The sequence below is a fragment of the Miniopterus schreibersii genome (assembly GCF_964146895.1).
Source record: "Miniopterus schreibersii genome assembly, chromosome: 6".
NCBI lineage: Eukaryota > Metazoa > Chordata > Mammalia > Chiroptera > Miniopteridae > Miniopterus > Miniopterus schreibersii.
In genome coordinates this window covers 84955946-85028034 of record NC_138107.1, presented here as the reverse complement: position 1 = coordinate 85028034, position 72089 = coordinate 84955946, and positions in this window count along the sequence as shown.

Below are 72089 nucleotides of genomic sequence, written 5' to 3'. Positions count from 1 at the left end.
TGAGGCTGAGCCCCGGCCATCACTGTTTCACAGAGTGAGGCCATGCTCGTTTGGACGTCCAGGGGTTACAATTTGTGGGGATAACTGAAGTATAATCTGTCAGGTATACAGAAAGGGCTTCTAAGTCAGCGTTTCCTAGAGCGGGCTCTTCGGAACACTGACCCTACTAAATGCCAGAAAAGATGGTTTTATCATCAAATAAACAATGTTTGGAAAACACTGCATATTGTGCTTTGCTCTTAAGAGATTAAAAAGGTACATTTTTGGTACGTTATGGTCTCAGAGAAGTCTCACGGTTCAAATTCATTTATGTTTAACTCCGAGTTTCCCAACGGTGTTCAAACCATTCCCCCTCCTACTCCACCAGCCCATTATATAAAATGACCTTCTCTAAAACCATGCTATGAAAATCAAACATGAAATAAAGGATGTCAGATAATTTTATCAGAAATTTAGTAATTGGTCTGCTTCTAAATGTTCATTTTTATTCATCCTAAAAGTTAACGTGTTAATTCTTAGTTTTCCCCCAACTGGAAGCCTAGAAGCTGTACCATCATTATTTTTCTTTGTCACTGTGTTCACTTAAGTGCTCTTTTCCTCTGGTGTCAGTTGTCCCCAAGTGGGGACTTCCTGGCCTGTGAGCAGGATCACAGTGGGCTTTTAAAAAATAGTACTTCAGAGAGCGGTGGTTTTGAGGGACCTGACAGTGTTCTTTCTATCACCCCTGGATATTGCTAATTAAAAACGGAGATTGTTGAATGCACAGGCAGGCCCACCGAGCTGGCATTGCATGGCCATCATGAACATGGACTTGGAGTCAGACCCCAAAGCCTTTTCATCCCCTGCACGTCTGGGACCTCGGCCGCTGTTCTTGGCTTCTCCGAGCCTCGGTGTTCGGTCTGAGACAGATGGAACAGAAATAGCGCTCACATTGCGGGAGCTCGCTGAGCACCGAAGGAGCATCTGCCTGTATTAGTTCCCCAGAGCGGCCGTAACAAAGCAGCACAAACTGCTCGGCCGGGCGTGGCTCAGCGGTTGAGCACCGACCTAGGATCCAGGCGATCAGGGTTCGATTCCCGGTCAGGGCACATGCCCGGGTGTGGGCTCCATCCCCAGTCGGGGGCGTGCAGGAGGCAGCTGATCAATGACTCTCTCATCACTGATGTTATTCTCTCTCTCTCCTTTCCTCTCTCTGAAATCAATAAAGATATATTAAAAAAAAAAAAAAAAAGTAGCACAAACTGAGTGGCTTAAGCAGAAAAAATGTATTGTCTCCCAGTTCCAGAGGCTGGAAGTCTGAGATCAAGGTGTTGGTCCCTTCTGAGGGCTATGAGGGCGCATCTGTTCCAGGTCTCTCCTCGCTTCTGGTGGCCTTGGTCTGTAGATGCTCTTTCCCTGTCTCTTCATATCATCTCCCTTCTAGGCATTTCTGGGTCTACATTTCCCCCTTTAATAAGGACACCATTCATATTGGGTCAGGGCCCACCCTAACAATATCATCTTAACTTCATTACCTCTGTAAAAACTCTGTCGCCAAAGGTCACATTCTGAGATTCTGAGGGTCAGGAGCCCAACGTATCTTTCTTGGGGGGATACAGGTTAACCCATAACGATGCCTAGGAGATGCTAATAACAGCATGTGGTGAGCATGCATTGGATTTGATTAATTACTACTGGGTTAAACCTTATGAAATTGCTGATATGAGACCATTTGTACCTACAGAAATGGAAATATAATAAGATTTTGCGTGTTTTTTCTTGGCTGTTTTCCAGCAGTCTCTCACTGGATGCTCCTTGCCCCAGACATGGGTACCCGCTCTCGGGGCAGCTTGTGGGGGGCGGCGTGAAGGCAGGAGCGGCCTCTGTGCCGACTCGCTTCGCCGCTTCCGTCCTGAGCTCTCCTCTCTTAGCACGGGACCTTGTCTAATCTTATCTCCCGAATGCAGTAGCTAGACCATGAAACCACTGAAGTTCGCCTGTTAGCCCTCCCCTCCCCTGGTAAGGGGCCCTTCCGAGGCCCAGGGAGAGGCCTCCAGCAGGCATCCACATCGACATATATTTTGGCAGAAATAGGTAGAAACTGGCAGAAATAGAATGTTTAACCTCAGTCATTTAAGACCATTGTCTCTTCCCTTTCCAGCTTCTCTTCTGCTACACTTTCCCTTATCCAGGGCCATTGGAGTGGCCCTGGGCAATTTTTAAAATAGTCTTTATTTTTTTAGAGAAGGTTTAGGTTCAAATTTTTGTACCAAGATTTTCTGTATTACCCCCCCCCCCCCATCCCTACACAGGCACAGCCTCCCCCACTATCAGCATCAAAGTGGCAACTTGTTATAAGCAATGAACCTACATTGACATGTAGTAATCACCCTAAGTCCATGGTTTACATCAGGGGTCCCTCTTGGTTTGGGCATTCTCTAGATTTGGACAAATGTGTACTGCTGTGTATCCACCATTGCTGTATCTGCAGGAGAATTTCACCGCCCTGACAACCCTCTGCGGGCCACCTGTCCTTCCCTCCCCGCTCCCAACACCTGGCCGCCGCAGACCTTTCTATGTCTCCACAGCTTTATCCTTCCAGGGAGTCATATAGCTCTAATCATACAGTAGGTAGCCTTTTCAGATTGGCTTCTTTCACTTAGTGACATGCATGTAAGGCCCTTCCATGTCTTTCATGGCTTCTTTTTAACACTGAGTAATATTCCGTTGTCTGGATGGACCAAAGTGCATTTATCCAGTCACCTACTGAGAGCATCTTGGATACTTCTGACTTTTGGTGTTTATGAATAAAGCTGTATAAAGCCCTGGGCAATTTTGTGATAACTCAAAGTAAAGGTGAGACGGGCGTACCTCAACCTTGGGTGCAGTGCGATACATGCTATGATTCGTGTCGCCTCCATGTGTTGCTGAGCATGGCTAGTGATCCTGGTGCAGGAACACCCAGGAACAGTTGTACCACTCACTGCACCCAGAGGGGCTGGGCGGGGGCCACCCTGCAGTGAGGGTGCTCTCCTTCGCTGTTCCCCGAAGTGGGAGGGAGGTGGAGGAGAAGCACAGCTTGAGATGCATGGAGCCAGGGGCCAGGAGTGGACATTTCACCAGCTGTGTGGCATCGGAAGCGGGGCCTTGGCTCTTAGCCACGCCCAGTCCAGTGCAAGTTCTCTCGTCAGGAATATACTCATTGATGCAGCATCTCTCTGATGACTGAGCAGAGGGAAGACTGAACGACCTGTCCACTCTAGATTAGAATATGTGCAACACGTTTGTCTTAAGGAGAGGTGATTAAAGAACATCAGCCAAAACACAAAGAAAAGAGCTATGTTGGTTATTCAGCTGATAAAAATGTTATGTTTTTTTTTTGTTAGATTTCTGTGCTCTGTGTTCTCTCTGTGTGGTACTTGTCAGTTTCAGTTGTATAAATTTTTGATATTTCTTTTCTCAATTATATATTAAGTACACTCCCATAGCAATTCCATATTTATAATTTTGTATTTTTTTTTTTCCTTAAAAAGGGACTGTAAGATTGTAGAGTCTTCCAGCCCTCTGAGACTAGATCCTTCCATGCCCCTTGGCTTTTTTACTTTAAGATCTGGCTGCTTTTTGTGGCATCTGACCAATTCTTTTTGTCACATTCAGGTCACTTTAATACCCAACAATAAATTGAGTATTATTATAAAAGGCTCTTGACTTGCAGAGAAATTAGTGATGGCAATGGGTGAAGGAAGACTCACTCTGAATAGTTCATCCCTCGTGGCCTTACCCCATCTGAACACATCTGTGGACCAGTCTTTCCTATATGTGCTGAACATCTTCGTATGAGTGGAAGAATCTGTACAATTGACTTTTAAAGATAATCTTTCATCATATAATTAAAAATGTTATGATTACACTCATGGAACAATTAAACAGTGCTTTATAATTCTGCAAAATTCCTGTTTTGTTAATGGTAAAATAAATTAGTGATCTTTTATTACAACAGAAGTGACTTCTCCAACTTTAAGTAGGGGACATTTGACTGTTGTTAACTATATTTTTATTTTTTTAGTAAAAATTTTCTATACTTGCTTTTTAACTTATTGGATTGCTGAAAAAGGTTGTAAATAATGACATCATTTGTCTTTGGAACGTGCTGTTAGGGCTGGACTTATTTCACAGTTGGTAGAGAATTGATATAAATTTCTAAGCAGCTCTGTTCCCCAAACTCCACTTTTGTTGTCATTTATTTGTAATTTGAGATTCAATTCAGTTATTTAACTTGATCTAAACACATTTCACTCTCATTTTGGGTGGGCAGCCTTTGCTTCAGAAAGATGAGAATTTGCATATTTTGCTTCTAAATAGAGCCATAATAAAGGATTTTAGATCCGTAAGTGGCCGGTTTAAATGGAGAATAGCTAGAAAAAGGCTGGCTGCCTTTTAATCCTGTGCGTTTCCTGAGTATTGCTGAATGTTGGGGTAGCCAACCATTGTTGACAGCAATAAAGGGAACAGTCAGTTGTTCTGTGTCTGGACATTTAAACGTTGGCTCCTGCTCTTTTCCCCAGAGTGACCTGTATGTGGTGGTGTCCATGCTTCACCTCATGTCTGGACCACAAGATGCGTCAAACAAAATGACACAGAATGGCTGAGGACTGCAAATCATAAGACTCTTGGAACACATTTTCTGGCATGGCCTTCAATTGTGCAAATCCTACGGAGCTGGCCTTAAATTATGCAGATCGTGTTATAAAAGGGAAACAACATAAGGACTACGTCAGTGTCCCATCAAAATGACTACAATGCCATATAGCAGAAAAACAGCTTTTAAATTTGATTTTATTGGCAACATGCTCTTAGATATGGAACACTGCTTGTTGTACAGGCCTAACTGGAGTTCGGAAACACGGGACATGGTGTATCCCAAACATCCCTGAGAGGTTGAAGTCCAACCTTCCATGTTTTCAACCCTCAGCTTCTTCCTGACCCACTGCTGTGCTGTCCACAGGGTTTTCAGCACCACAGACTCAGTGGTCAGCGCACAACTGGGGTCCTTGCTCTCAGAGAGCTTCCCTTTTAGCGTGATGGGAAATAAACCAGTGACCAAATGCATATGTAATAGAAGCATCACACAGATAAAGAAAAACAAAGCAGGGTAAGGGGACAGAGACTGAGGGACATGGTACTTTACAGAGTTATCTGAGAAGGCTTCTTGGAGGTGGTGACATTTGAGTTAGAGAACCTACATGCAGTGAGGGAGGGAATTGCGTGGTTCTAAGAAAAGAGCTTTCCAGATGGAGGGAACTCCAAGTGCAAATGTCCCGAGGTGGGAGTAGCAGGGCTTGCTGAGGAATAAAAGACAGCTGGTGGGACTGGGATGAAGTGAGCGATGGGCTGAGTATGTAGGGGATGGTGATGTAGGGAAGCTGGGAGGGGCAGAGGTGTGCTTTGACTTTCAGTTTGGAAAGGTCACTGGTTGCCCTGTGGACAGGATGCTGTGGACAGGCAAGCGTGGGAGCAGTGTTTATCCATTAGCATTTGCAGAGAAACCATCCCAAGATGTAGCAGCTTAAAGCAGCAGCCATGCATTTAAATAGCACAAGTGCATGGGCCAATGACTTGGGCTGGACTTGCAGGCAGCCTCCGCTGTGCTGAAATGCTTCCGTTCCGAGGAGCATGGTATTAATAAACTGTTGTGTGGTTAGAAGGCTTCGTGGGGGAGCCGAGACTTGAGCTGTCTCTGAAAGATGTGGTTTGAACAGACAGGTGAGGGTGTTCTGGGGGAGGGGCAAGCATGAAGGAAGGAAACAAGGGGTGAATGGAGATGGTCTGTTGGTGGTGGGTGGGCGACCAGTCCAACTAGAGAATGATGACTCTGGGGCGGTGCTGCTAAGGCGGTTGGGTATGTCCAGGCTTTGGAGAGACGGGCTCGCAAGAGCATTTCAGCTCTGCAGTGGAAGGAAGTAGCCACAGAAGGCTTGTGAACATGAGGACAACGTACGAAATAAAGGAGAATCGAGCATTGTGCTAGATGACGAGGACCCCGGGGGGAGGTGGGGGCTGCCCACCCACTGGAGAGCGTGGCCCGGAGAGGGCCCACCCTGGAGCGATCGCCACGGGAATAGGGAGGTGGAGGTGACACATTTGTAAAAGGTGGTCCTTTGGGGCAGCATCTCCTAACAGTGTTCTCTGTTCCATAGTATAACAACCTGTACTGTTGATGAAGTTCTCATATCATCAAGGTGGTCAAAGATATGAAACCACCCCAGTATTCAGACAGAAGGGATTTAATACAGGGGAATACTTGGCTTCTAGAGGGACAGGAGGCTGTAGTGTCTCCAGGAAACAATGAGATGCAGCTGCCTCCAGCACAGATGGTGGTTCACTGAAAAGTCTCATGTTTGCCAAAGCTCCGACTTGCCCCCCACTGTCGGAGGAGCAGATTGTGATGACGGTGTCTCTTTGCTTCCAAATCATGGGTGAACGCTCCTCCCGGGTGGAATGTGACTGGGCGCCCTGCAGGCAGAGAGCCTGGAGTTGTAGATATTAGACTTCCAGCTCCGCAACACGGGGCCCAGGAGGAAATGGTGCTGAGCAATCAACAGCCCATCTGACTCACGTGGGTCCGCCTTTCCTTCCTTTCAAGTCCAGTTCCAACTCCAGCAGAGATCCCGGCCCTATTTTACGAGACTCCTTTTAGCAGAGTTTGGTCCAAATCCCCCTTGGTGCTCCCATAAAGAGTTGCAAAGAATACTTTAATTTTAAAGACTATTTAGCAGTTTTTCTTGTTTTCTATTATGGAGCAAGGCTGGATAAAAAATATGGTGAAATAACTTATTGATTTGCAGGTAGACTCACTTGTACCTGCCTTATATGTTTTTTCAGCATATATACAGGCTGTCCCACAAAATGTATACACGCTTTACAGCTGGTAGCTCAATTTTAAAATGAAATGTATTTTAATAAACACTGCCTTTATAATTATTCAAAGTGTGTGTATACTATATTTTGGGGTATCCTATATTTATATATCTATATCTATATTTATATCTATATCTATATCTATCTATATCTATCTATATCTATATCTCTATAAATTTATCAAAATAGAGATACGAGTGTATAACTTGCTGGTTAATTGAATCTCCAACTCTTCAGGCGTGTGCTGCAACATCAAAATGTATACAGAGGTGGGAGGGGGTGTTCAAAAAAATTTTAAGAGCTCAATAGGAGCTCTTTAAAATAAAACTCATCAAAAACCAAGGGAGGGGTAGATTTCTGGGGTGTGTTCTTGAGCCTGTTTGCCCGTCAGGACTGCTCAGTGGCCGTTCTCACACCGCCTCACCAACCCTATTCTACTGCGCCTCCACTCTGCAGATATTTCTCCGGGGTCTGTCAAATGCGAGCTCACGTTCCCAGGGAAGGGGATGACTCAACTTTAATGTGAAGCGTGCCTGCTCACATTCACCTTCCCGCCACCTCAGCATTTCTCTGTGCTTTCTCCTGTCCTTTCCTCCTGCTTCCCCATCTCAAGAAAGGCAACGGGCCCGCTTTCCCACGCGCCTCTGCCTGGGCCTCTGCATTGCCGCCTGCCTCCTCTGGCCCCTGGCGCATCTCTCCGGCACCGGTGGCAGGTTTCTGCCCCCTCTTTTCCTGCGGGCCTCTCCCCCGTCTTTGTGGTGGGACTCCCCAATCTGTAGACAAGCCTTCCTTATGCTCTCTGGCCCCCCCTTTTTCCCTTAAAGCTCCTGACTGAGTAGCCGGCGCTTCCCGTCTCTTCCCCTGCACCCTCCCCCTCCCCTTTAGCATTGGCCTTTGCTTCTAATATTCTGTGGGAACTCTCCCTTGAATGTCACGGGGGACCTCCCCCTTCCCAGATCTAGGATCTTTTCTCAGGTATAATCTTGCTCTTGCTCTAGCATTTAAAGTTGTTAATTAACCTCCAGCTTAAAATCCTTTTGGCTCTTTGTTTCCATGACAACTCATTTGCTAGGTTCTCCCCTTTTTGGTTTCTGTTTTCTTCTTCTTCTTTTACTCTTTTTAAAAACAGGTCTTGAAACATCAGTGATGAGAGCGAGTCCTTGATTGGCTGCCTTCTGGGGATTGAGCCCACAACCCTGGGCCTGTGTCCTGGCTGGGAATCGAACCACGACCTCCTGCTTCATAGGTCGATGCTCAACCACGGAGCCACACTGGCTGGGCTAAAAAGGTCTTTTTTTAATAAAAAAAATAGTTTATTGATTTTTAGAGAGAGAGGAAGGGAGAGGGAGGGAGAAAGAAACATCGACGTGGGATGGAAACATGGATGGGCTGCCTCCTGCACACCCCCTACCGGGGATCAGGCCCGCAACCTGGGCATGTGCCCTTGACCGGGAATCGAACTGGCAACCCTCGGTGTGCCGTCGGGCGCCCAACCAACTGAGCCACACCAGCTAGGGCAAGAGTAACTGTTTTTTTAAATGAAAGATTTTGTTTTCAAGTGAATGATACATAAAAGAGATATACTTAGAGCCTGGGGTCCTGGAAATCCTGTCCAGCCCCTGCCTCCTCCCCCAAGGCAGCTCTTGAAGAGGCCCTGAGGGGGTGTGAAAGCACCGGGAATGGAAGGAAGATTTATATGGAGTGCTTAGGTGTGGGGTCTTGCTTCTGGGTGTCTTTGGCTAAAAACCTTAATTCCTGAGAACCTTACTTTCCTCATGTTTACAAGTTTTCTATAAGATAATACTTGCTTTACCTGTTCATACCTTAAAGGGTCCTGTAGGCAAGGTCCTTTTTCTAGAGAATAATTTTTAAAAAGTGAAAATTCTCCGCAAAAGAGAGAAGTTTTATAAATGCTAATTGCTGCATTCAGATTAAAAACAGTTCCCTGAATTCAATCAATATCTGTTGATTTTAAAAAGAGTTTTAACAAATGAATGGATGCCTGTAATTATTTTAGCTACTGTACATATTTCTCATTGTGGCTTCTTCAGTAAACAATTCCCAAGGCTGGTGTATTAAGCAAAACACTATAAATATGAATAGCGAGTCTTGTTAAATGAGAAATGGGTGCACACAATAGTGTATTTTGTGTTATCACTGTGGGATGCTTTGAAAGCATATTGTTGACTGAAAAATAAAAGGCATTATATTTGTCTTTATTTTTTATGTTCTATATCGGAAAGCCATAAGAAAAACTGCCCGAAGACCAAGATAATGGGGGTTCAATTATGTATTCAGCCCTTTACGCCCTGCAATAGAATTCAATGAGTGAATGTATTTTGCATGATTTTCCCATAGAGTGTGCTGTGTTTAATAGCATCTGGCACATCTCAGAGAGCCCCACTGCATATCATGAGATGTTTAAATCGTATTGAATCCTTTATAAGAGCAATTTCCATTCTGTTGGGTTCTTTTTGCAGGTGGTGATCTGAAACAGTTAACGTGATAATACTCTTTACTTTGCTTATTTGTGACTTGTCACTGTTGTAGATGGAGAAACAACATTTATGGATCACTGTTTCTATTCCCTGGTTCTGAGGCTGACTTCTCCTTGGACAGTACCTCGGATTCCACATTTAGGTCTCTAGTGCCAGATGGAAGCTAGCATTTGTGCATGTGGAACTTGATTTGTACCTGTAATAGTCAAGTAGAGGGCTCAATTTAATAATGACTGGTACCTACAGAGACCCATGAACTTGATTCTTAAGGTAATGGAACCAACACAAATATCCTCTGACGAATGTGTCCATCTTGCCCAATTTCAAATGCCCATGAGCACACACTTATTCAAGGAACACTGAGCAAAGTGGTTGACTCTATGGGGCTGCAGTGTTAATAAGACGCGCTTCCTGCTCTCAGGGGCTACATAATCAAGCAAGGAGGAGTTCTTCCACAATAACAGATATTTATCAAGTGTCTCCTTTGTGCCAGGCATTGTATTGTTCAAGACAGTACAGTTGTCTTTTATTTAGAACATTTCAAGGTAACTCACAATATATCCAATTTGAAGCTTGAAGGGGGAAAAATAAAGACTTTGAAAGTCACTATGATAGACTTAATGGCCTTAGTTGTCCAATAGCCCCACCAAATAGAGTCTATACTGGTAAGCTGGACATCCTGCTTGGTAAGCCAACTACACCTTAACCCTTTCACCAGCCATTTACCAAAGACAGCTCTAACTTTCTGCTTTCAAGATGTAGAGGCTAACGTTTTGAGCTAGGGAAGACAAATAAAACCAATATCCGTAAAGTTTCTTCTAATTCCTTTAAAGGAATGTGGAGATTTACATTTGAATGATGGACTCTTTAAATCTCACTACTTGTATGTTCATATACCAAGTTAAGTGCTAAGGTGCTGTATATGTGTAAAGTGTAACCATAGCGCAATGAAATTGATTGTAGAATATGAGAATACACACACATTTTAATGTATGTGTACGTGTTTCTGTAGCTCTCAAACGTCTGCTGTCGGATTCTATAGGCAGGCGTTACTGAGTTTGTTCAGTAGAGAACAGAGAAGAAAAAAATCTGTCAGCATTCATCCATTTGTTCATTCCATCATTTAGTCTTTAAAAATATTTGTGTACTAGTTCATATAAATGTATAAAGAGTGTCTATTATGTACTAAGTACTGGGTGTTGGAAAGAGAAATGAATTAGGCAGCAGTCCTGCCCTCTACTGCGTGAAAATAATGCCTTTAATACAACGTGATAAGAGCTGTGGCAGAGGTGAGCAGGGGGTAGAGAGCTTTCCTGAGAGCAGGGAGATGCCTTCTGCTGTGGGGGCCTAAGTGGTGGTTAAGCTTCTTCAGAAGAGAAGAGGTTAGACATGGGACAAATCGGGGATCTCGGGGAAATAGCAGGTGTGGGAGGACTTGGGTGGGGGCACTGTGGCTCCCTCCTGTGTGGCTGAGGAGGGTCCTTTGATTGGAGTGTGGTTGATTGGAGATGATGGGCCAGAGATGAGGGGCCAGACCATGAAGGGGGTGTGTGTGTGTGTGTGTGTGTGTGTGTGTGTGTGTGTGTGGTGATGAAGAGTTTGGGCTCCAGGCGGTACTCTAGGCAATGAAAGGCCAACAAAGGGTTTTAATCAGTTCCATAATCATACTTTGACCTTACGATGGTGCATCTGGTAGTAGTGTTGAGGACAGATTCAAAAGGGGTCCATTTGCAGGTAAGAATTCAGGAGATTCTGATGAAACTTCAGTTAGTAAAAAGGGGACAGACATGAGGGACATTAGAGAAGGGGACATTATATTGGGATGAGTTGGATGGGGAAAGGGGATGAGGGAGAGGAAGGGAGTTAGGATGAATGCCAGATTTTGAAATCCAGCGGGGTGACAGTGCCATACTTACCAGGGAGAGGAATGGGAGGAGAAGTGGCGTTTGGCTGCAGATGATACATTTTGTTTTGTTCCTGTTGAGGGCGAGGTAATGTTGGACTGTGTGGGGGGGAGTCCTGTCGGGGGGTTTTGCAATGACTCACTCTACCATGCACACAAGACCATGAAGATGAGAGGAGCGCGCGTTCCTGCGGAGGATCCACAGCCCAGTGGAGGGGTTAGTGTCCACGCTCTAGGACAACACACACCAAGGCTAACCCCTTGCTACGACAGGCGACATTCCCACCGGTCCCCCTGCCTCCAGCCCCTCTGCAGCACTCATGCTCCTTAGCATGCTGGCTCCAACCCTGGTTAGACTTTGGGTCACATCTTTCATTATGTCCCTCTGCAGTTAAAAATCCCTTTGATGGCCCTCAGTCACCTATGGGACAAATTCCACACTCCTTAGTGTGTCATTGAGAGCCCCTCGGGGCTCCGATTCCATGCCCCCTTACCCACCAATAGATGGAGCCAGTCCCATCCACAGGCTGCCATTGTGTCCATGAGCGCACGCTCCTGAACTTTGCCCAATGTGTTTTCTTGGCCTGGACAGGCGTCCCCAGCTGCTCTGTGGGGACAGTCTTGATCACTAATACTCAGCCTTGACCTCTGCTATACCTAGAATAATGGCTCCATAATAGAAGAATCTATGATGAGGAGTGGGTACTGGAGGACCGGGATTCTAGTCTTGGTCGGATGCTTTCCAAATCACATGGCCTACGGTCAGTCACCAGGTGTCTATTTATTTATTTATTTTATATCTTTATTGATGTCAGAGAGAGGAAGGGACTGGGAGAGAGAGACAGAAACATTAGTGATGAGAGAGTCATTGATCGGCTGCCTCCTGCACGCCCCCTGCTGGGGATCGAGCCCGCAACTGGGGCCTGTGCCCTGACTGGGAATCGAACCTCGATCTCCTGGATCCTAGGTCGGTGCTCAACCGCTGAGCCACGCCTGGCCCGGCCACTAAGTATCTTTAGATTTGATTTCTTCATCTGTAAAAATGGAAGCGAAAATGCTCTTGTAGTTTTCCCTGGGAGACGAAGAAGTTCAGCGTGATAAATAGACGTGAAGTAACTTGTAAATGAAGTGTTTATAAATGTATTTTATATAGACACTTCACTTTAGGCATTGAGATGTCGATTTCTAAATAATAAGACAAAATGTACAATTAATGACATCTTTCAATTGCAAACCTTTTTTCTTCCTGAGAAATTTTTGATGAATATGTTCTGCAGATAGGGGGGTGCCATCTATCACCAGCCTACATCGATCACTTACATTGTACTGGGTGCCCTGCTAGGGACTGAAAATTTATCATTTATTTTCTCCTTTTGGAGGTGGTGTATTTGTAAGTCACAACTGCCTGAGCTACAAATTATGTTCTCTTATATTTCAGGGAAATTCAATTTTATCTCAGGTTCCATAACTAACTTTTACATAGGTTTGGCTGAACAACGGGTAATAGATAATTTCTTGTACTTTTGCTGGATAGTCCTCAAATATTTATCATCCGGTATTCTCCCCTCTGTTGTCATGTGATGGAACTTGGAACGTCCCTTGGTGAGGGCACTGCAGCTGGAATGACGGTGATGAGGAGCTCCTTTGACACTTGCATTAAACTTTTTACCTGCTTGTCTGTGCATCTGCAAAGCGAATGCACTAACACGGAGGGCGAATGGAAAAACAGCTGCGTTGCAGGTACGCGTTTGAATGTGTCACCTGAAACCAGAGTCCCCATTGGCCCTGGACAGCTTCTTGTTCCTCTGACCTGACCAGAGCTGCTGCATCTGAAGTAACTGTTTCTTTTTTCTTTTATATATTTTCTGCACCAGCAAATACACAAAATGTTTGCATACCCCATTTTCTGAAAAATTCATATGTTTATCCTGCATTTCTATCCCCTAAGCGCTGACTGTTAGCTCCAAACATCAGTTAGCAACTTTAACAGCAGTATGTGTGTTACTAACGCATAGCCGGAGTTTATTGAACATCATGTGTCAGGCGCTCTGCAAAGTGCTTTATTCATATTATCTCATTTATTCTTCAGAACATAGGTTGATAAGAACAACAATATTAATTGATAGGGACTATGGTACCCTTCCTTTCCTGATTAGAAAAATGGAGCATGGAGGGGTTAACTAAGTGGCCCAAGGTCAGGCACCTAGTGTGTGGTAGGCAGAGGCTAAAAGCCAGGACTCTCTGATGCTAGAACCCAGACACCTAAACACTGAATCCCATATCTCCTGAGGCTTTGCTTCCTGGTTACATTTCTCCTTGCAAAAGCCATACCTGCTCTTCAAAGAATTCTTTGTTAGTTTACATCACATTTCTTCTCTCTTCTCACACCCTTCCCTCCGTCTAATCAGATCCCCTGATGCAACATTTGAAAGCAAAGTGTCTGAACTGGAGGGCTTTGAAATGGGTGACCAGGGGTGATGAGTGACTTCCTCTGCCCTTGGGGCTGCCAGGCCGGTCCTGGGGTGGCTGGTGACTCTGGTGACCACTGGCTGTGAGCAGCATTCGTTTGCCTGGCGAGGTACATAGACACACATGTCATTCTATATATGTGATGTGATAAAGAGTTGGGGCCTGTGATGGTCTGTGGCCAGCTGGCCTCTTCCAAGAAGACTTCAGAGAGGATGGCTCCTCATATCTCACTGCATTATATATATCCTCTCTCGATGACTCCAGCTCTTAGGTCCATTGTTGACGTTCACCGATCTTTCTAGAGTCTGAGTGTTGACTTCAATTAGAATAAAACTTCCTGAGGGCAGTGCGAGGCACATGGGAGCTGCTGTGAATAGGCGAGCATTATAAATAAATAAGCAAATAAGCTTTGCCCTGTACGATGACCCGTTATTATCCTATGACTAGGTTTCTAAGTCAAACTGAAATAGAAAATTGAAGTAATTATCTGGACAATTTAGCAGGAAAATAGTGGCAGGCTAAATTCTCCAGATAATGTGTGACTGGTTTCCGTGCCACTTCGACGAGGGGATGGGAAGTGTGTTTGCACACCTGGTCCTATATATTTGGATGCAGCTGTCAGCCCCTTGGGAGAGGACTCGGGTTGTTTATCCGGAGAATTCATCTAAATCCCCTGGCAGCCTGTCCCCTCGCAGTCTAGTCATGTACACAGTACAATCATGCGTCACATTGTCTGCAACTCCCCTTGCCCACGCTGTTGGACAGCCAGGTGGCCGTTTAAAAAATATACATGTGCCACCCATCTAAGAAAATGTTCATATATGGGCAGTATTGCAAAATGCCATGAGCTACACTCCACGTGGCCTGGATAAAATGCTTTCTTTATAGAACCATCTCTGGTGCAACAACCATCGTCTAATTAAGGCACCAAAGCCCATCTCACCAATAGCAGCAAAGGACACGACGCCACGGAAGCATCTCTTTCTCCCCGAAAGTGCGTTATTTTGTGCTGGAGACTCTCCATAGGTGGAAAAGCACAAAGGGAGACGGCACAGCGTTCGGGCTCTTCCATTCAGCCGAATGGTGGGGGGTGAGAGCGGGCGAAGGGGAGGAGACCCCTGTGTGTTTCTAGGAGCGCCTCCGATGGCCTCGCCCTGTGGCAGTGTCGATGCCCACACGCTCTTCCCTTCCTCGCCGGGCCTGCGCTTGGCTCTTTCCTCTTTGATTTCTCACATCAGTCTGTGGGAGTTGGTATAAGCCAAACAGATCCTTCCAGCACTTAATAAATCCAGAAGAGGCATATAGGGGAGTCCTCATAAATATATAATAGCCACCTCTGGGTAACGCTTAGACATTTTAACTCCCTGAAAGTGATGTTATTTTGAGGGTCTCCAGTTGTAAGATCATGAAAGGAGCCCCGCGGAGGGTGGGGAAATGGAAGGGGATAATGCATTTAACGTGGCTTTTTTCGGACCACTCTTTCATCACTATTGATTCGATTGCAACGGCCTTTAGTTAGTGCAGGAATTCCACTGGTAATAATTAAATTTTCAAGAGATAGGCTTGTAGGAGAAATGAGGGGACCGGGAGAGGGAGGGGCTGTGTGTGGAGTGGGCTCCATGAATGTTAATGACTCTGTTAGAGTTACATAAAATTAACAGAAATTAGATCTATGGTTATTGAAGAGCCTCCTTTATATTGAGAGGAGCCATTTAAGTATAACGATTGGGGATTATGGTTCACTGGAGCCTTTTAACTGTTCATTTGCCTGCCTAACTGACCGCTGGGCGGGATGCGATAAATTCAGGATATTGTGCACCGACGCCGGCTTCCCTTTCGTTTGGATCCCTTCACCCAGTTTTCTGCATAACCTCAGTGCCGGCCGGTGCTGGGATTTATTTTTCCCCAAGTGAGGTTGACTGAAACTCACAGTTCTTGCAAAGTGTGCAGTCATTAACTGTTTTCCCCTATTTATCTGGATTTCTGTCTAAAAGACCTGTCCCCCCATTTCCGTCGAGTCTAAGTGGAGTGCGGTTTTAGCGCTTCCTTCCCCCACGGGCCCCACGTGGCTCACGGTGACCCCGCTCTGCACACGCAGTGTCTCAGAGGAGAGGCGGGCGGACGTTCTGCCTGAGGACAGCGACATGTAGGACAATAGCCCGCGGCTCCTGCAGCTGGCGAGCCCTTTCCCTTCCTATGGAGATGCCTCGTGCGCTCCTGCGCCTCTGCTGGCGGGCCGGCCCCTCCTGCTGACCACGGCCTCGCTCCCGAGCCTGCAGCTCGGTTCCCTGGGAAAAGGTATCCTCTGTGAGTAAGGGGGTGAGAAGCGAGGAAAAGTGTGATCCGACTGCTGCTGCTGAAGACGCGGCGAGAAGGAGTTCAAGTCCCGTCCGTCCGCGGCGCCCCTCGCGTTAGGAGCTGGGTGGAGAGGCTGACTCGCTGGGGGCAGCGGGTTGGCTTCTCTCCCCGCCCTTGGCATGGGGGTGATAGCGGCATTGATAGCAGTCGGTTGGGTTTTACTCTTTTCTGTAGGAATCAAACCCCACAGAATAATTTACGTGCAGCCAAGTCAGATGAAGCCGAAACATAACGGGCAGTTGGTGGAGTCACCGCCAGGCGAATACCATTGGCTTTAGCGTCACAATGATCTTCGTGCTGCGTGCGGTCCTTTGGGTGGCCCGTGTTCCTTGGGAGAGACCTGCGTGCAGAATATTCTGTCGCTTTGGGCCCCGGGTTCTCTTTCCTACTTTTTGTTCTGACATGACCCAGGGCTGCGTGGCTGCTCCAGAGACCGGGCCCTGGTTGACAGTGCCCTTGGCACTCACCACTCCCAGGCCATCAGAGTGCTTGCTCAGACTGAATCCATATCAAAAAGGGTGCCACCAGCAGCCTGGGACTTAAAGTGCACGTACCCAGGGCGACTAATTCAGGTCCTACGGGGGAAGCTAGGTTCCCGCATAAATACGAAAGGGCCCGTTGGAACTGCCGCTGGTGCACAGACTAGATGAGAGGTGGCCTGTGTTAAACGGATGGACCGAGGCAAGTGCTGGGTTTTGCTCTAAGGGGCGGTGCAGGGAAGGGACAGGGGGATAGGAAGGGCGATGGCAGGGTGCCGCTCATGCTCGGCCGCCCCCCCCCTCCCCGTGCGATGCTGTCTCAGTGGCCACGCTTCCCAGGTACTTAGGTGTACGCAGCCCTCATCGCCAGGGACAGAGGAAACCCCTCCCGGGTGGCCGCGGGCCTGCTTCTGGGCCCACAGGCCTGGTGGAAACAAAGGCTTTGGAGCCGAGGATGCGGGTGGGCCTGGGGTGGGCAGCAATCCAGCCTGAGCAATGGTGGTATTGTCCGTATTTGGAGACCGCAAGTGATATTTTGGTATATTGTATTTTTTGAATTGCTTAGACAAAAATAATAATCAGACAAGCTTTGTGGTAGATGAGGAAGAATGTTATTTTGCAAAGGACTGGACTATAAATATATATGTAACAGTTCCGCTCTGACGCCTATTTTCAAACTGAGGATTCATTCCAGTGCCATTGATATATTAGGAAACGATGCGAATGCGAAGTGAGTTTCATTTATGTTGCCTTATGTGTGATTTTGTCAGAGAGAAATGCTGGGTGAAGGCAGGAAACTACGGCCCCTAAACCACGTCGCACAGGCGGGCCTCGGGGACTGTACCCTGCCACTCCCGCCACTCCCCCCCAGACCCGCACAGGAGCCCGCTCATGTGGTGCCCCAGCCAATAGCAAGGGGCTGTTCCCCTCCCTTTTTAAAAACTTTATTCACATCTTAGTAGTAGTGGCCAATGAAAGAAAATAACGATTCCAGCACGCTTCTGTCTCAGGACAGCAGCTGTAACGGACATGCTAACTTTTCCAGGGCTGTTGTGGATATTTCAGTTTCCTTGACCCAGTGAAACTGATAATCTCCATTAGTTCTCAAGCACAGAACAAATTAATAGATTTTATTGTTGTTCCCTTAGCTGAAGAATTCCACAAACAATACATTTTCTCTATGCACGTGATTCATGACCTCAACCAGAGTATAGCAACGAAAATATCTACCGTTATGAGTCTTAGTCTAGGGTCCACCTACCTCTCGGGGGTTATGCAGTGGTGTGCCCAGGAGTATTGTCAACAACATGGTGACTATTCCCCATCTTTCCAGAGATCAACGCTTACTGGAGGCTCAGGAATCACGTATTATTAAACAATGTAAAATGGAAGCTTTTTATCCAAATATAATATGTAGAGAACCCAATATATGAAACAAGTTTTCAGAGACTGTGTCGACAACACAGTTGGCAGACCCTGGGGGATGGTGGCTCCTTCCCTCCCTTGGGGAAGTGTTTGCACACCATAGGGATACACAAAAGGCACACACCTCAAGTACCTGCCAGCCGCCTCAGCTCAGCATGTGCTATGAGCCACACCTGTGCACCAGGTGAATGGCGTTGCAGCTCCCACCCTGTCCAGACAGCCTTCCTGCCACCACTTCACAGTAACTCACAGCCTTATGAGGCCCACACATTATGATAAAATGCCATATATATATATATATATATATACACATATATATATATATGTGTGTGTGTGTATATATATGTCATATTTTTATGTATAGGATTTCTTAACCATCTAACATATGCACTGTTGTTTTTTATAAGTTCTTATTTTAAATTTTTTCACCATGCCATTGACTTAAGCTTTGCGTGCTGTGTCCCAGCCTCATTTTCTCCATAAACCAATGGTTTTATTGTGTGGTCGTGCAGAGTGCAGTGATATTTAGGAGCCCATATGCTACGTTACGGTAGAACTGACTGTATTTGTTACAGTCATTCAGCAGAAACTAACATTTCCCTCTCATTAAAAAAATGTGTTTTCTGAGTTCATTAGAGCCTCTTTTAGTGCTTAACCAATTTAACACAAAATAATATTCGCCATCATATGAATATTTAGCTTTGTGAAATCACAGATCTCTTCATATTAAATATTCTCAATAAATGTTTATGGAGATGATTGAAATTGGGGCTTATTCACTGGTTAAATAATAGAACCTGTAATTAGGGATGCTAAGATCCTGCCTCATATCTATTCAAGCTCACCACGCACATCCCCATGAGTGCTCCTGACTTTATTTGTAGAAATAAAATTCTATGGAGACAATATTTCCGAGGGTCGGGTTTAATAATGATACTTTAAAAGCAAGATTTTAATGAAAACAGGGTCTAAGGATCCATTGCCTTCTTCCTCTTTGGTTTGTAAATGTCGTTTGTCACAGCTTAATCTAGGACTGGATTTATCAGAAACTCTGAGCATGATCCTTCCTATGTTTCTTTCATCTTTACCTGGAGTTGGCCACATTGGAGGCCTGGCCACAGCTCCAGCTTGCAGATCAGATTGACAAAGGTAGTTTAAGAAATTATGTGTTCGACTAACCTCACATGTGGCTGATGAATAGACATCATTTTCTCTGCTGGTTTTCAGTTCTCTCATGAGTCCGTTCCTCCTTTCAGGGGGAGAAAAAGCAACTGCAGTAAGTATAAAAATTCCCATTATTTTCCCTTCCAATATGGAAAATATACATATTCAATTCCTGTGCAAGAAGAGAGAAGCCTTTTTAAGCAGACATTTTCACTGGTGGACTTCGGAAGTTTACTGACTTTCTTCTTACCCTGAGGTTGCACGGAGTCGAGTGTAGGGTGCTCCTGGAGCAGACCAGAATGTTCTGTGGTGGAAGAGTTTCTTAGAAGAGATGTCATAAGAAGTTTGCGTTCGCTGTCAGTGAATTTTGAAACATATTTATGTAAGAGTTTGCACTTAAAAATTAAAAACTTTGAAAATATTTTTGAAATTAAAAATCGAAAAAACCCTTTTGCTCTTGGGTAATTTTATTTCCTGGCATTTTTTTCTCTGTCATTGTTTTCTCCTAATTTTTTGCTTCTTTTTTGCTAGTGTAACGTCTTTTGTATAGCTTCTACGTGGATCCCTTTTAAATGATCACTCCTAACTATTTGCAAGAAGTTTCTACAGTGGAAAGGCCCAAATCACGGCTATTAGGAATTCTCCTTGTGCCATAGGGGAGTGTGTGACAGAAAAGTCTTTTGCTCCTATTGCTCTTCGGTTAGCAGGATTTGGTGCTATGGCCTGTTTACGACTGGCCTTCCCCACACTGTGTAGACAGCTTGCTCCCTGCAAACGCGGCCTGTGGGTTCACGCTCAGCTGTTCTGCACCTGCCTGGGTGAAGCCGGAGGGAACGTCGCCCAGAGGGAAGCCAGCCCGCCGTGCGTGGGGCAGAGGGGTTGACTTGAAGAAGGCACTCGAATATGTCTCTAATACTCACATAACTTAAAGCCAAGTATACACAAGCTCTAAAGATAATTCTCCAAACTGACTTATTTTAATATTTCCTACTGTACCACATTGAGATGTCATTAGAATGGTGACTACAGAGGAAGGGGACTGACAGTCACCCATCCGTCACCCATCCCAGGGAAAAAGAGCTGAACATAGGCAGTCAGAAGAGAGCAGATATAAAGAGAAATCAGGGGAGATTACGAAACCTGCACGCTAAACGCTAGAGTTTGCATAAGTGAAGAATGAACTGTCTTCTATTTTATCAGGAAATCGGAACAAAAATAAATATGAGGACAACTGCGATAACTGATGAATCTAGGAATTAAAGAATCATAGGCCGTTTTAATTGGCAAATCAGTCTTGTTGAGCAATCGTATCTCTCCCTGACCTTATTTCTTAACGTCTATACCTTGCCCTTCTGTGAGTGCCAGACGTTTCCCCTTTAAAAACAGACTATACCTATTACTAATCTCCCCTTGCTTCATGTGATAAACGTAATAAAGTTATTCCAGGGATTCCAAAGTAAGAGAGTCCTAAATATCCACAATTCAAACAAAACGTGTATTGAAGAAATTTGTTAGCAACGATCCCAAATGTTGAGAAAAGACGGATGGTAGGCAGTGGGTGTCCGGAAATCTCAGATAAGTTCCCACAGCCAGGCTTGTTAACTTGCTCCGAGTTTGCCGGGCAGTCCTGTCCCCCACAGACCCACAGAGGAAAGACCAGCAGATAAAAGCATTTCTCAGTACAGAAGCAATCACGCCACCGTTGTGCCGGATGCTAGCCCGCTTCGGCCGCAGGTGGGCTGCTCTATTGACTGTAAACTCCTAGGGCCTATGCACAAATGTTGGCAGGCAGGTGACAGCGGACAGCCGGACAAGAGAGGCCAAGAGACGAAGCAGAATCAGTCTGCGGCAAAGCCCCTCATTGTGGGGGCCACGTAAGAGGAGGATGCTTCCCTTCGCTGTCACCCGCAGAGCAGTCACAAGCTCGCTCTTCCTCCAGTGGTTGTTGGGGCCACGCCCGTGGTCCACACCCGTGGCTTCCAGTCCTGGCTGCACTTTATAACCACAGGGAGGTTTTGAAAGCTGCTAACACCTAGTCGGCACCCCTGGAGATTCTAATGTATTTGGTCTGGGTGGGGTCCAGGACCTGGTGAGTTTTAAAGCTCCCCAGGTGATTCCAGCGTGGAGTCGGTGCTGAGCAGCACTGAACCCACCAATTTCTCTGCAGTGTAGCTGTTCTTGGGTCTAGAGAAGTGACTCTTAACCGTGGCTGAGTATTAGAAACCCCTGCACAGGTTTTAAAACAGCCGCTGTTCAGGGCACACCCCTGACCAACTAATTTAGAGTCTCTGGAGCTGGAGCCCAGGAGTTGTTATCTAAAACCCTCCTTAGGTGATTCACCCGTGCAGCAGAGGTTACGAACCTGATGCAGGACGGTATGGGGCCACGCAGGACAGCAGTCCAGGTGGGAGAAGTATTTAGCCGCCGAGAGAGGTGCCCCAAGCAGATGTGGCAGTGCCACTTACAAGACACCAGACCCAGGCAAGTCCTTTAATGTCCGTCACAGGGGCTGAGAGCCTGAAAGCCTCGTCTCTCCTCTATCTGAGACCGCCTACCTTTTATTTCCTTTCATTTTGAGCTTTATGGATGCATCCTTGCATTGGAAGAAAGAATTCTACAACTAAAATAAATTTCAAAAGCTGCAGCATGAGGCAATTTCTGAAACGGTGTCCGGGCTCCCTCCCGGTACCATGGTTTGAAAATTCTAGGCCTCAGAATTGGCTCTGAGGCTCTGGGCTGAGAAATCACGTCCTCTCTGCCACGGTTCTCGGGTCACCCTCCTCCTCCCTGACCTGTTCTGACCAGCATGCAAGTGGCAGGGGCAACGTGTTGGGTGCTTGTGCTTGAGCCAGGCACTGTTAGGTGCCACACCCTGAACTGTGAGTGCAGGAAAACAGTCGTGGCAGAGCCTGCTCATGGCAGAGTCTGGGCCTGGACTGGGGCAAACATCCAGATGCTGCTTGAGACTCAGAGAAGAGAGACTGAAAATCAGGGATGGGAGCTAGAATGAGCTGGGCAGAGCCTCTGTCTTTTGCTTCCTCTAATGTCCACATGCTGTATATGTGGGAAGCACTTAATAAATAGCTGTTCAATGAATGAAAACCCCAATCCCTAGTAATAGCCATGGGGCTGGCCAGGGGTGCACATGGGGGTGTTCCTGTTTGGGGTTTTCTGGGTGTCCTTCCCTGAAGCAGTGGCAATCAGAGGGACACGGGGACTCATGGCAGGATCCTTGCCCTTGGGAAGCGCTGTGCACTAAGCCCCTCCATGTCCCGCCATGTGCTGTGGAGATGGGCAGAGGAGCAGGGAGGTGACAGAAGAGCATCTTGTTTGGAGCAAGACAGATGGGTTTGGGTGTTGGCTTGACCACTTACCGACCGCGTGACTTTGGGTAAGTCATGGGACAGGGCTGAGCCTCAGTTCTCTTATTTCTCAGTTTTAAGTAACAATCACATTGCAAAGGCTATTGTGTAGAGGATATATGTGTGTGTGCACACGTGTTCACGCGCGCGCGTGTGTGTGCGTGCTGGCAAAGAGCAAGCTCTCCCACGCTGCAGCTGTTATCTTTACTCCAAGCAGCTGTGGTCCCTGCCCTGTGGAAGCGTGTGCTCTGAACCAGCTAGTGTTGACGCTGACTCCTCACCGCAGCGATAAATGGCAGCGACGGGGCAGGGGCAGTTTCAGGAGCAGTAGGAGGTGCCGTGATCCAGGGCTTTGCTGCTCAAAGTGTGGTCCATGGACCGTCAGCAGCAGCAGCACCTGGGAGCTTGTAAGAAACTCTGATTCTCTGGCCCGCCCCTGCCTTCTGAGCCAGAGTCTGCATTGTAATAAGATCTCCAGGTAATCTGTACACATCGTAAAGGCACTGGCAGGATCCGCAAAGCTAAGACCCGCATCTTCAAATGGCACTGAGAGTAAGTCACAGTTCATAGCTCAAGGAGGAAATGCTGGTGTTTTCGTACTTTTCTCTTTGGGGCACATACATTTGCCATGAGGGGCGCTGAGGAGCATCCCACGGGCTGTCCCCCATCACACGCGGAGGCGTCTGCCTGTGCGCAGCGCTTGTTCTGGGTGTGGTGGGGATGCGGGCAGAGGAGCCCCCTGATTGCTTCTGCGTTTGACCTCGGGCTAACTGATTGCTTTTGTGGCTGGCGGTGGGCGCGCGTGACAGATCTGCTGAGTCAGGGCGTGCGGGGAGGGGAGGGCGCGTGTCTGCTGGTGGTGGCATCCGCAGCTGTGACCCGTGGCCGCCATGGAGCACAGTGCACTGGTTGCCATGGTGACTGCTGTGCTTGGTCAGGGGTGACTAGCTGAGCTGCAGGAGCTGGACGGATGGCCCCTCCCAGTGTCCTCCTGTCGGTGACACAGCCGCACAAGTGTGGTTTGGCTCTCGTCGCGTGGGAATTTGACAGAGGCAGAGGGAGTCTTCTTGTCCCTTATTTGCCACATGTCCTTCACTCTGGGGAAAACCAAGAGAACTAAGTAATTGAAAAGAAAAGAAATGACTATGAAATGGAAAGGATGCTGTGCTAAGCATGAGGCACACAGGGCACGTACAATCCATGGGGACTAAAGGACAGAGGAATGGCCCCTCCTTCCCCCCCAGGGCTCCCGCCTCAGGGCTCGTCAGGACGGGAGCTCAGGGAGCTACGGGATCGCCGCCTCTAAGCCTCTCACTTTACAGACGAGTCTGAAGCCCAGAGGGGTCAGTGGTTTGTTCAACAGCACACAGCAGTGAGTGAATGAAATGAGTCGGTTCATGATCTGTGGAAGTTTATGGCTTAGAGACGCTAAGAGAAGCGCCAATTCTGGGGCCCAGGGCTCCTTCCTCCTAGCTCGGGCTCTTCCTGACGCCCACACGGCCTCTTTGGTTTATGCTCTCTGGGTCCCCCTGTTTCTCAGGCAGAAGGGAATAAAGTCATCTGTCCTCTGCTTGGGGCGCTGTGGCCCTGAGATTGGTGCTGACTGGGGTTCCAGCCCGGGTGGGTAACCTACTAATAGTGGCTTTGAGGCAAGTTACCTTCCCGCTCCGAGTCTAAGTGTATAAAATGAAAATAGTAGAAACAATAGCGTGTAACTCAGGGATGCGGAGATCACGTCTGTGAAGTGCCTGGCGTAGTTGGTGCTCAGTAACTGGCAGTTTTCGTCCCTGCCCTCAGCTTGCAGCGGAAGGAGTTCTCGTTATGTACCTGACCTCATCACTGAGAAAAATTTGTGACACTGAATGAAGCGCTTATTTGAAATACGTGTCGTTAGTGTGCGATTTCAGACAACGATGAAGCGAGAGGCAGAGGGCAGACGGGTGAGGTCCCCTGCGTGGCCACAGCCGTGGCTCCGCTGCGACACGGCTAGGACTGGAAGCCCGACGGCAGAGCAACGCAGAGACATGCCAGCAGCTTCGAGAGGGGCGAAGAGACCGTACTGCATCTGGGCCAGAGGGAATTATTCTGCTGTTATACAACAGGCCTAGCAGAGCCGCGTTTAGAATATCGTTTTCAAGTCTTATCACTTTGGTGGAAAAAGGATATGGTAGCAATGGTGACGGTAAAGCAAGAGTAATGAAAATGAGCCAGGGACTCAGGGAACTTGGTCATGTGGGATACCCAAAGGACCTGGGCTTGTGTTGATTAAAAAAAGGAACAGATGGTGATGTCACAGAGGTGTAGGTGACCCTTGGGAGAACACGAAGAGTTGCTACTACACAGCTACTGCGTTTGTGCTTATGTGAGAAGGGACATCTCAGGGGATGGAAGTTAAGGTCTGTGTAATGTAGAAGCAGGTTCCCGAGAGATTCTGGAGCATGATATACACGGTAGATTAGTTTCCTAGGGCGGCAATGATGCAATACCACAAACAGGGTGACTGGAAAGAACAAGAGTTGTGATCTCACAATTCTGGATGTTAGAAGTTCAAAGACAAGGTAATGGCAGGGCCAGGGTCTCCCTGAAGCTCCCTGTCTCTTCCAGATGCTGCATGTTGCCAGCAATTCCTGGTGTTCCTTGGCTTGTAGCTGCGTCACTCCAATCTTTGCCTCTGTCTTTAAATGACCTCCTTCCTTGTGTCTGTCTATGTGTCTTTCCCTGTCCTAGGGACACCAGTCATATTGGATTAAGGGCCCTCTCTACTCCAGTATGACTTCATTTTAATTAATTACATCTCCACTGACCCTATTTCCAAATATCACATTCTGAGGTTCCAGGGGTTAGGACTTGAATATATATATTTCGGCCGGGGGCGGGGGGGGGGGGGGCGCAAAACTCAACTCACAACACATAGAGATAATTCATAGAGTTGTCCATTGAATATAACCCTCTGCTACCTGGAAGGTAACCATAGAGATTTATGACCTTAGGATTTTTTTTTTTTTAATTTAAAATTGTTTTATTGAAAAAACTGTGGTTAAATAACATCTTAGGTGAATTTACCATCTTAACCACTTTTTGAGTGTACAGCACAGTAGTGGTACTCTATGCAAGACCACGGGGTTTGGGGGGCATGCGGTGGACCATGTGGTTGAAGACTCTGAAATGTACCACCGTCAGACACAGGAAACACGGGCAAGAAGCCAACTAACTACTGCATCAGGCGATGCGACTTTATTTTGGGGTGAAGTTTTAGTATTAAAAATTAGGCAATAAAACACTTTCATCTGGAGATGAAAAGGGACACAGTGACAAAAACAAAAGTGGAAATATCTTGAATGGAGAGTGGAGGTGGGGCGGTGGGCTAAGATCCTTAAAGTAGAGTTGATGCTGAAAGCAGCAGAGTCCTTTAGAACCGTTCATTTTCTTAGCTCCCTCTCCCCCTCCCCCCTCCTTTCCCCCTCTCTTCCTCCCCCCCTCCCTCCTTCCCTCCTTCCCTCTTTCTCTCCCTCCCTCCCCCCCTTCCTTTCCCCCCCTTCCCTCCCTCCCATGTGAGGACACAGCAAGGAGAAGGCAGTGTCTGGGAGCCAGGAGCAGAGCTCTCACCAGAAACCAAATCTTGTGGTACCGTGGTCTTGGACCCCTTACCATCCGGAACTGTGAGAAGTAGGTGTGTGTGTTTTATTTTGTTAAAGCAGCTCAAGCAGAAGGAAAAGCCCCTTAGCATCGCTCCTGCTGAAACCCGGTGGCTCTGACCCTCATCTGCACATTCCCGAGCCCCACGGGCCCTGCCTTTGCTGAGTGTCCCTGCGTCTCCGCGTCCTGTACTCCGGGTGCACAGTCAGGCGTGCGGCTCAGTGTCACTGCATCCGTTCCTCCTTCCCGCTGCTGCAGTGCATGGAGGGGAGGTTGGGCCTTCGGTGCCAAGGGGGAGCCCTGTCACAGAGCGAGCGGGGGTGGCCCAGGAAGTCCCTCCCTCCCCCTCTCCTCTTCTCTGCACCCCCTTTCCACCAGCTCAGTGGCGCTGGTGGTCTGAGCTCCTCAGTGACCTGTCGATGCCACCTCCCTGCGCACCTCATCTTGAAGCTCACCTACAAGGTGTTGGCACTGTCTTAAAAGCCCTAACCGGAGAAGGGTGCCAGGGTTTGTAAATGCGTCGTTGCTACAGTGTGGAAGTGAGCTGACCTCACTCTCAGGAGCAGCCTCAAGCCCAAATCACTCTCGGCCTCCTGGAGCGGTTTCCCAGCCCAGCGTGCCGTGGACGGTGAGCCACGATTTCCCAGCCCAGCGTGCACCTGACGGTGAGCATCAGCGCCCAGCGCTTGCGGACACCAGGAGCCGTGAAGGTGCGGAGAGGGCCAGGAGGCAGCTGACTGGGAGCCGGGGCAGGAAGAGAATAGTGCAGGGCAGTGAGCTATTTTTACGTAGATAATTAATACTGGAGGAGCAATACAGGGACAGAGAGCCTCCAGGAAAGAACAACGGCGGTTTCCTTATTTATTTATTCTTTTCTACCCAAATTGATGGGCCAGTCAGCCGCCTTTCGAGATCCACATGGATGATGAAACTGCAAACAAGCTTCATTTGAATAATGGGCAAAGCTCCCAATTAGTCAGAGCTTAATCCCCGTGCCTCGGCAATGACGAACTGCTGTTTGTAGGGAAGATAGAAAAGGGGGAAAACCCCAAATGCAAATACTGATTGAAAAAATGTAGATGCGAAGATGCTGCTGCACATTAATCTAGGGTGAGACTTACAAAAGTTGAGTAACTGTCATAAGGATTCATTGGTCAAATTCCAGATTACTTTCTTATTACCTAATTTTCATGGGATGCTATTTAAAGTTGATTTTTAGAGAGAAGAAGAGAAGGAGAGAGGGAGAAACATCGAGAAACTTCGCTCGTCTTAGAGCCCATTCTTCATCATTTCCATGTCTGCGCCCTTGCCCAGGGGGTCACCGGTGGCCCGATGCCCGGCCAGTTCCCCGGCCAGCCTCCCTCCCTCCCCAGCCCTCACTCCGCTGCCGGCGTCGCTCTCCACAGCCGGGCCTCCTTCAGGCCGCGCTCCGGCCCGAGATGCCAGCTTCACCAGCTGCACTGCGGCAAGTCTGGATCCCTCTCGGCCTTCCCCTCTACCCCCGCCCCAAACCTGGTCCCACCCTGCTTGCCCAGGGTTAATTTTGAGGAGTCTCCACTGTGCTCCTCTTGGTCCAGGCAGGCAGATTTCTCCCAGGACATGCGGGTGCTGCCCGGCCACCCTGCCTCGTGCTCCCAGGCAAAGGCTTCCATCCTCGATGCCCGACTTGAGCAGGCCCAGGCCTGCGTTGGAAAGAGAGAACTGTTGCTGCTAGAAATCTCTCCTAACTTAAAAAGTAGCACACCAGATTCTTTTGCTCACTAGCGTCTTAAAGAAGACCCTTCAGCATTTCCCGCAGTGCTGGTCTGGTGCTGATGAACTCCTTTAGCATCTTCTTATCTGTGAAGCTCTTTATCTGACCTTCAGCTCTAAATGATAGCTTTGCTGGGTAGAGTCATCTTGAGACATTGAAGCCTGCAACAGAAGGTCTATCGCAGAGGGAAGAGGGCAGGGGGGCAGGGGTGGGACGAGATTAACCAAAGAAGTTATACGCATATATGCATAACCCATGGGCACAGACTCATGGGGTGAAGGCCTCGGGAGGGGGTGGGAGCAAGGTGGAGGGGGTCGATGGGGGAAAAAATGGGACACCTGTAATACTTTCAACAATAAAGATAAATTTTAAAAAAAGCGCACCAAATTGGTAATGACTCTAATTACAATATTTCACATGGGGAAATACGAGAAAGAAGTATTTCCAAAATCATATTAGCTGTATGGAAAGGTAGAAATCAATAGGAGATTCTCTATTTTGTAACTTTCCTGTAATGTTCTTATATTGCTTTGATAATTACACTGAAACAAAGGGAAAGTAATGAGTTTTATTTTTAATTTAGTTAAACTCTGGACCAATGGCAGAAGCTCTCTTATAATAGAAATGTAAAATTCTCTGGTTTCATGAAATAAAAGTCAAATGTCAAGAGGAGATGAAAGGATGAGTAAGCTGATAGATTATTTGCAGCTATCTGCAAGCTCGACATTAATATATATAATCATGGGTAATGTGTATTATTAAAAGGTAAGGCTTAAAGTTTTCCATCTATTGAATCAAGAACATAGATGATAAGCTATAATCACTTAAGAAAGAATTTTGTTTTTTCTTAACAAACCGGCTTTTAAGGTTTATCCTTTTATTAAAAACAACAACACACAAAGCCAAATTTTAAAAGAGGGAGAAAGAAAAACACAGCCTCTGATAGATTGCCCAGTAGAGAATTATTTATATGAAAAATCCTGCCTAAGCATAATTTTTTTGAGGTGACATGTACTTTCAAAATACAGTGTGATTTCATCTTGAATGTAAAAGTAACCGTCTTTTTTTTTTTTTTTTTGCTGACACCAAGAGATAGAGAACCTGCTGATGTAACACGTATGGTAGTTGGCTCAATCAATCCCGAAGCCTATAAATCCACGTGATATACAGTATGCTGTACAGCATCGAGGAAAATACCATTGATTTACGTAATTGGAAATTGGAGCAATACAATTTTACTTAATTATGTTTGTTTTTCCCCTTCGAGGCCTGCATCTCTGATGACGGGGGGCCAGTTATGATTCTTATAGAGCAGCTGTTTCTGCACCCTGTCCCTCTCTGCAGGACGGCTTTGGGCCTGTTAACATTGTTTCTGTGGCCCACTGAGTGAGAGAGTGTGCCTTGTGCCGAAGAGTGAAGATGGAATTGAGTTGCAAGGATTCTTCATGATTAAAACTAGCACCTGGGTTTTCAAGAGAAAAACACACAGAGATAAAAGCAGGCCATCTAGCCAGTTTCCTGAGATTCCTCACACCTCAGGCAAGTCCCAGCCTTAGCCTCCCTGCAAATGGATGTTTTAATTGTACATGATCTTTTACTTTAGAATGAATGCTTGTTGTAGCTCCTCTCATGAAGAGAGATGGGGCTCCATAAATATTTGTTGAGTGAATAATTTCCTCTCCAAGAAGTCTATATAACCCTTCCAGGGAAACTCTTCTCAAATGTTGCTTTCATCACGTCACTTCCTGTTACCAAAACCCCAGAGGCCTCACTTCACCCAGAGCCCATTGATCATTTGGGGTTGTTTTACAATTTGGCCTCACCTCTGATTTTCTAGCTTTATCACCTGCTCTCTGCTCCCCTAGGTAAGGCCCCCTACTGTGCCTGACATCCAGCTACTCAGAGATCCCTGAAGGGAATTGAATAGCAAGTGCCTTAGGGGAAATTTTCTCACCTTGCTCCCAATTACTGATGTCAGCTGGGTCCCTGCTCAATCCCCACTGCTTCTAGGAAACTTTTCTAAACTCTCAGCTCATTAGTGGTCTACCCCATCCTGTAAGTCGTCTCTAACGCCCTCCTTTGAAGCCACACCACAAGTACCGTTACTCCCCACTTTGCCCTATCCCTCCACTTTCCTGTGATAGCAGTTGTGCAGTTACTATGGCTGTGTAGAAGTTTTGCCATGTTCTCAAAGGCAGGTGGTCTTATAATATTTTGGATCCTCAACGGAGCCTGGCACAGTGTTATGCAGAGAGACACGCGTCATGGCTGAATTGTGTCTCCCCCAAATTCATATGTTGAAGTCCCAATGGTAAGTACCTCTGAATATGACCTTATTGAAAACAGGGGTGTTGCAGATAAGTAGTGTGGGCCCCTAAATCAATATGATTGGTGTCCTCATAGAAGAAGGAAATTGGGAAACAGAGACCCATACACGGGGGAAATGCTGTGTGAACATGGACTTAGAGGTTGAAGAAGCCAGAAGTTGCTGTTAAACCACTAGAAGCTACGAGGGAGGCATAGGACAGAGCCCCCAGAAGGAACCAGCCCTAATTATGGATCCAGGATCTTGATTCCTAGCCTCCAGAACTGAGACACAATACATTTTGTTGTTTAAACCACCCAATTTGTGCTTTGCTAGGGCAGCCCTAGGAAATTAATACCGCATGTCTGATGTTCACTAAATCAAAATGAAAGAGAGGGGCAAAGGGCTCGCTGTGAACTTTTTTTAAAAAAAGACAAGCATACATTTATTGAAACAAGTTTTAAAAAACAGGCTTATTTTTAGAGCAATTTTGGGTTCACAGCAAAATTGAGAGGAAGGTTCAGAGATTTCCCATACTCCCAGCCCCCACGTGCACATAGCCTCACTGTCAGCCTCCTGTACCAAGCGGTGTATTTGCTACAACAGATGAAACTGAATTGGCAAGTCCTCACCGCCCAAGGCCATAGTTCACTTTAGGGTTTGCTCTTGGTGCTGTGCATTCTGCGGGTGTTGATAAATGTATGGCATGTATTCACCGTTGCATTTTTACTATCCTAAAAATCCTCCGTACTCTGTTTATCCCTCCCCTCCCCAATACCTGTAACCACTGCTCGTTTTACTGTCTCCGTAGTTTTCCAGAATGTCGTGTAATTGGAATCATATGGTGTATAGCCTTTTCAGATTGGATTCTTTCACTTGGTAATAGGCATTCGAGGTTCTTTTTGTCTTTTCATGGCTTGGTAGCTAATTTCTTTCTAGCACGGAATAATATTCCATTGTCTAGATGTACCACAGTGTATCCAGTCACCTACCGAAGGACGTCTTAGTTACTTTGGAGTTTCAGAGATTATGAATAAAGGTCCTATAATCATTCATGTGCATGTTTTAGTGTGGACATATTTTTCAACTCATTTGGGTATATACCAAGAAGTGTGATTGCTGGGTTGTATGGTAAAAGTATATTTAGTTTTGTAAGAAACTGCCAAACTGTCTCCCAAAGTGGCTCTACCCTTCTGCATTCCCATCAGCAATGAATGAGAGTTCCCGTTCCACATCTTTGCCGGCATTTGGTGGGAGGGTTTTCGTCCTTCTAGTGGGTGTGTAGTGGTGTCTCATTGTGTTTGAATTTGCATTTGTCCAGTGACATATGATAATGGCATTTTTTTTGCATATGCTTATTTGCCATATGTGTATCTTCTTTGGTGAAATGTGTGTTCAGGTCTTTTACCCATTTTTAATATTGGGTTGTTCATTTTAGTATTGTTGAGTTTTGAGAGTTCTTTGTATATCTTGGATAACAATCCTTTAGCAAATGTATCTTTTGACAATATTGTCTCCCAGTCTGTGGCTTGTCTTCTCATTCTCTTAACACAGTCTTCTGCAGAGCAGATATTTTCATTTTATGAAGCCCAGGGTATCAGTTATTTCTTCCAGAGATCATACCTTTGGTGTTTTGTTTAAAAAGTCATTGCCATACCCAAAGTTACCTACATTTTCTCCTATGTTATAGTCTAGGAGTTTCATAATTTTACATCTTAGGTCCATGACCTATTTGGAGTTAACTTTTGTGAAGAGTATAAGGTCTGTGTATAGACTTTTTTTTGGCATGTGGCTCACCCACTTTTCCAGCAGTTTTTATATGCTGAAAAAACTATCTTTGCTCCTTTATTAAAGATCAGTTGAATATATTTATATGGGTCTATTCCTGGGCTCTCTACTCTGTTCCACTGATGTATTTGTATATTCTTTTGCCAACACCACACTATCTTGATTGTGGCAGCTTTAAATGAATTGTCTTGAAGTCAAGTGGTGTCATTCCTTCAGCGTTATTTTTCTCCTTCAATTATGGACCTTTTGCCTCTTTATGTAAACTTTATAATCAGTTTTTCAATATCCACAAAATAACTTGCTGAGATTTTGATTGCGATTGCATTGACTCTATAGATCAAGTTGGAAAGAACTGACATCTCAGCAGTATTGACTCTTTCTACCCATGAATATGGAAATTTTTGTTAGATTGTTAGATTTATAACTAACTGTTTCATTTTTTGGGGGTGTTAATGCAAATGGTATTGTGTTTTTAATTTCAAATTCTACTTGTTCATTGTTGATATATGGAAAAGCAATGGATTTTTGTATATTAACCTTGTATCCTGCAACCTTGCTATAACTGCTCATTAGTTTCAGGAGTATTTTTTGTTAACTCTTTTGGATTTTCTACATAGACAATCATATCATCATGAACAAAGACAGTTTTATTTTCTCCTCCCCAATCTTTGTACCTTTTATTTTTTCTCCTATTACTTTCAGTACGGTGTTGAAAAGTAATGGTAGGACTCCTTTTCCTCATTTTCGTAGGAAAGGTTTAAGTTTGTCACCATAAGTATGATGCTAGCTATAGGCTTTTTACAGATAATCTTTATCAAGTGGAGGAAGTTTCTATTCCTGGCTTTTTGAGTTTTTATCTGAATGACTGTTGGAGTTTGTCAAATATTTTTATGCATTTATTGACTTGATCATATGATTTTTTTTAACCTTAGAATGTGAGCGATTACATTAATTGATTTTACAATGTTGATACAGTCATGGGTACCCGGGATAAATCCTACTTGGGCATGGTTATTGGATTTGATTTTCTAATATTTTGTGGAGGAGTTTTGAATCTGTGTTCATGAGAGGTATTGGTCTGTAGTTTTCCTTTCTTGTAATGTCTTTTTATGGTTTTGCTATTAGTGTAATGCTGGACTTCGTAAATTGTGTTTCCAACAGTTTTTATGTGTTGAAAAAACTATCTTTGCTCCTTTTGTGGTTTTAATTGAGCATTTTATATGGTTTCATCTTCTCTCCTTTCTCAGCATGTCAGTTACACCTCTGTTATGGTCTGAATGTCTATCCCATTTTCAAATAGCACCCTCCTGCTTCAAAGGCAGTATAAGTGTATTCTAATAACAAAATAATCCTAATTCCTCCCTCCTGTCCCTTGTATCATTGCTGTCATTCATTTCACTTATACATAAGCATACATAGTTGGATACATTGTTGCTATTATATTTTAAATAAAGTGCTGACCGGTCAATTAAAGATAAGAAAATAGAAGCTTTTATTTTACCTCCAATTATTCTTTCTCCAGTGCTCTTCCTTTCTTTATGTAGATCCGAATTTCTGATGTATATCATTTTCCTTCTCTTTGAAGAATTTTTTTTTAACGTTTCTTGGAAAGCATAAAAATTCCTACTGGCAACATTTCTCTCAATTTATGTCTGAGAAAATCTTCATTTCTCCTCCACTTCTGAAGTATAATTTCTCAGGGTAGAGAACTCTAGGTGAATAGTTTTTTTCCCTCAACACTTTTAAATATTTCACTTCACTTTCTTCTGGCTGGCATGGTTTCTGAGAGGTTAGATGTAATTTTTATATTTGTTCCTCTATAGGTAGAGTGCTTTTTTTTTTTTTTCCTGGCTTCTTTCAAGAATTTTTTACCTTTGATAATTCCAACGTCCCTGCTATAGCTGAGCCTGGCTCTGATGCTTGCTCTGTCTCTTCAAAGTTGTTTTTTTGGTGGGTTTTTTTTTGCCTTTTAGTATCCCTTGTAAATTTTTGATAGCTGTACATGATGTCCCGGGTGAAAGGAACTCCAGTAAATAGGCTTTTAGTGATGTGGTGGTAAGGTATGGGGGAAGGTGAGTGCTCCGTAGCCCTATGATTAGTACTCAGTCTTTCAGTGAGCCTGTGGCTCCGAACCCTGAACCTCACCAGTGCTCAGTCTCCTTGCCCCTTAGGTGGACCGTGATGGCTAGAGTGGGCTCGAGTTGGATGTTTCCCTTCTCCTAGGCCAGTTATGCACTGATAAAACACCCATATTTTATGCTCTTTAAATAGATTCTCTTGAGGACAGACCTTGTTAAGAAAAACAGGATGCTCTGGTGTGTTTCTAAAGGGCTCTGTGTTCCCCCCCCCCCCCCCGCCAGAAGCACAAGGTGGTGGTGGTTGTTTTGTTTTTCTCTTTCTGATGTTCACTGTAAGAACCTGGTACATCTCCTGGAGGTATATAGCTCACAGAAGTGTCGGGGCCCCACCATGACTGAGTCCCCCTGGAGATCTTATCTTTCAGGGTTGAAACTGAACCTCCAGCAATTTCTCAATTATAGTTCAGGTTTTCCTACCCTGGTACTGGTTCCCTGTGGAGGTTTCTGCCCTTGTAAGTTGTGATTCTCTGTATCTTCCTGCCTATGTTTCCAGTTTTTGAGGCGGTGGTTTGCCCTGTGACCTTGCTTCTCTGACTTATTACTGGGAGCGACAACTTTCAAGCTCCTTATATGCCGACTGGTAACCAGAAGTCCCGTGGACTTTTTAATTACCTGCTAGAACTGTACATAGCGACCCTGGCTCTGTGTTTGAGGCACAGAAGGACTCACTGTACTTTGAATATGAGGCATTTTAAACATTATAATCTACTGTGGGAACTGTAATAGGAGTTCACCAGGTACAGTGTGATTCGGAATTAAAATATCAAAGGAAGGTTTCTCAAATAAATTAATTGCTGTAAGAAATGATCAAATTTAATTCATCAAAACAGAACAAAAACAAATTAGGTAAATTTGATCATTTATATTTTGGCAGGAGCCAAATGTCTATAGAAATATAAAACATCATTCATATTACTTTGTTCTGCTCCAATATGTGGCATTCAAAAATATCTCCATTAAAAAAATGAGAACAATATATTCATCTTATTTTTAGGATCACATAGTCATCTGATGGCAGAAGCTATATTGGTCAAATAATAGGTGAGCCTCAGGTCCTCCCCTGGCTCCCACCCCTTTTTTTCACTAATAGCTGAATAGTATAAATCTCACTTCACAAGACTTTCTCTTTAATAAATGGAAGAGAAACATGACTGCACATTTTATATTAGTTGCATTTTTAAAAATTAGTCTGCTCCAAAAATCTATTGTTTTGTCATGTAGAACTCCTCTCATGATTTCTTTAAGAAATGGGAGCTATCGTTTATCTTCTTTGAAGTAGTCCATAATTTTGCTTATTATGTTCAGTGTGGAAAAGAAATAAGACTTTTAAAAATATTCTAAGGTAAAATATCTTTTAGTCACGAAGACATTTAACAGTAATATTAAATATAAAATAAATTGCAATGTCCCAAATCTATATGAAAGTATGTAAGTATGTAACAACACAGACTAGAGGTAAGTGGGTGGCATTCACATGCCAGGTGATTGCCATGCAGCTCGGGGCATGGCCTGCCTTTCAAGGCATTATTATGCATATAATACAGGGTGGGGCAAAAGTCAGCTTACAGTTGTGAGTACTCAAAACACAGTTTATTCTTGTATTATTATTTATTAATTCTTGTATTATTTTCCAGACAAACTGTAAACCTACTTTTGCCCACCCTGTGTCTGTAATAATTATATATATAATGATATAATTATTGTATAATTATCATGTCATTATATATGTGTATATATATAGCCAGTTTAGATCTTCATTTGTTTATTTTCCCACAGAATGGCTATTGCCGACTCATGGAATGCTGTTTGTCACCAGTGATTAGAAATCTCCTCACGCTGGGAACACCCAGATGGGGTTTATATTGGTGATATAACTTATTTGCATACTTGGAGAGCTTTAATTAGTTATATTGGATGTATGTATACATTGTCTGTATGTAAACTGTCCCTGGGTTCAGCTATGATTCTTTGCGGTGGAGAAATAAGTCTCCTGCACCGGGATTTTGTTAACTCTGGATTTCCTTTACTTTGCTGACTTGTTTCTCGATCTGCCTGCTTCCAGTCTGATGAAACAGTGCTGGCCTCACCATCCCCATTTGTCTCCTGCGCACTGATTCGAAGCTCTGTGGGGCAGGTACTTGATGACATGTGTGGAACACCCTGGGCCTCTCGGAATTGGCCGCGGCCGCCTGTGTGACTTACTCCAGCGCAGACTGCTCAGCGCTCATCACAGTTTCCTCAGGGAGGAGTCTGCAGGGTTAGCTCATCTGTCACCGTGGAGACTTGGGTCAAAACAGACCGGTGTGCCTGGTTTCCATTCAGCACGTGCTCTGCTCCAGACTCTCCCTCGGTTGTCCCTACCCCACATCGCCTCCCTGAGCGGGCCTGGAAGGGAAGACTCAGAGAAGTTCACAAAGATCACAGCCCTGGTCTGAGGCCATCAGCTACCCTTCCTCGCCAGCCCCCAGCACAGCGCATGGTGCACCTTGTCTGGGCCACACATCACAAGAGACGAAGGGCAAGGGGAGGATGCCTTGTAAAGAGAAGGAGTGACCAGGCCCTTGGCAGGCATCGCTTCCCCTTTCCCACTGCCCTGCAATGAAGGAATGGCAAGGCCTTGGGGAAGGCAAGCATCCAAACTCCTGCAAAACAACGACCAATGTCGCAGTTGCACCCCCCCAGGATAAATCTCAGAGCTGTTGGATGAAATAAATCTTCATTTCTACCTCTTCCCAGCCCCACCAAATAGCCCCATAACTAAAAGTTGTGCTACTGGTTTTAGGATTGTGAATATGCATGTATTCAATACACAACTCTCTAATCTATGGAGGTGATTTGAGTAATACCATCAGGTTACAATTCATCACTTGACTCTATAGAATGGAGTTACATATGATCAATTAAATTACCCAACCCAACAAAAAAATCTATAGGGTGGTTCTTATAATAGGTAATATATCAGTGTAATGCAGAGAATCAAAATAGCCTATTCTCGAGGCGCACGTTTCTGTTGTGATAGGTCCAGCTTTCCCTGGGGCGAACATTTCCTCGGGTCTGGGAACTGGGAGAATGGCAGCCTCCTGGCTCACCTGCTTTCCATTTCTCTTCTTTGTTTCTCTGCACACGTTTTCTTTTTTCTTGAGCATGGAGAGATCCAGAGATGCTGACATATGAGCAGCTTGTTCTGACAAAACTTCCAGATTAGCTCAGGGGATGAATTTCCTGAGCCCCGGTGAGAAAGACAACTCATAAGAATTCTGGGCTCTCAGCGAGCTGGTCAGCGAGAGAGGAAGGACGTTGGTGTCCATCTCCAATGTTAAGGCATTTGTGTGTCATTCTCCCCTTTCCAATCAGGCAAAATCAGGAGTAAACAAGTCCCTGAATAAAAATGGCCATGGTGTATGCCTCGGAGTCCCCAACCAGTGAAGGGCCTGGGGTGAGACCTGCCACGCGCCCTTTCCCGCGGGTGCCCGGGCAGCCCTGGCACCCTCCTGCTACGCTTGGCATCACACGGGCTCGGGCAGCCTTGCTCAGCGCCCTCCTGTCTGCTCACCTTGGGTCAGGCGTCCCCGGGTGTCCCTCCAGTTTCCTCCCAGCCAACTCCCAGGGCTGACAGAGGCTCTTTGGGTGCGTTTCCCAGGGCCACAGGCCAGAGCTCATGTCTCCTCGTCAGATAAGATGCTCAAAGACTTCAGCTTGTCTCTCCCAGAGAAACCCCTCTGCCTCCAACGAACGCCTTCCATGGGACGGGGAGCCGCTCCCTGGCTTTTATGGGGAGTGTTCATTCTGGTGCTTAGAGGTCCAGCTCTCCACTCGATGTTTCCTTTAAAATTTCTCCCAAGAGAGTAATGAGTCTTCAAAACAATTTCAGATACGCAGATTAGGATCCCCTTTTGCTGCGGTTGAAGCTGCCTGGGTTATAATTGGCGATTGAGAGGATGCCTGTGCGCATATATTATAAGTAACCCCACCAGCGTCAATATCGATCACCCATTTCCCGAGGGCTTATAACAAGGCTAGTTTTGTTACTTTATTTCTGGACTCTGTCCAGAGGGAAGAAAGTTCAGAAGAAAGATTAGTCTCATTAAATCATCTGTGCTTGCCTGTGACGGTTTACAACGTACACATGTATTAGGCATTTTAAAAATTCATCGGCCCTCCTTTTATCTTTCTCAATGCTACTGAGTCCTTCATTTCTTCATCCAGTAAATAGGTGTTGCGAGTGTAACTATGTGGTGGCACCGTGCTCTGTGCTGCGTCCACCGCAGTGGACAAGACGGATGTGAACTTGACCTCGCAACCCGTGGGCTAGTGACTGTAGAACATATATATAGTTCATTTATCTTCATTATAACTGTCTGTCGCAACTCAGGAGTGATTATCTTGTGAAGACCCCGCACTTTGCTTACTTTCCAGATAAGAACATATAATTTTAAAGCATAGCAGTCAGACAGTTCAGAGAGGGGCTGGTGTATGTCATGCGACCTTTTGGATACTGTTGATTTGTGATCCGTTTCGGGATTGACAGTTTGCTATGAGAGTTGTAAAGATCTGTGTCTTCTTATTAAGGCAACATGGCTAATTGTAAGTATAATATGCTTGTTTTGTACAAAATGCAAGTAGAAGATCAACAATACATTTGGTCTTTTGAGAGGTCAACGTAAAGCGTGGAATGTTAATGCTTCAGGGACCTGGAGAATGTCTTATCTCCTCCCCGCGTTTTCTAGAGAGAAGGTGAAGAGGGGGCTGACAGTGCTGGGTCACCCTACCCGCTGCGTCACACGTCACACGAGGGCTTAACTGAGATCAGCTGAGGCCCAGTGGCCTTTCCACTGGCTCTGCTATAAAAGAGAATCGCAGAGGAAACAAGAACTTGGAAGAGGGGGTAGTTTCCCCCAGAGCACTGGTCTCACTGGGCTGGCTCAGAGCCTTGTTTCCCAGGATGGCTTCGAGGCAGGGGCCTGCGAGAGACGCTGCAGGAGGCGGCTGGCTTGAGAGTCCCAGGCAGAGGAAACCCTGAGCAAGGGAATAACCTAGGGCTGTTGTCAAAACTTCACTCTACAGGTTGTTAATGGATTTCTTTGGGAACTCTAGCCATCTAAGAATGAAACGTGAAATGTTTTAGAGAGAAGGAATGGGCTAAAATACATTCATTAAAAGCCAGTTATCCATTTCATTAATTCCAAGTCACAATTGATTTTAAATGCCCCATTGTTTTATATACCACCAAGAAGGAATAATCACTGCTATTAAACTATGATACAACACTTTCTTACCACTTAGAATTTGTTTGATAGTCATTTTAAAAGCTCTTAGAACTTAGCCGTAGGTTTTTATCACCCATCACTCATTTGCCCACAGAAAAAGGGAAAATATAAGGGAACTAGGCTTTTTCTAAAGCTTACTCACACCCAAAGCCCAGTTCTCCTGCTTCCCTTTTCACTTGTTGTCACTAATGTCCATGTCTGTGTGTATGTCTTCAAAGACACCGGTGGCTCATGGTCCCTTAAGGAATCTGTAAGATAACTAAAGCCATCCACGCACAGCTCTTTACCTGGCTTGGCAATGAAGCTCAGAGACCCCTTAACTCCCGGATCAGGAGTGAGGCTGAACACTTAGCCACCCACTCAAACCCGCTTCCCACGAACCTCCGATTGCGAGCTCAAGACAGGAGTGCGTTTCTAATTTTCGGGATTTTTTTCCCAGCTGCTAATGCTTGGTCATGCTTGGCAATGAGACCTCTGTCGGGCACTGCTTCTGCGACGCATCCTGATTTTGGACCTCACCAATGTAGAAGTAGAAATGTAAAAAGAAATACATCGCAGGACTAATGAAATATGGCACGAAAAGACTCCTTGCCTTTATTGCTTTTCTCCTTGGGTATTTGACCTGTTTTGTTGCAGACGAAGTAAATTAGCTGCTTTTTTTGTTATTGTGAGCAGCTGATTTTGAGGTTATGTATGGTACCTGCCGGGCGCTGCTCTGGGTCAGCATTTCCTAAGCTGCCCTTTCTGACCACGCGTGATGCCTGAGTTGTAAATACGTGTTCCACGTGGAAGAAAATACTGGGATTGCGGACGTTTGGGAGACGGTATCCACCACGTTTCTCTCTTGCAGAAACAATTCTGACAAGCATCTTAAAGCCTCTGAAAAACCCCGCAGTGAAGAATCTCACCTAAATGCTTACCTCTGTGCTCACACTTAGGGGACATTAAAATCCCCCCATTTTTCTGTGCTAGCGGAGTGTGAGAGTCCCCGCTAGGGTGTTTTAGTGCTCAGCCCTCAGCCGGCCTGCCCCCCGCCTCCCGGTGTGGCCCTCGCATCTGTTACTGCGTCTCGGGGAAGCGCGTGTCCACAGGAGGCTAACACGCCTCGCGGGCCTCTCCCAGGCCTCCAGCGGCGCGAGCCTGTCACCGAGGTGGCCCTTTCCCAGGCCCCCGCCCCACGGTGCCCCCCGCCTCGTGCTCACCGCGTGGCCTCGTGCCCACGTCTCAGACGGAGTGGCTGGCTGTTCCCTCTTTCTTAACTGTCGTCTTCTTGTCCCATCTGTCCTCATCTGTCACACAATGTGCACACCACACACACACCACACACACAAACACAATACACACCACACAATGCACACACAAAAACAACACAACACACAACACATACAACACAGGAACACAACATGTACCATCCCCCCCACACCACACACACATCACACACACAAACACAATACACATCACACACAAACCACGTACAGCACATACCACACACAGACACATACAACACACACAACACACATAAACATAAAACACACCATGCAGCAAGCACACACCACACATACAACGTATACCACACATGCAAACACACCACACACCACACACATAACATACACAAACACTACAAATACTACCCTTTTCTCATTAAAACTTAACACATGACAAGAAGTTTGGAAAATATAGAAAAGTGCAAAGAAAGATAAAACACACATGCCGATTATTCCACCACCATTCAGGGATAATTTGCTATTAACATTGTGACCTATTTCCTCGCAATCTTATTTTTTTCTACTTAGGCAACCTTTCTGTGACTTATTTGCACATTTCACAGCTGCCCTCAATACTCATGCCAACCGGATTATCTTCATAAAATTATTTGTAGGAGTGAGGAAAGCGCAGGATGATTGATTTCACCCTATATTCCTGAGATACGGCTCTGGACAGGTGCCCAAGGTGTAGCGTACAAGACCCACCAAGACTGCAGTGTTGGGTAATTACATCCTTTGCAGAGGTTAGCAAGCAATTTTGAGGTTTATAGTTAAGGGAAGGCAGGAGAAGTTGCAGAAAATTTAGCAGAGAACCACAATAGCTTTGGAATATTTCAATATGAGATCCTGGAGCTGATTCTATAATTATTATCAGTATATGAGTGTTTCTTACATGAAAGAGGATGATAACCCCCCCCCCCAGCGAGCAGTCAGATAGGAAGAAATGAGTCGTAAGCATAGTGTGAAGGGTTTAGGCTAGATAATAAGAAAAGTTATTAACTACCTTAGTGGGCTAGAGAGAGGCTAAGAAATCTCCTCTGAAAGTCTTTAAAAATGATAGAGATTTTCCTATCAAGGCAGGATTAAGCGTGGGTCTGCCCAAGTTCAATAAACAAAATAGCCTGTCGGAGTCTCGGCCAGCCCGCCGGTTCCATCGCTCTCTATAAATAGAGAGCACAAAAAATACATGTAAAATTGATTTTTATTTCACATTTTCCTTTGAGAAACAAAGAAAAATAGATAGTGATATTTTTAGAGTTTGAGTTTAAATTTCGGATGGTTAGGGAACAACACGTTGCTGTGGGGTTGGGTAGAAACATCAACGGAGGGGTCACCGGAGTGTGACGAAGTTGACTTCCATTATTTTTCCAAATTGCCTTCTTGTTGCTTTTCCCTGAAACTTTGAAATAGGTTCATCGAGTTTAGTAAATGTCTTAGCTGGGATTTTAAGCCCTATTTGTATTTCAAGGGATTAAGCAAAATCTGCGTGGCTTGCGGCACCGCGGGTAACCCCCGGCCTTTGCCGCTCCATGCCTGTTCCGTGGATCATAAGTAATTGTTAACCGCGTTCGGTTCAACGCCCTTTCTGTTTCCTGTTGGTCTTTCCCTCTTCTGCTCATTCATGCAAATAGTGTATTTGTCCTAAATATGGTCCAGAGAGCGTCCCTTTCTATGCAAATTGGCAGCTCAGGGAATAGTTGGGAGTAAACAGTATCATTGAAAGTCACACAAATCAATTGGCAAAAATTGCCTTCCGTGATTATCTTGTTTTTGCACTTACATTTTTAATTTTGACAGTTTAAGTGTGTTTAGGGTTCACGGTAATGCAAGGCCAAGTAGAATGTGGGGCAGGTCACTGCCAAGATTCCCATCGTTTGGCTAATGAGAGTTTCTTTGGACTTTCGGTGTCATTTAATATCATTAAGATTGAAGAGAGGTACTTTAGAACAAAACAAATGAACAGTGACTTACTGGGGGCCTACGATGTGCCCGGTGTGTATTAAGTGGAGCGGCGCATAGATATTAGGAGGGCTCTGCTTTGAAGAGCCTTGGTATCTAATTAACAACAACAAAAGTAGTAATAAGAACATAGACCACATCGGAAGTGGTGCCACATAGCAGGGCATGGCTGGATGTCATTTGAATTACACAGGTGAAGATGACTGGATTTCAGAGAGAAAATCATGTCAGGCTCCTTTCCTTCAGGTGAAGAGCTAGGAGTTGGACTCAGAGGCCTTGGGGAAAGAGAAAAGGGGTCTTCCAGGCAACAAGTTAACGTGTGTAAAGCTGAGTTGGGAGAGAGCCAAAGGCATGTTTAGGAACCAATGAATATGTTTTGGTTGGCAAGGAGACTTGGGGGAGGAGACTAGTGAGTGGGGAAACTTCGGGGACCAGTTCTCAGTTAATAACCATTGTACTCATTTTCTGTTGCCTTGTTACCAATTACCACACATTTAAGAACTTAAAACAATATCCATTTATTATCTCATGGTTCCATAGGTCAAAAGCCTGGCTGGGTAGGTGCAACTAGATTCTCTGCCTAGATTCTCATAAGGGGTGACCAAAATCAAGGGGTCTGCTGGGCTAAGCTGAGGTTCTGGAAAGAATTTGCCTCCAAGGTCTTTCACTTTTGGCAGAATTCAGGCTCTGTGGTGGGAAGACTGAAGTCCTTGCTTTCTCGTTAGGCGCTGGCCCCGTGCTCCTCTCAGCAACTAGAGGACACACTCAGGTGCTTGCAAGACGATTCCTTCCAACTCAAAGAGACACTCCCTCGAGTTGAGTCCTCCCTCTCTAATCTCTCCAACTTCCTCTCCTGCCACCAGCTGGAGAAACACTTTGTTTTTAAGAGTCTCACGTGATTAGCTGAGGCTCTCCTAGATCATCTCCATTCGATTAATTCAAGGTCAATGATTCATAGCTACAGTTAGGTCTGCAGAATCTCTCCATGTGGTATAGCACAGCCATGGGCATAACACAGGGGATGGAGATCATGGGGGTCAGCTTCAAACTCTGCCCACCACTCCGAGCCTATAAATTCTGCTGTCACTCCCCTTCTGTGGCCTAAGAGCTCCAACCTCAGGGCATGTGAAGGAGAAGGGCCTGGTTTAAATAGTGGCAGAAATATGGTAGAATCTGGCACTTGTGTCAACTCTGGGTAATTTTCAACAGATATCCTTTTCATGGAGGAAAAATGTACATGTAAGGAACTTTCTTAGAGAGTCTTCCATTCATCTTTCAAGGTCGTAGCTTATGAGAGGCTTCCTTATGCCCGTGAAGACATCGGCAGCGCTACTGACTTGACTTAGATGGGAAGACAAACTTGAGAGAGTGAGAAAAATTCCCCTGAGGGTGTGCGTACTATTCACACGTCCCTTCTTTCTTTCCCTGGCCTGGGTGTCCTTTCTATTTGCTACATTTTTAAAGAGTCGTGTCATTCCACAAAAAGTATAAAATCCCATTTCAAGGGATAGACAGTGGAGTTGGTGTCAGAATTTAGTTAAGAAAAAAGAACTCTAGTTGTTTGTAACTGAAATTGGCCGTGCTAATGGTATTCTCTAGTCCCACGTGACTACAACATGTTGAATAAAAGGAGAGCGAGCCGACAGAGCGGAGGACCCGGGGAGGCCGCCTGCCCCACACCCGCGGCCCGGCGCCCGGTGTGAGTGCTGCCAGTCAGCACGTTCAGGCGCCCTGCCAGCTCTGGGCAGAGCTGTTCTGCCCAACTCCCTTTAGGCTATGAAGGAAGCTCTCCCCCCCGCTGGGTGGCTTACCTTTGTCTAGGGAGAGTGCTGAGACCTGTCCCATCACGGGCGAATCCCAGGCTAACGGCTGAATGCAAACACGGCTGTCACCTCCCAGAGACAGGGGACTCCACCGTGGCACTGGCAAATGTGCTAATCCTTTTGTAATTAATGCCTTATTGGGGTCTGCGCAGGTCAAGGATGGAGTTGGATTTTGGGTAAATTAACTTTGAAGTCCTTTTCTTAATCCTCAGTTTTCTTTTATCTTAAAAAATAACCGTTGCTTATAACTTTGATCTCTTTTCTTAGCCAATGATATGTAAGACGTAGCTTATAGGCAGAAATGAAATGAAACTGGACGGAAGGTGAGCGTGAAGGACATGTGGCTCTTACTGTAACCGCCCTAACAAAACATGCAGAAAATTCGGACAGAAATGACCGTGGTCATGTGGTAAAGGTCAACCACTGGCATAATAATTTGCAAGTATTCTATCGGTGCCCCCAAGAATGGTCAGGAAGAACATTCCTTCTAAATTCTGTCAGAGATAAAATGTGTCAAACCCAAATGGAAGCCGAAACCTAATATATTCAATTAACTAATGAGCTCATCAATTCATGAATATTTGTTCTGTAAAGGATTATGTGATATAGAAGAAAAACATAAAAATATTTTTCTCTCTTGGTTGCAACAAGCTGTTGGAGACACACAAGACCAGTAACGAGCTTGCTGATGTGTTTCAGCTCACGAGCGCTAAGCATGGCGCAGAGGAGTGGCAGGTGTCTGGAAAGGTGCCCAGGAGGAGTGGGCATGAGCCAGGCTCCCCGAGGAGTAAAATCTGGGTAGGCAGGGACCGTATAAGGGGCTTGGCAGGCAGGAAATGGTCAGAGCAAAGGCAGGATCTCAATAGTTTTTAAGGAAGATGAATCTGAAAATGTGGTCCAGGGGGTCTGGATGGGCTGAGCCTGCAGCAGGAAAGCTTGTCAGACGGGTTTTGTGCCAGTCCAAGCACGAGATGACCAGGTTCTTCCCAACCTCTGCTGATGACGGCATGGTCACCCCTTTGCTTGGGCTCCATCACTGCCAAGTGTCCAGGTCCATCACAGACACCCATCATCTGTACCCCGTCCCCAAGGCAACACCTTCAGTAACTCATGGATGTGTTTCATAACATTTCTGTTGTTTCAAGTCTGTCTTTTGCTTCAAAATCATTAAACAAAACAAAGAAAACCATTTAACACGTGGAGACGTTCACCGTTAGGTGCAGCTTCTGCCACAGCTGGCTGGTCGGGGCCTCGCGGAAGCCCAGCCCTTTCTGGTGCATTGCACACATATGACTGTCGTTTGCAGCGTCCCCCAGACTCCCCTGGAAGCTGACCAAGTTGAGCCCACTAATGGGATGGCTACCGGCCTTTATGGCCTTTCCCCTGAGAGTAATCAAAGAAACCAAACCCGAGTCTTCCCAGTGTGAGAACTAAATACACAACTAGAGAAAGAGCTGATAAATTAGCTTATAATTGCTGGAAATCCCAGCTAAGAGGGAGTCAAGGACTGTCTGGTGATCTTTGCTGAAAGAATAATTACTGCTTTTGTGGAATCCTCTCTCTCTCCTCCCCCTACCCCCGACCCTCCCCGTTTCTTGCCCCCACCCCTCTCTGCTCCTTACGTTACTGGGATAAGCAGGCCTATGTGGGCAATAGATGCTGGATGAGCTCCCTGCCCTCTCCCTTCTTTATTCACTTCGACCTTGACCTGGGAGATATTCTTCTACCACGCAGACATTTTCAGCTCCAGTTTTGCATTGTTTGGTCATCTGGCTTATTTGGTGTGTGAATTGCTTTATAAAAAAACTATACAAAAAGTATTTTATTTAGATTTCCTTGTTTAACCAGTGAGGGGTGAAATAAAGGAACTCTTCGTAAGTGCGGAGATTAAAAACAACAACAACACATTGTAAGCACCTCACAGCCAACAGCTGCCCATTTAATATCAGGAGCGTTTCCAGCAGAAGTGGCCAGTGACAATGCCGCGGAGGCAGTTCAGGTCACACATCCAGAACAGGAAATATATTTTCATCGTGTTATTTATGACCCAGCCTTAAAGGAAAACAGATGGTACTACTTTCAGAGCTGTTTTGCTCTTGTTTCAAATGGCTAATTCAAATCAAACACGGATTCTATTCTTAGTGTAGGCAGCTGCTGCATTGTCTGAGCTGGGCTGTTTTTCCCAGCAACACCCCCTCCCCCGGACGGAGTAGCCTGAGACCACAGCGACGTCACCGTCACCCAGCAGCCCGGGAGGACAGCATCTGCCTGTGGCAGAGCTGGATATTGCTGGGTGACACCACTTAGAGCCAACAGTGGCTGCATTTTGCCTGGAATCCACCGCGTCCACGCCCTCCTCTCCTGCATTTGATCCTGTCGGAGGCAGGCCTTCCCCTTGGAAGCAGTGATTTCTTCCAATTTTAGAGCAGAGTGACCTTTCAGGAACTCTTGGAGGGTGGGGGAGATTGCAGAGATGGAAATAGAAGCCAGGGAGGGCGAAGAGAGGAACTGGAATGGGAGAGACGTTCCCACAAGACAAAGAACAGGGCAGAGAGCTCAGGGCCTTGTCCCTGGGCGGCCGTGTTGCCCTGTGGTTTTTCAGCCAAAGGCTCAGTTCAGGGGACGCTGACAAGAGATTGAAAAGCAAACATCTGAATTAACCATTTTCTTAAAAAATCAATTTTTGAAAACAGTCAAAGTAATATATGTACATAGTTTAAAAATGAAACACTTTCCATTTCTGTGGGTTTTTCTTCACTATCTGAGAGGGTTCCTTGGCTCAATACTCCCACCGGCCACCCCTCCCTGCATCCCACACCCAGGAGCAATCACTTCAAATTCTTCTAGCTGTTAACTTCGGGAATTACCTCCACATTTCTAAGAAAGGTGTTTGTAGTTTTGATTCTTTAATTTTAGACAAGATCTCTTCTGTCGTCCGGTGGCATTTGAGGATGTAGCTTGCCTACAACTCCTCTCCCAACTTCCCTCTTCTCCCAGTTGAGTTATAGTACTTTCTTAGTTAATTATCTGTTGTTATGTTGTTATGAGTAGGTAAATAATTTTTATTGTCAAAACATATAGCATAGTATTATTAAACTTCCTTTCTCGTACAACTTTTTGTTTTTCCTGGAGTTAATTATTGTGCAATTTAAGAAATTTGCTAATTTTTGTGATCTTTTAAAACTTTTTTCCTTTGGTGTAAAAACATATCAAATGAATAACCATATATTTTTCAAATAATCAGACGTACCCTTGAATCCATTAGCATTCCGTAACCCTTTGTCCCCACACCTCTCTCTCGGAATCTCTCTTCTCCCTCTCTCCTCTCGTTCTGGTCTGTCTGCCGGTTAGGTATTTTGAAGGAGGCTTAACCCTAGGACTTTCTGTTGCTTTTTCTGTCTTGGCTCCTTTTTTAAAGATTCCATGTCCTATGATAGCAGCTTAAGCACAGATGTGTGGGAAGTAAAATTTTTGATTCCTCCCATTCTTGAGATAATTGTCATTTTACCCTCAGACTATACAATTATGATCTGATATGGCAGAGACAATGAGAAACCAAGATCAGTGAAATTGAAGACATATCAATAGAAACTCTCCTAAATGAAGACCTATATGTAAAACTGAAACCTGAAAACTTCTGTGAGAAGACATAGGAGAAAATCTCTGTGATCTTGAACTGAATTTTACCAAAACAAAGAGAGTCTGAAAAGACAAGCCAAGACTGGAAGAAAATATTTGCAAAACATGTATCTGAGGAAGAACCTATGGGCAGAATAAGTTGTTAAATTAATCATAAAGGAGGCCACTGAGGTGATTCTAATAGCTTAACAGTCTACAAACCAAAACCTAAGCCTGTGAATGCCTCAAGGTCAAGGAAGGAAAACCTAAGGACAATGAAAGACAGACAGCCAACTAGCTTTTTCTAAATATGACAAACGCTTAAGCTACAACCAATCAACTATTTTCTTATTTTGCTTCTGCCCTTTCCCTATAAAAGTTTTCCCCTAGTTCCTGTCGGTAGAGCACCCCTAACCACTTCTGGTTCGGCGGTGCCCAATGAGAACACATTATTTGCTCAAATAAACTCTTAAAATTTTTATATGCTTCAGTTTATTTTCTAACCATTCTGGTGTCAGAAGTAGGGACCCCTGATGGCCCCCAAGAGCAATGAGCAATGAGCAGGCCTAAGATACCCGCGGAGTCCATCATGCTCAGGCTGGTTTTTCGCTGCCTCTGGAGATCGTGGGTAAGTTCCCATCGGATCCAGGCTCCACAGCTTTTGTGTTACGAGCCCTCAGAATTTCTACGAGGATTTTTTTTCTGGGCTGGATCTGGGGTCACTTTCCTTACTGGCTGAACCAGGAGGAGTCTGTGCCCTGGCAGATACCTCCTGCTGTACCTGGATCAACACCTCTGATGTTGTAGCAAGTACAAGAAATGAACAAACATGCCACTTGGCCAAATCAGGTTGATGCCCCTTCAGGTAGATCCTTTGAATGATTTGAGAACCAACTGGTTTGGCTCAGAGGACACCTGGCTAAGGAGCATAATTCTGCCCTTTGGTCTTAGCCTCCTGATGGCCATCACTGGTGTGCTGAGTTCTCTCAAGGGTCCCAAGTGCATGTTTGCGGCCGTCGGCGCTACCGATGGACTCACTGTAGTTGGGAAAACAGAAACACGCTGAGCACCAACATGAGCCACAAAAACAGCTCCTCCACGTCATACCCTGTGAGTTTCACGGTGACACAAGACCAGCGTAACTCCGATGTGACCGAGAATGGTACTAATACCAATTTTGGGTCAATTTCTCAAGTATGAGAGGTTGACCAAGAAAGCGGAATTGTCAAATTAATAAAACAGGAGGTGGTTAGACTGAGGTGGTTCTAATACCTTAGCAGTCTATGTGAGCAAACCAAAACCTAAGCTTGAAAATGCCTCAAGATTAAGAAAGCAAAACTTAAGGACAACCAACCAGATAGGCTTTTCCAAAGAAGGCAAACACTTAAGTCAAAGGATTCCCCTGCTTTACTTCTGTGTCTTCTCTATAAAAGTCTCTCTTTTTGGTTCCTTTTAGTGGTGCTCTTAACCACTTTCGGTTTGGCACTGCTCAATCTAAATGAATTTTTGCTCACATAAACTCTTAAAATTTTTAATATACTTCAGTTGATCTTCTAATGGTATAAGTAACTCCCAAAACTCAACAGTAAGAAAACAAAAACCCAATAAAAAAAATTGGCCAAAGATTTGAATGGAGAGTTTAGCAAAGAAGATGTACCGATGGCGGGTAAGCCCATGAAAAGATGCTCAACATTAGTCATCGGCAAAATGTAAATAAGAGCCACAGTGAGTTACCACTTCATACCTATTAGAGTGAAACATTAAGTAGACTGACCATGCCACGTATTGACAGGATGTGGAAGGACTGGAGTGTCCCTACACAGCTGGTGGGAATGTAAAATATTCCAGCCACTTCAGACAGCAGTCTGGTAGCTTGTTAAAAAGTTAAACTTACATCTATCAAGTGGTCAGTCAGTCCACTAACAGCTATTCACCCAAGAGAAAAGAAAGTGTACACCCAACATTCTGAGTAGCGTTTTTTGTTTTTTTTATAGCCAAGTCCTAGAAGTAACCCAAATGTCTATCAACAAATGAATGGATAAACAAACCAGAGTGTATCTATAAAATATGATATAACTTTCCATAAAAACAAAAAAATTGATATACATAATAATATGAATCTCAAAATAAGTATGCTGAGTGAAAGAAACATACAAAAACAAATATACAGTATATGAGTCCATTTATATAAACGTTAGATAACACAAACTAATTAGTAGTGAGAAAGCAAATCAGGGGTTGCCAGGGGTGGGGGAGGAGGCACTGAAGGGAAGCCCTAAAGGGTTTGCTACCTTGGTCCGGAATGGTGACGGTTTCCTGGATAGTGACATATATCAAAGTTTGTCAAATTGTACACTTTAAATATATGCAGTTTTTATTTGTCAATTAGACCTCAATAACATTTTTAATTTAAGATAAGAGAGCATCATAGAGATCTATCTGAAATTACACATTTTGACAATTCCAAGGATGCTTTTGGATCACTGGTATCTATTCACCCACCAACGTCTACCAGCCAGCCAAACACTGGGTTATGTTCTAGGTAAGCACCCCAGTAGGACTCACCCCACTGCCTTTCAGTATATTGGGAGAGAAAGACAATTGTATACATAAAGTAATAATAATATGTAACACCCACTGAGCCTTTTCTGTTTGCCGAACCTTTTTAAAATGTGCCTTCCATGCATAACTCATTGTTTTACTGATGAGGAAACTGAGGCTGAGAAGGGTAAGTACTCTGCCAAGGCCACTCAGCAAGGGGTAGAGCTGATGCAGACCCAGGTCGTGTGGCTGCAGAGGTCCTAAGCCTGCCCACCTCACTGTCCTGCCTTCACAGTGACAAACTGAGAGGCACTGTGACTGCTCACAACGCTGTGATGACGTGCACGGGACAGCGCCACCTAGCGGGGGGAGGGGGCAGTGGGGACTGTAGGTGGAAGAGAGGCGTGCATGCCAGGCAGTGGGCACCTTACGCTTGTTCCCCCCCCTATATTTACTTATATGTGTCTCTCTCGTTCTCTGTCTCTTTCTCTAAAACGGATAGAAATAGGGAACCGCAGATACCCGTTGTTCTTGACAACACAGAGAACAGAGCTAGGCCCAGGGGCCTGGGGACGAACACGTGTGCCTTTCAGGTGGCGTCTCTGGAGGCTCCACCAGAGCGGCCGGAGAGCTGCGAACGCTGGCTGAGGACTTCATTTTACAAGCAGGGCCTTCAGATCTTTCTAAATGCTCCTCCGAAGCCTGCTGAGAGCCCCGCAGCTGGAAGCTAGGCCAGGATCAGTTTTTTTGAGGAGAACATGGGAATGATTGTGCTGGCGTGACAGTGTCCTGCAGAACACTAGCTCGGACTTGTGTGTGTTCCCATCAGAGGGAAGAGAAACTCAGCCCCGCACTCCCGCACCCCTGAACTCAACACACTGCAGAGGGAGACCCGAGTCACCCGGCGGTCAGCGGGCTCCTGAGGCGCGCAGGGCCCTGTGGCGAGGCCTCCGGAACCGCCCGTGTCGCTGTGATTGTTCCGCAGGAAACTGGATTAGAGACGGGCCGCGACGACACGAGGACGCTCGGTGCTTGGCAGGTTCAGACAGGCAGCTCCGGGGCCCCGCTAATCTTTGAGTCCCTGAAAGGTATATTGTTAATGCGACATGACAGATAAATTATATCACGAACCCCAAGAGGTGCCCCAGGGGAAATCAGAAAATGCCACTCGCAGACAGGCCTGCCCTGGTTCCCCCGGGCGCCGCTGCTCCCAGAACCCGGCTCGCGGCCTCCCCGACTCGCCGGCGTCACGCCACCCGGAATGGTCGCTGACACATACTTCACTCGAATGCCACTGAGACAGAAGCAGGGAGGCCGAGGACAGTTAGAGGCGGAAGACCAACACGGGTCCCAAACGGGGGGCGCCTCTGTTGTGTTCCATTCCGCCCGGTTCTGCCGGGGCCCTGGAAGACATATGCCGCTTTCCCACCTTAACGGGGCATTTTCCAGTTTGTTTGGATTTATGTCACGAGCTTAATGAGATTTAAATGGAATTTTTGTATGTGAATAATACGGAGCATTAATGCGGGAACTTCAGTCTGCTGTGCTGCTGGCAGAATTTGCATAAGGGTTTTTAAATATGAAAGAAGAATCTAGAAGCCCTTGTAAATCACAAGGCACCAGCCATACTGGAGCAACCGGGGGAGCAGATCGAATTATCTAAGTAACTACAGTTGCAGAAGGAGGCGACATCGTCGGATTTATGACTGTTGCCTGTAGGAGAGCAGCAGAGTGGGGGACGTCCCTGGGACCTCAGCCCCCTCGAAGGACCTTTGCGTTCTTCCCTCATCGGCTGTCCTCCCGCACATCCCTGGGCGGCCACGGACTCCCATTTCCACTGTGCGCGGGGACAGGGCTTTAGGGAGAGATGGGGGGGGGGGGCCCTGGCTCCCTGGGAGGGGCTGCAGCTTGCTCAGCTTTGCAGAGAGCTGGGCCTTTCCGCGGCCAGAACCCCTTGTGCTTGCAGGAGCACGGAGATCATTTCCCTGCTCCCTCGCCAGCCTTAGGGGCGCCTAGGACCTCTCACCCCTTCCCCACAGCCCCTGGGGCTGGGGGATCCCCATGAAGTTGCCTTCATGTCACCCTGGTCCCTACCCTGGCACTTTACACCCCACTCCTCGGGTGACTGGAAGCTTTGCCTTCAAAAGTCAAGACCCGCCTCTGCTTCTTGGCCTCACCGTGCCACGTCCCCGTCCCCGGGGCCGTGAGCCAGGGCAGGGGGGTGCGGTGAAGGGAGGGGACACTTTCCAGAATTTCTGAGCGGAGCCCCCACGTGGTCCTCAGTCTGACTCGCAGCCTAATCCAGTCAGCGAGTGCGGGTCCGGGCGGCTGCAAACCTGTCCTCCGGAGGCTCTTAGGGAAATGAGACCGTGATTTCAATCTTCATTTCACGCAGTCACGATGGGAAGCCACGTGAAGTCACTGTCCCCCGAGACGAGGGGAGGAGGAGGAACAGTAAGGCGCCAGCCGCTGTCACAGCCGCCGCGACAGGCTCCCGCGGGCTGTGCCGGGCCGAGCCCCCGGCTGGGTTTGGGGGGGCCTGACGATGGCAGGTCCAGGCTGCCAGCGGAGACTGGAAGCCTCGTCAGGGAAAGTCAGGGGGAGACAGGACCAGTGACAGCTGTGCCAGGCCGAGGACAGTCGGGAATTCCCAGCCTGTCTTTACTTAGACCTCTGATATTTTACTCATCGTGGGTTTTTTTTGCATAAGCTTCAAGTTTTGCAGCCCCTCTGTGTCACCGCCATCACCCTAGTCCTGGCTCTGGGACCTTGTCTAGATCCTCAGATGATCAGGAGAGAAACTGAGGCACGGAGCGCAAAGTGAGCGGTCTAGTGACACGGGTAATTAAGGGGAGTGTGCGTTCAAGTGTATTTTCAGCCAGGTGAGGTTTTTCTTCTTCCTAGTCCACCATCCTACTCCTTCCCTTGCTAATTTTTTTTTTTTATGGAAGAAAAAATTTTCCAGAAATCTGGAGCAGGTTCCCTTCTGATGGCGTGAAGGCCTGCTGTGCGGGGGAGGAGGGAGCAAGGTGAGCTGACAGGTGTGCTGTGGGGGGGCCAGCGTGGGACCCCGAGCGGGTGTTACCGCGTGGGTGGGTCCCAGTAGGGCCTACATTTTCTGTAGCTACAGGTTATTTCTTCGAAGGTAGGTCAAGGAGAGTCTTTAAACGACTGCTTCTTTGGATTTACACTATTTTAATTTAACACCAAGTGCTCAGAGGAATGCTTTTATTTAACTTCAATAGAGTATAGCTTTATTAAAGTCAAATAAGAAACAGGGAAAAAAATGAACCCAGAGAAAATATGCCCATGGAAATTCTTATTTGAGAAATGTTCAGATATTACATGCCTTTCATTTTAATTTATTTCTTAAGCATTGAATGAAATTTTAGGCCCACCTGAGAAGCAAAATAAGATTAGTCTCCCGAACAATAGGTAACTGGGTTAAAAAAAAAAGACAGCAAAATTTGCAGAGATAAAAGTTTAATTATGTCCTAGTTGCTTGCTGAGATCTGGAAATCAATGTAGCTATTTCAATATAATTCTTCGTGGGCTATCAAATGACAGGACGGGTCTCGGTACTCCTCCTGTTAAAATAGAGCCACCATAAAATAATTAACAATAATGGAGTTGACATTAGATTAATGTAGCTAACCTCAGGTTGGGAGTGGAATTGCTTTTCGAATGAAACAAAGAATTTAAGCGCAGGCCTCTGTGTGAGGGAAAGAGAGAGGGATGTGCTGGGAACACTGAAGACTTCTCCTCTGTCTCAGTGTGGAGTGAAATGCTAAACTCTGCTTCAGGACTTTGTTTTAGGAAAAAATTATAAAAGAATTATGAAATTAATACATGGAGAAACGGGGTAGTGTGAAATCGATCACTTTATACATTTTATTTTTTATTTTAAAATATGTCTTTAGTGATTTCAGAGAGAGGAAAGGAGAGGGAGAGAGAGAGACAGAAACATCAATGATGAGAGTCATTGATCGGCTGCCTCCTGCACGCCCCCTGCTGGGGGTCGAGCCTGCAACCGGGGCCTGTGCCCTGACCAGGAACTGAACCCCCATCACCTGGATCCTAGGTCAGTGCTCAACCCCTGAGCCACGCCAGCTGGGCCGCTTTATACATTTTAGACCAGACCTAAAATATTTCATGTGCCTTGTTGCACAAGCCAATCAGTGCTTTTTTTCTTCTTTTTTAAGGGAAGAAGGTTATGGGACATTGAGATAGATTTGAATGTCAATTGGGCCACTTCGTAACTAGATGACTGAGCCTTAGATTTTTCTTTATTTTTTTTATTGAGGTAAATGGACATACAATGTTATATTAGTTTCAGGTATACAATGTCATTATTCGGTATTTGTATACATTGTGAAATGACCACCACAATAAATCTAGTTAACATCCATCACCGTATATCGTTACCAGTTTTTTTTCTTGTGATGAGAACTCTTAAGATCTATTCTCTCAGCAACTTTCAAACAAGCAATGAAGTCTTGTCAACTACAGTCACCACGCTGTGCATTACATTCCCAGGACTTATTTATTTTATTCTTGGAAGTTTGTACCCATTTTGCCCACTCCCCACCCCCACCTCTGACAACTGCTAGACTTTCCATGTATATAATTTCATAGTAGGAACATCAACTTATTTACCTTTGAAGTTGTTGTATAGAGTAAATTCTCAAATTTTCTCTTCATATACATGCTAATTTTTATTACTTACTAAACATTTATTAAATAGTTTGTAGGTTTTTAGAAGTTAAAGAAATCTGCAGAGTTACTTATGAACCAATCCAAATATTCTGGTGGATATTATGTGGTTGGGATCATGAGACTTAGAAAGAGCATTTTATTAAAATAATGTGTCTTATAATTCCACGCTTTGCTTCCTGAACTTTATGAGATAGATTCCATGGTGGCTTTTCTGGAACCAGTGCTTTAGGCTAAGTACCCAAGAAGCTTCCCGAGGACCTGAAAATGCTGCGGATGTGGTTATTGGAAAATTTGTAATCTGACCCATTTTTCCAGGGAATGCTTTGGACTTCTGTTTCCAGCAAATGTCTGGATCTGATTTTTTAAAGATCATTACTAACTTGGTGAAATCATTCAAATGTGTGTCAGTTTGACAAGTAAGAGGGAACCTTCCATGGTTTAAAAACAACCACCACGACAAACCTGGAGCTAGGAATGTGGGCTCCCTTAAGTCATTGTCCCCTAATTGATTTGTGGACCTACCAAATATTGAAAACCTATTGTAATACTGAACACTCTGCTCAATGATGGGAAACATTGATGAGTAAAACTCAGAGGCAGGAGGATCCTTGCCTTCAAAGAGCACTCAGTGTGGCAAAGATGATAGGCTTCAGCCCAAGAATCTCATAAGTGAACCAAGATGATGGCTGTCGGAAGTGCTCCAAGGAAGAGGCCTGTGGTGATTTAAGAGGGTGTGGTCGACATGGAGATGCTGACAAGGGCTTCCTTGAGGAAGGCACACCTGAGCTGAGATCTGAAAGACTTGTCATTACAAAGGGAGGGGAAGGGGAAGGAAGGGGGGTGGCAGAGAAACATTCCAGGAAGAGGGCACAGCAAGTGTCTAAGCCCCGTGGCAGAAGGAACATGACAGTAAAGGGACCGAGAGCAGCCTGCGTAGCTGAAGCAGGTGACCATGTGGAGGTGGAGAGGAGCCATGAAGGTCTTGGCAGCCACATCAAGAATTTTGGTCTTGATTCTAAGACGAATGAGAATCACCGAAAAGGCTTAATCTGCTTTATGGGGTGTGTGTGTGTGAAGATCAGATTGGCATTTTAAAAAGATGACTATGGTTGAAGCATGAACAGAAGGTTGAACATGGGCTCGAGGCAGTGCCTTTCGAAGGTTCTTGTGGTGGTCTAGGAAAGCGCTGATGATCGCTGAGCTTAAGATGGGCAGGGCAGGGGTGGGGAAACGTGAAAGGTTTTGAAAGATACTTGGGAAATACTTTGGTAAGACAGTGTGAAGATAGGTTATACCTTGGGATCTCTTCTGATAGTTTTAGGAAAGCCCATTTTGTTTTTACTGATTTTTCATTTGCTCTCCTTGCAAAATAAATGTATTTATTTATATACATATGCAGACCTGCAGGAGCCAAGAAGTGTGCCAGGCACTGGGGATTGCAGGCAGAGCCAGCAAGGCATGCCTGCCCTCATGTGCTGGTGGCTGGGTGACGGGTCACCTCCTCTGCAGGGGCACTGAGCTCCTTCCTATGCTCATATTTGTGTGTCTTCCTCTCCGCTCACCTCACAATGTCACAGACAGTTCGGTGTTGCAGCACTTGTCATCATGAGCTGCGCTGGCAGCTGAGACCTGTTCCTCTGCTCTGTGTATAGAAACCACGCTTCTTACGGTATTTTCTTGGTGGGTCTGTCTTTCTCTGATGCTTGCATTCTTGCTCGAACGACTGAAACTTCCCTGTGGTCTACAAAGTGGGGGCTATCTCATCTATTTCCTTTGAAAAATATGGTTAGCTTCGTCCTAAGCCAAACAGAGTTTTGCACAAAAACAGACGTATTTAAGCTTGGTGATCAATTTTGGATTGGAGATAGAACATGCTTTTTCTTTAGGCAAAAATAATTTCCCCCCAAAAATGTTGGCTCCAGGATCACAGGGGATTAAGGTTGGAAGAGGCCTTAAGATAGTTCAGGAAAATCATTTGCTGAAAAAAAAAAATCACCTGTGGTAAAAATAAATGATTTTCAAGTGACATCTATTTCCACCGACACTTGGTACCGGGCTCGGAACAGTGATGGAGGGACTGGGTACCTGCACCTCGAGTGCAGCTGATGGAGAGGCCACGCTATAAATGGAAAGGTGTCATATTAAGTCCTGACCGAATTTAACTTCCCACTGAGCGGTTCTGCTACGTGAAGGATGAATTGTGCTGGCTGTTTTGGGGGAAAAGCTATCTCTCTAATAACTACTTCAAAACCTTTCCCCTTTGACTGGTATGGAGTCTTTGTTGTTAAAAACAGAAGGAAGCTAGCAGTGGGAAGAATATAAAACAGAATAAAAGTTAAACCCTGAATAAAAGGTGTTTTCTTCAGCTCTTTGCTAAGCACAGTGAAGACTGTAATATCTATCTGTCTCTCTAGTTATTATCTCTATAAATTTTAAGATCTTTATTTCTATTTAGTAGAATAAGAAAGTTAAACATTAAATTTATCCCTATTGGAAGCAGAATGATTTTCTCTAATACCCTTTCATTTATCTCTGTTTTATTTAGATAGACGTGTTTAACAACTTCTTATTTACTCTGATCTTTAATATCTCAATTTCTGTTGGGGTTTAATTTCTCTGGGATCTCTTTCAGAAAAATATGTTCTGTCTGGGATGCAATATATTCTCCCCTTGATCTCTGACAAGTGATCTGTCTCTACCAGGGCTTCTCAGAATCACACGGTGGTTTTCAAAATCCTATATGCGAAGGTCCCGGACATCCAGACTCATTAGATCGGGAGTGAGGCCGAGGAATCTGATCTTTATGTAACATACCAGTTGACTCTTTTACAGCATCCTAGCACCACCCTTTGAGAAACACTGCTCTGAACCAAAGAGCATCTTTTAAATAAGGAAAGCCTGTATATATAGCAGACTTGTTGCCGGTTTTAAACAGTTCCTGAGAAGCACCATCGGATTCAAGGCCAGTTGAATATACATTTTTGTCTCCCTAGTTTTTGGCATGTGGCTGCATGTACAATAAATGCAGGTTAAAAATGTCAGCCTTTATTTTCAAATACTTTTATTGGAAGATTCCTTCCCTCCCGTCTCCTGGAAGCTTATTATAAGACCAAAAAGTAAATCTAAATATTTGCTTAATTACAAAATAATATGAGAACGTTAAACCCCGAATTGAGTCGTCAGGTCACTCAGCCCATTGCTAATTTTTGTGCCATAAGTTGATGGAGAGTTTCCACTGTTACCCTTTTCATTTGATAGATCTGTCACAGAGCTGTCACATCCCACACTTGCATTTTGCCAAACTTTCTTTAAAAATATTTTAAGTGGATGAACCTCTGTCTGCCAACTTTAGCTCACATGATGTAATATGCCAGTGATCATCTGGTACGTGTAAGCCCGGTGACCGCGGTGCTGTGAGGCTGTGGCGAGCAGAGTCCAGCACAGGCATCCCTGGAATGAAAACCAAAACCAGAACCAAAACCCACAACATGCCTTTGCGTGGGGATGTGCTGCTGAGCCTTGCTCTTGCGGGACACCTGAGAAGCGCAGATGCTGTGACATCAGTGCGCCATCTGCCACAGTCCAGGAGCGCTTTCTGTATTCTCACTGTGGTCACCTATGCGAGGTCATCGTCTCCAGGGCGCCTGGAGGCCCTGATTAGAGCAGAGCCGCATGGGTTGTATTGGTAACTGGAGTGGCTTCCTCGATGCTGTATCTTGTGAGCAGTTGGAATAAGAGGGCGGACTCACCCACTCGCATGTGGGGATTTTAGGAGACTTTCAAAAGAGGGAGCGGATTCCTGTGGTGGTTTTCTGAGAGCTCACAATAGTCAGGTAGGATGGGGCGGCATGAATAAGCTGATTCCCTTAGAGACGCTCCAGAAGAGACAGTTCGTCAGGGGTGAGGGCCTGTGGATGGGCTGCAGGAGAGTTTTTGTTGGATTGTGGTTGGCCGGGTTAGCTAACCTAGAGTCTTGGCTCAGTGGTCGCTAGACTTGTCCTTGGAGAGGATGAGACTTGGAATATTTGTGTCGAATCAGAACTTGATCGGAAAGTCATTTAGGAGTATTTCCATGTTATGCCACAGGAGAGCATGTTCATCAGGATAGGAACAGTAGCTGCCGAAAGAGCAGCCTCACATCTCAGTGGCCTGACAAAATCTGGGTATGTTCCTTGCTCCTGCAGCTGTTTGCTGCGTGCTGGGCACTCTCCTGGGAAGCTCTTCTCTAAGAGGTGGCGCAGAAATCCAGCCCCTTCTAACCCGTGATGCTTCCAACTCGCACGCGTGACCTCCATGCTGCAGATTAGCAACAGATGTAGCGTGGACAGCCTGCGGGACGTTTTCTGGCCAGGCCTGGAAGCGGCCCATGTTCCACTGGCCAGAACCCTGTCTCTGTGCTGAAGGGCGGCTGGGCCACGCAGTCTCCGTATGTGCTTCTCGGACATAAGACTGGTGCGCGTCAGGCCCATCTCCACCGAGAGAATCAGCCGGCGTCCACAGTGTGATTCCTCTCCGGGTGTTGGCTGTGTTTTGACAGAAAACGGAGATTTAGCTTTAAGTGAGGAGCTTGGATTCTGCTATGGGAAAGAAGGCCTTTAGAGTTTTGTGGATTTGGGTTCTAGCTCTTGTTTTGCCACTGCTCCTATGTAACTTGGGGTACGTTTATTAAAAATGAAGAATCTCAGTATTTAGTTCATAGGATTGGCATGAGAGTTAAATGAGTTAATGCTCAGAAATTGCTTGTATGTACTCAATAACAATGATGATGATAATAATAGTCATTATTGTTAATATAGACAATGAATATAATTATAATTACTATTAGTTGTTTGTTTACCCAGTTACCTACAAGGAAAGTGATTTATACAACAGTGGTTTCATCCCTGCCACACGGGTGTCATGAGTGGATTTTTTAAAGTGCACACGGAGAGGACAGCACCAGGCTGTGCTGAATCCGAACCTTCTCCCATCGGTGTGTTGAGAAGGCCACGTCTCGCACAGACGGCTGAGGGCACTCAAGAGGCTGGAAGAACAGGGGCACTGGAGGGAGAGCCGGCCTGATGTCAGTCTCCATGGCAAGTCAGAAGACAGACGATGGAGGGAAATTAGAGAATTTCAGAGCAGAGAGGGGGTCCAGTGTCCAGCACTACACATCACTCCAAAACGTTAGGGAAATCAGCCTGAAGGGTGACTGGGGAATAGCTGTGTGAGCTGACCCGTCACACCTGCTGTTGGCCTCTCAGATCCCCAGAGGTGTCTCTCTTTGTAGCCCGCTTTCTAGCCCTATCTCTTGATCCACCCCCCTCTAGTCTGAGGCATCTGCTGGGAGCTCTGTAGGTAGCTGGAGAGAATTAACCTCTCTAAGGAAGAGAAAAAAAATCTTCCTTTGCCTTGAAGGGTAATGGGCGTAGATCCATGTGTTCTGGATCTGAGAAGCCTTTTTTATTCCTGTGAAACAAAAATGTTCATGTACGCAAAGGCCCCCAAACCGAGGAATGGCATGCTAAAGGCTTTTCATTTCTTCTTCTCAGCTCCCTTTAGATAGAAAACCCTGAAAGAACTTGAAGGGTGAAGGTAGAAGGAGGTATAGGTCAGAACAGGCTTAGTTATGTTGCAGTAACAAGAATTCTGGAATCTCTCTGGGTTGTAGCTCAAGGTCAGGTGGGGACTCTGCTCTATCCTGGTCTCTCCAGGACCCAGGCTGAAAGATCAGTCACCAAAGGGAACATGGCATCATTTTGAAAAGGGAATGCTGGGTACACCTACCATGGACAATCAAATGCTCCAGGATGGAGGTGACAACAGAGTGGACGGAACCAGTCATAGCCCCACTTGCTCCACACCCCACCAGGAGGTCAGGAAATTAGGTCTTTTGTGTTCCTGGAATGAAAGAACTGGATAGAGTTGAGCAGAACCACTACTTACCACAGAGATTCAAATGTCAAAACTATGTTTGAATTTCAAACAGTTCCCTAACAAAGTAAAAATAGCTGAGAAAAAAACCACGGCCACGCCAGGTAACCATGTCAAGGGAAGACCTCTCAGCCCAAAGCTAGACTGAAAAATTACTCCATCGTTGGCCTCTCCAGGGGAATTTCTTTTCTAAAGGTATTCAAGTTGGATAAAACAGAGATTGCTGCTGGCTTGTACTTTGGCTAAGAGGTGAATTCTTGTGAAAATTATTATTTCTCTATTTTCGTGTACCTATTTAAAAATTCCTGGAGAGGTTTGGGTAGGTCTGTCTTTCCTTTAAGAACAAATGAGTGGACTTTTTGTTTTAGGACATTCGTTTTTCTGCTAATGTGGGTGGGGACTATTCTGAATTTTTAATTCTTGGGTCCTTACTGTCCATCCCGCTGTGTCCAGAATAGTCAGTCTATTTGTATTGACTGAAATAAGCACTGAAGGATGAGTGAGCATGAAAGACGAATGAGCATTAATTTCATGACGGCTCAGCACATGTCCCAAGTATTTTTGAGGAAGTTGTGAAAATTTCAAAACAAAGTAATTTCAATTGATTTCCACTTAAGAAGTAATGTGACCCTTCCGGCAGTGTTGCAGGAGCACACAATAAAACCGCATCTGTTGCGGAGCTTTCGAGATCATTATATCAAGATGCCCTTGAACGCCAGCCTAAGGGTTGCCTTCCAGCTTTGGGAGGAGACTCCTGGGTGCCGGTGGCCATGTGACAGAGCAAGGGGTAAGATTCGGTCCTCACTGCGCCATAATTCTCAGGTGGACACTTTTCCTACTTGGAAGTATTTTGGGGATTATCTGTTGGTGGCAACCTACTTTTACTAATCTTTTGAAAAGTTCTGTCTGAAAGAAATTCAGTTTTCAAGGAGAAGAAAGAAATCTCTAAGTCCTTGAGTCTGAAAATCATGTCTAGAAATGAGCATTCTTGACTCTGGGTTAACCTGGACTCCGCTTAGCTGTCAGCCTGGGAGCCCAATTAAACAAATGAAATAATTTCCCCTCATAGGTTTCTTTTTGATTTCAGCTTCTCTTGCCTTCCCACATTCTCTGAGAATATTGTTGTTCTCATTCTATGCCTTTGGAAAATGTTCTTCTCTCTTCACATGCTGCTTTCAAAATCCACTCGCAGTTCCCCCAGCACTATTCAGCCCAGGGGCTCCTTCTGCTTTCCCCTCTAGGCACTGGATCTGTCACGGCCACTGTTTCAGCATTAGGGACAATTGCCTGGTGTCCTGCACGTGGCCTCTCGGCTCTGGCCCAGGCAGCCCTCGGCGCACAGGCCATAGATCGGCGGCAGCGGTTCTTTCTTGCCCCGTCACTGTTCCCGACCACAGGCTCGCTGGAGTTTAGCAAACCTAGTTCTCCAAAGCAGAGAATGCCTGCACTTACCAAATACGCTCTAACAATACGACGTTTGTAACGATCATAAAGCTAAAAACCAACACACGTCGGTGAAAATGCTGCCACAGCTGAGAGCTGTCCAGGACGTCCCCTGCTCTGGAGCGATGCATTTTATGCACCTATATACAGTTGGTGGGACCTGACATTCCGAGGGCCACGTTTTAGTTACCAACTCCTCCAAGCCAATGGAAAAGCGCAGCTTTGATGTGTAAAATAACTGAGATGATGGGTGCAGAGCCTTATAAAAACCCGAGTTTAATCTGGACCGGCTGGGAGCAAGACCTGAAATCCTCTCATGAGGAAAATGAACGAAGGTGCACTTGCCTTCCGAGGCACAGAATGAAAGAAACCTCTACAATTTCTGTGGCGCAGGGCCCCAGAAATCAATTATGTAATTTTGTACAATCATATCAGGTAGAGTATCAGCCCATTACTGAAACTCAGAGCTCCCAAACCTAATGGAGACTATCTGACATTCCCACGTGAGCTGCCAAAGGCCCACTTCCAATTGCCCACATGACAATTATTGACACAGACATGTGCAGGCAGGAAAGAGTTTTCAAGGAAATAATGTCAATAATTTTCTACTGTGTTTTAAGCTAAAAACCAGCAGAAGGTGAGTGACTAGAATCTGTATGAAATCTATATCTACAGATCCCGTGAGTGTTGGAATAGTGATGGCCAGTCACGGGGCAAATGGGTATCCCCGGGAAATCCAATTAGGTTGGAAATGGTGACTTGAGCATGCTGGAGGTGTTCAGAATTTTATTAATATACCTTCCCTAGGTATCGAAGATCAGACCTCTCGAGTTTCTCCTTGCTCCACCCACTAGGCGTATATCATGGCCAGGCTGGCATGCACGGCTCCGATTCCACTGCACTACTCTCTGCTTTAGCCCATGTGGCTGCTTTCTGCTAGCTCCTCAGCCTGCATCCTGGTGTTAGAGCCTTTACCCAACCTTTTTAAAGAAATGTTTTTATTGATTTTTTTAGAGAGAGAGAAAGGGAGAGGGAGAGAGAGACAGAAACATGGATTGGCTGCCTCCTGCACGCCCCCTACTGGGGATCAAGCCTGCAACCTGGTGCCCTGACCAGGAATCGAACCAGTGACCTCTTTATATTTAATCTTTATATTTCCCATTACCTCTTACACATAGTAGGTGCTCTTAAATACCATGTGGATGATGAATGAGATGGTGCCAGTAATTTAATTCTCTCATCCTCAAGCAAGTAAGAAACTCCCATAAAGACCACGGACGGGCAGCCTTAATTCTCTGAGTGCTGAACTGTCTGCGTCATCCTGTCTCAAAGATTCGGGCTTGTGGCCTAAACTGATAAATTTTATCCATTAAGAAATTGCTCTCTCTGGCAAGCCTGCTTTCTGGAGCAAGGCAGACAGGCAGACACCAGCAGTGACTGGGTCTGCTCATCAAATGATTGCAGCCAGGATGGGCCGTAGGAGCGAAGGCTCGGAGCACCCCAGTGATAACAACAGAATATAGCTGAGGCCTGCAGCCCCTCGGAGGCCGGAGATGAGGGGAGATTTCCCGGTGCAGGGCCTTTCCTCCCACTCAGGGCTCAGCAATCACATTAGCTATGGGGTGATTTTTTTAAGGAAATATTCACCTGTCAGCACTGAAGGGAAGTATGGGGGGACCCTTGCTGCGGAGAATACTTAGCTTTCTGTTGAAGTGGTTCGCGGTCCCAGATACAGAGCAGGCAGACACGGAAAGGCCCATCTGTCTTTCTAGGCGGCAGAGTGAATTGGACGTAACCGAGTCTGAGACCCTTGCTCATTTTTTACCTGCTTTTGGGAAGTCCGTCTGTCAGGCCTCAGGCAGAGGAGAATCTGGAGCTGGACGGGTGGGGTGCTTCGGAGGGAAAGGCGATCGTGGGAAGGGTGCAGAGAGGAGGGAGGAAGGGAGTCTTGGTAGCGTCCTTCCACGGTGTTCTTTCGAGGTGACCTTCTGCCCATCTTTGCCCCTGCGGAGCACGTTCTCATGGCCGTTTGCCTCTGCATGTCCAGGATTGATCTTCTCTTTTGGGACCAGAGTGGGACGAGGCTCTTTCTCTCCACCCATGGCCCAGACTCCCGTTTTCTCTTGGAGCAGTTACTGGGCTCCCAGCTCATCACCGAGCCTGGGTTTGTCAGGGCCTCTCTGGAATTCAGCAGCTTCCATCTCTGTTTACTGAGAACTGTGTGACCCACTAGTCCCTGTTTGTTTCTGTTTTTTATTTTTAACATCAGTGGGTGAAGCGCACCTTCAAGGCTTCATCCAGAGCAAAGAGTGGTTGCTATTGACTTCTCCCCACTTCCCAAGCACTGCATTTCCTTCAGGCCTCATGAAAGGCAGAGCCCTTCATTCAGAACCCGTTTCATCACTTTGAATAGGCCTCCTGCCTTTGTCGAAGGTTCCTGCCTTTAGAGAGACGAGGTCAAACCTGTTCCAAAGGTGGAAACAAAGTGTGTGTGTGGGAGGGAGACCTGATGGATGATGTACGATTTTTTTTTAAGTGAGCTATTGCTTGGCTACCCTGATCTCTTAAGAAGCATCTGAAAAAAAACAAAAACCCACAGTATTTTTTAAACAGCGAATGCTAAGAAAAACATCTGTACTAATAGAGATGTATTTCCACCAGGTTTTTAGAGAGAAAGATGCTCTCCAAATTGTAGCCTGGCTCTGTGATATCCGGGGAGCACGGGGTGTAACAAAGCTGAAGATTTACGGCGATTTCAACACCTTCAAGCACAACTGCCAGCTCTGCACAGGCCTTTACGCCCAAAGAGGATCTGGCTGGCTCACTTATTACTTTCCACACCTTCAAAAAGACACTGTCTCTTTTTAATCTTTAGCTTCGCTGTGAAGCCATGGGAAGTTATTGACTTTCCTGGCACTGTAGGTATACAATTGTGCAGAAGAGGGGCATGGGTACACTCGGAGGCTGTGGGTTCAAATTCCCCTCTCTTTGTGGCACTCCTCCCAGCTCAAATAGAATTGAAAAGGGCAGAACAAACAGCGAGGGCCTGCTGCACGTTTTGATCGGGTGTTCCTCTTATTGAGTCCATGCGCACCAGAAGCCATTGGCTAGAGACAGGCTCCTTTCTTGTCTCTGTTGTTATTTTTTCATCTTGACAGCTCCCAGGGTTCTCTTGGATGGTGTGCTCAGAAATGCCACGCTTCCTTGTAGCCCCTGTGAGCTAAAATAATGAACAAGCAATTAAATCTCATGCTTGAGGGCCTGTGCTGATTGCTTGCAGGAGAGGGCGCAGCCCCGCCTTGCTTTCTGCACGGGGCCTGGCTGTGTTTCTCTAGGGGGAAGCCTGCCAGCTGCCGGAGAGCTTGGGGGCTGGACGGAAGGGGCTGGGGCACCTATATTCCAGGAGACACCTGTCCTGGAAATAGGTGTGAGATGATATTGTCCGCATAAGGTATGGTCAGGGGTGTTACTTGTTAGCAAAACACAAATAGGTGGGGACTCCACTTCTTCCGTTTAAGCACCACCTCTGCAATGAACTAATGTTGACTAAGGGCACGTCTTAAAAGAAACAAATTCACTCTTGGTATTTGGCTAAAGCCTGGGCTTTGTTTGACTAGTTGCTCTGAAGCTAACTTTTGTCCTGCTGAGTTTCCTGTTGGAGTTACCCCGTTTGGAGAGGGAGTGTTGGGGACAGTGGCAGCTTGAGCAATGTCACCCAAATAGTAAGTGGTAGAGCCAGAAATGGATCCTGGCAGTTCGTTTGGGGAATCAGGGCTCTTATCCCCTCTGCTTGCCTATCTCAATAATAATTAGTTTAAGAAGTAATTCACTATTTAATAATAATCCCATTAATAATGCGACAGGTCCATGTTGAAGTTGGGGCTCGCCACCAGGAAATCAAGGATAAAAAAGATGCCTCTACTTCCTCTCCTGCCAGACCACCCATTCCAGGGTGGCACTGCCACTGATGGGAAGTGGCACACGATCATGTAACTGCAAACTGTGGTAACCAGATGGGCTCGTCTAAACCAAGGCTCGCAGCTAGTTCAGGGCGCCATAGAATTCCATTCTGCAGGAGTGAACTTGAACTGAGGTCTGATGGATGGCAAGGTGGAGGAGGCCGGGGGTCTAGGGGAGGGAAAGCAATGGGAGAGGAAGCTGGTGAGGTAGCCAGGGCCAGGCCATGTGGGATTGGACGGGTCTCATTAAGAATTCTACTTCCGATCCCAAGAGCAATGCCGAGCTGTGGAAAGGCAGACGCCGGGCAAGGACACCATGACATTTGCATACTGGGAAGGGCACTCCGGCTGCGGCAAAGGAATGAGCGGGGTGGGAGGGCATAGGAGACCGATGACTGTACCTTGGACCAGTGTCACAGAATGAAGATGTCGGTCTAAAGGCATATTCCTGAGCTCTTTAGAAGACAGAAAGGGCAGGGCTTGTGACGGTCAGATTTGGCGGGCAGGTGAAGGGTCAAGAATGATTTCTTGGTTTCTGGTTTGCATAGCTGGATGAATGTCAGTACCCCTAGCTGAGATGGAAAACATGGGGGGATAGGACGACTAGATTTAGGAGATGATTTGAACTTGGTTTAGACCTGCTGAGTGTGAGATATCCCCAAATGGAGATAATTGCACAGGAAGTTCTGAGGTTCAAATGAGAGGTTGGAGGCAACTGAACATTGAAGTCACTAATATGGACAAGATGCTTTGGAGAAGGACTGAGTCTGCGATGGAGAAATTAGGAACTCCAGTGCGTGTAGGCCATGGACCGGAGGGTTAGGAGAGGCCAGAGCAGCAGGAGACCTGAGAGGTGAGGAGACAGCTCAGAATTGAGGGACTTTCAGAAAGAAGGGCTGGGCGGGGTGGGGAATGCTCTGCTGAGGACTCACTCAGCCTCACCATCCTCAAAAACACGTTGTGAGGCAGAAATTATTATTTTCTTCATTTAATAGATAAGGGAGCTGAGGCTCAAAGATCTTAAGTAATTTATGGCAAAGCACACCATGAATAAGTGGTGAAGCCAGATCCAGATGTGGTTCTAGGTCCGGATCCCACACTTCTGTCCCTATCTCCCTGTACCTTCCTTTCACATCCAGGTTCATTTTTTCTTTCTAGAAAAGGAACAATGTAATGCTATTTTGGTTTCTTAAGGAATCATGATGAGAAAGAGAATGACTACTGAAATTTGAGGTGAGGCTATAAACTGAGTAAGGGCTTTGAATATGGGATAAATAGGCCTTGGAAATCCATGCATGTGACCTCTTCTTAGGCTGTTGTTTCCCAAACTGATGGCGTAGCTAGAATGACTGCTGAGGGCCTGCGGATGTCTTCTGCCTCAATTTAGTAAGGATGATTTTTCTGAAGGTAGCCAGTGCAATTCAAAGCCAGGTAGGTAGGCAAGAGCAAGGCCAGTCACAGAGGACGCATGCAGAACATCGTATTAAGGACCAAGAGAATTAAAACGAACACAGGATTTTTCTTTTTTTCATCTTTATGAAGATCAGATCATACTATATGGATAATTCACCATCTCCAAATCATAGGGGGATTAGGAAAACTCAAACATGGGCTGAGGTGGGTTTGATTTAGGGGTTTTAAATATTCTGATGTTTGTGGGAGTGTTTATAATGAGAAGGTGATGAGTCTGCGTTTATGTGACTTGCCGGTTGGGATATAATATGATGATTCAGATTGAGAGTTGGGCTGGTTGACCTGGTGTCATTACATTGGGATTGTTGGTAGAAAGGGAAATAGTTTAACACTTTAGTGAAACTAAGCTCTGGAAACACATGAAACCTGAAGATTAAGGAGAAAGAGACAGAATGGCCAGCTGGGTAAGTTGGCTCTTTTGAGGGCCCCCTAGCGCCCTGGGCTTTACTGTAGTCCTGCCCTTCCACTGTGTTTCTAGTGACTGGTCTCCCTCACAGGAGCATAAGCTTATCTATGGCAAGGACTGTGTGTTTTTCAAAGGCCTAGTTTAGTGCCAGGACCATAATAAATAGTTGCTGAGTAAACATTTGTTAGAAGGTTATCCAATGCCATGAAAGCTTGAAAAGTAGGAAGGAGGTCAGGGAAAGGGAAAGCAGATGCCTTTGGCCACTGCACGAAGAGCAAGAGAATGTGGGGAAAATGTGTGCTCGTGGATGCCCAGGAGAATATTATTGGTGACTTAAATGTGAGCCTAAGACCTGGATAATTCCAGCAGAAAGGTGTTATGTTCTTCAAAATTAAAAGAATGGGAGGGTCACTCAAGAATAGTTCAGGTGGAAGAGGAATCCCACCATGGACCCAGCACAGTGGGGTTGGAGGCCAGGAGGGAGGCCTGAGCAATGCAAAGGCAAGAACCAACCAACAGTGGGAGAAGCTATGCAAAGCCTTAGAGTTCCTTCAGTTTGGGAGACGGTGTTTTTATAACTTAAAGAACTTTTATCCTGTATTTTCTACAGATGGCAGAAAAGTTGCCAAGTACTTTAAAGCTGATAGATGGTATGTTAATAAAATGAAAACAGCCCAGTGGTTGTAGATATCAAGGCGGTGAAGGGCAAATCCTTTATTCCAAGGATGTGGTCTTTGGAGATGGGTCTCATTTCTTGCTTTGGTTCCTGGGGAGGTGGAGGTCCTAAGCCTTGGCAGTTAGATTAAAAGTGTATCTGGCCCTGGCTGGTTTGGCTCAGTGGTTAGGGCATCAGCCCGCAGTCTGAAGTGTCCCGGGTTTGATTCTGGCCAAGGGCAGGTCTCTCGGTTACAGGCTCCATCCCCAGACCTGGTCGGGGCACGTGCAGAGACAACCAATCGATGTGTCTCTCTCACATCGATGTTTCTCTCTCTCTCTTCTACTCTCTCTGAAAAGCAATGGAAAAAGTATCCTCGGGTGAGGATTTAAAAATAAAATAATAAGAAAAAAAGTAAATCTGCCCGGTAGTGGATGTGAGAGGGAAATTCAAGCGAAAGATGACCCATGTGATTTGCTTAATTACAGCAATAACTCTCCCTCCAAGTGACTCTGGAGGCCAGTGTGTGGACTGCAGCGCTTCCTCGAAGGCCTCATTTTCTTCGTGATCTCACAGGAGACATGTGCCCTTGAAGGTGGGCCTCCACCTGTGGTGAGGTCACAGACTTCTGAAGGACTTCTCCTTTTTCCTCTCCTTTGCAGGCCAAGAAGCTCTCTGGATAAGAAAACTTGATCTGTGACCTGCCAGGGGCATTAATTAATTAACTAACTAATTAAAATAATTAATGAGTAGCTAATTAATTAAATTAATTAATTAAAGGTGTATCATTGTAATTTGCTAGAGTTCTTGTAAATTAAACTGTTGAAGAGGGAGTCATCAACTTTCTTGAAGTTGGCTGCTTTTTTTTTGTATGTATTTGCAGCTTCATGGTACCATACGACAGGCATAAAAGCAGCCAAACAAAACCCCAAATAGGAATCGTGGTTTAGACCCATGAACGTCCAAGTAGCGGAACTATGTGCTTTTCATGTGAGTTTCTTGCTATCAGGCTTTGAGAAGTGTTTCTATAACTAAGATTTTAATGGTTTTTTTATTCCGAGTTTTTAATATTACAAAAAGGATGGCTTTTCGATTTTTCTTCAGTGCATGGAGGAAACAGAAGGTAAGACTCAGTTCTCTGCACTAATTGGGAAGCCAGGCAGCTTCAGTCAATGGGTTCAGAGCCAGACAACTACTTGTACTGTACCTGCCTGACCTTTGATGAGTGTCTTAAACCTCCCTAAATATATAAAATGGGAATATCTCAGAGCAGTTTTGTGGTGATGCAGTGAGAGAGTTCATGTAATGTTCCTGGTGCTGGACGAACCCCAGTGTAGAGGATGTGCTTACTAAATGTTGACTGTTGTTTTTACATGATTGAAATTTGTCATTAGACTATAATGGGACTTTCCTTCCTTGGCCCCTTGACTTAGAAATTGACCCCTGAATATTTTCACCATTCCCTTTATATCTGATCTTTCCCCTAAGTTTGCTGACATTGGTTGGACACATGGATATATGTGATAAAGGCCCTTAGACATTGCATGTTATATGAGAAAAAGGGGCACTACGCCTTTAGATGTCTCAGAGTTCATTGGAGATTGAGGATATTAAAACCTTTAGAAGGCATTCCTGCTCTTACTTAAGGCATACTTTTTAGGCTCCAACTATGTCTATAATTTACATTTATCTTTAAAAAGAAACTTTTTAGTCCTTTGAATCATTTTTTAAAGAGCTTCTCAGGGATGCATCTTCTAAAATCTCCTGTCTTGTTGAAGTTAGGTTTTATGCAAGAATTCCTGCACTACTCAAATTTGTTTGTCCTATATTGCCCATTGATTTGCTGTTGACCACCTGTACATTTGGTCACAGTGGATTGGGAGATGGGTTTACTTCACCTGCTGCAACTACAGAGAGCCTCGGCAGCAATTTGAAATGTATTTTGAAATGTATTTAGTTTTTCCTGGGCTGCAGATAGATTGTCCAAGGTTTGGGCATTGTTATAAAACCTTCAGCGGTTCCTAAGCTGGGTTCTCCCATCAGCTTCCTAGGAGGCTGGTACAAACCTGTGCCATCAACTGCTCCTCTCTTTTTTTCCACCAGTATTCAAACTACCTTTTAAGATTTCACAGAAAAGAGGGAGTAGAAGGTGCTGGGCACCGGGAGCTGGGAAATTCCAAGTCTTTGGCTCACTCTGTGTGGTTTGTTTGTGCTCTCCACGCTGTCTTGGTTTCCCAGTGATTAAAACTTTGTGTAAATGTTGCTACTTGCCCACCTGTCAAGGATGGCGTGAGAATGAGGAATAATATGTGAGCCATATTTTTGCTCTTTAGAAGAAAGGTGCTATATAAATACAAAGTGTTATTTCATTAAAAACGCTTGTATGATAACAGCGTATGTTGAATTCAATTTCCTTGACCAATTTTATAAATATATTTTGGTGTTGCAATATGGTTGTTTTTATGGTTAGTATGTGTGTATTCTACACTCTGTGTTTTTATTTTCTGTCTGGGCTGAATAACATATCAAGTGTTTAAGAAAAATAAAGACATCGTTCTAGCTAGATTATGAAGCTCCTGCTAAATGTTTTCTCGTGTGCATTTCAGCTAGATGTTAGTGACACACCTCCTAATATAAAAGATATGAACTTTACACCAACATAACAGGATATTATAAAAATGCAACTTGGGTGAGCAGTATATTTTTCTTATTTATCTTAGCTCTCTATCAATGATTAGCAGCTCATATGATGAAGGCATTACATTGTTAAAGGTAAGGCCTGGGTTCCGTGGCCAGAGACGATGTTTACTGGTGTCACACAGAGGGACCTTGGAGTCCATGCTTGGCCCAGGTGAAATCTCATCACTCTTTGCCTC